Source organism: Crocodylus siamensis, chromosome 1, assembly GCF_052110815.1.
Source record: "Crocodylus siamensis isolate JL-2025a chromosome 1, ASM5211081v1, whole genome shotgun sequence".
NCBI classification, from domain to species: Eukaryota; Metazoa; Chordata; order Crocodylia; family Crocodylidae; genus Crocodylus; species Crocodylus siamensis.
The window spans coordinates 62,998,177-63,070,265 of NC_143395.1; the positions used below are offsets into that span (position 1 = coordinate 62,998,177).

Consider the following 72,089-nt stretch of genomic DNA (forward strand, 5'->3'; position numbering starts at 1 on the left):
GCCACTGCTGCTGCTGTTGATGCCAGCAGGGGCTACACACCATGGGGGCATATGGGGGGGCCTCGCACTCCCCCACAATCTCCTACACTCCCTTACTCCCACACCCCGCCTACCTGAGCTCTGTATTGCCGCTACCGCCCTGCGCACAGGCTCTGCGCTGCCACCAGTGCCAACCCCATGCTGCCTGCCCCCACCCAGCTGCAGCTCTCCCCCACACCCCAACCCTTGCCACTTCCCTAACTGGTGCCCAGAATGAGCTGGATGCAGGGGAAGCCAAGTAGCAGTGGCAGCAGCAGCCCAACCCAGAAGCTGCTGCTGGCTGGGTTAAGCCCTTCCACCCACGAGGGTGGGAGCGAGGTGCATTGGGGTATATCGACAGGGTGTGTATACGTGGGTGCCTCACTCCCACCCTCAGGGGTGGAAGGGCTGGGTGGGGTACAATTCCTTGGTGGGTGTCGCAGCCAGATGAAAGTGTTGCATTTTGCCCACCTCTGAGTTAGCTAGCATGCTGTTTTCACAGTTCACACTTTACATTGCTGAGAAATAACCCTGGAATGGCAGCAGTGTACAGAAATTCCATTCAAGAGAAACCTGGATTTTACAAGTCTGGGTGACACTCGCAGCTTTAAACAGTTTTATGAAACTTGTCAAAGCTAGGGTTCCTTGATGGCCTCCGTGTTATTCCATATCCATGTCACTACCACTGGGGCTGGGCAAATGCAGTCCCCCCCATCAATATTCATTTACTTTTTAAATTAATTAACATTGATTTTATTTGTATATCTTTTATGTTGGATTCCCCTGAATATTCCAGAAAACAAAATTTGTTAGAAAAACTATACACAAAAAAAGACGAAGTATACTTGAACTAGGAATAACAGCTTTGTCACCCGCTTCTGCTGTTCAAAATTCTTGCTGTTATTACTGGTCTGGTTAGTTATACAAGTCTTTCAATCACAGAACAGAAATATGTCCTGCAACTTTAACTAAGCAAAACAGCACAAATATGGCATTTTGAATATTTGCTACAAACAGTCTGCAGCCCAACTATGGCTTGCTGAAAAATATTCCCACATAACTCTGAAAAATGAATCCACCGGAGAAATTCACAAGGGGTCCCTTTACATACTTAAGTGATACTTCTGGCACTTACACAAGGTTTGTGATTCTATTATCCATGCAGTGTGGACATGGAAGCACTGACATGGCTATAAAACTTCCATGTTAAGGTGTGATAGAAGGGTAATTGGATTAGAACAATGCATTCACAGGCCCTTTGTAAAAAGGAGGGGGCAAACATGGAATATACTGTTAGAAACTAATTAATTACCAAATTCTATTTAGCAATAGCAATGGGCAGCTTGATTTGGATTTACAAACCATTGTGAATGGCACAAGACTCACTCCTCAGACACTGGAATGATTGACCCCTCACTAACTCTTCTCACCCACTGAATATCTAACAAAGATGACAAAAATGCTCACAGCCATTCCTTAATCCCTTTATAATTGAGAAACTTTTAGTTTGGCTTCCTAGCCTCTTATTTCTGGGAAACCTGCCTATCAGATTACTACTGCTGTTCAATGCCATCTCCACTATACTAGTAGCAGTACCACAGGACAGGAGCTGTCATCTGTCTTTCACTTCTAAACAATATTACAGATGTTGTGTGATTAGAAGATATCAAGTGGGTGAAATCCTTTTTCATCTCCCTGGAGGCTACATATCATCTTTATATAAGCTGTCATTCCTTAAAACTGCTTCTGCTGTGGGATTGGCTTCCCAGATTTTTTTAACCAATGACTGTCTAATGTGAAATACATACATAGTTCTGGGAACAGGGTCCAGAACCCAGCCCCCACCCCATCCCAAGTGAGGGCCACAGAATCATGCTTACTTTACTATGCTCTCCCTTGGGCCCCTTGACATTTGCACTCTTTTCTGCCAAGTGGCCCAGCTTCAACAGAAGAAATGGAGAGTGGCCATAGGATCCCAGCAAGATAAGCATCCAATTTGCTCTTGAAGGTGTTCAATGTAGGTGCTTGAACCACCTCTGATGGCACGCTGTTCCAGACCTTGGGGGCTCAGACAGTAAAGAAATTCTTCCTTATGTCCAGCCTGAAACGGACTTGCAGGAGTTTGTGACCGTTTGACCTCGTCATCCCTTGGGGTGATCTGGTGAACAAACTTTCCCCGAGATCCTGATTGTCACCCCTGATAAACTTATAGGTGGCCATAAGATCACCCCGAGCCTGCGCTTTTCCAGGCTGAAGATCCCCATGGCTCTCAGCCTGTCGTTGTAAGGTCTGTTTTCCTGACCTCTGATCATGCATGTGGCTTTTCTCTGGACTCTCCCAAGCTTCTCCACATCCTTTTTGAATTGTGGAGCCAAAACTGGATGCGGTACTCCAGTTACAGCCTCACCTAGGCTGAGTACAAGGGGAGAATGACATCCTGGGATTTGCTTGAGAAGCATCTACAGATGCAAGCCAGCGTTTAGGTTGGTTTACTAGCTGCAGCATCAGATTGTAGGCTCATGTTCATCTTGTGGTCAATGGTGACCCCCAAGTCTCTTTCTTCCATAGTGCTAGCCAGTGTAGCACTGCCGAACCTATGAGGATGCTACAGGTTTTTCCTCCCAAGATGGAGAACCTTGCATTTTTCAGTGTTAAACACCATCAGGTCCTCTTCCACCCATTTGCTGAGCCTGTCCAGGTCAGCCTAGTCACCCTCCTGTCTTCTGGTGTAGATGCTTTCCCCCAAAGTTTGGTGTCATCGGTGAACTTGGCCAATCTGCTTCTGACTCCAATGTCCACATAATTAATGAAGATGTTGAATAATATGGGTCCAAGGACAGAGCCTTGGGGGACCCCACTGGTCACAGGGCACCATGACGATTGACTTCCGTCAATTACTACCCTCTGGGTCTGACCACAGAGCCAATTTCCCAGCCAGTGGATCGTGGTGGACCCAAGGCCACAATTGGCCAGTTTTGCCAAGAGGTGATCGTGGGATACCAAATTGAAGGCTTTTTTGAGGTCAAGATATATGACATCAATCTCTTCTCCCTTGTCCAGGTGATAGGTCACCTGTTCGTAGAAGGAAATGAGATTGGTCAAGCAAGACCTACCCGCAACAAACCCGTGCTGGCTATCACTCAGGATGTTGGCATTGGCCAGTCCATTAAGGATGGCCTCTTTAATAAACTTTTCTAAGACTTTCCCCAGGATAGAAGTCAGGCTGATGGGCTATAGTTAGCCGGATCCACTTTCCTCCCTTTCTTGAAGATCGGCACCATATTAGCCTTCTTCCAGTCTTTGGGCACTACACCAGAGTGCCAGAAGTTTTCAAAGATCCATGCCAGAGGCTGAGCTATGATGCTCGCCAGCTCCTTGAGTACCCTGGGGTGTAGATTGTCAGGGCCGGCTGACTTGAAGGTATCCAGCTTCTCAAGGTGTTCTTTCATGAGGTCAGCATTAATGGAGGCCAGGGGATCTCCCTCACCTGGACTTCCCTGTCCCATGGTAGGCATGGGCGTCCCATGGGACTGATGAAAGACCAATGCAAAGTACCCATTTAATAGGTTGTTTTTTTCCTGGGCATCAGTTGTCAGTTGTCCCATCTGGTTCAGCAGGGATCCAATGTTGCCCTTGCTTTTCCTCCAGCTCCCCACATATCTGAAAAAGGACTTTTTATTGTCCTTGATGCTTGAAGCTAGTTGGAGTTCAGTTGCAGCCTTGGCTTTCCTGATTTGCTACCTGCAGGACCAGCCCAGTGCAGAACATTTCTTCTTGGAGGTGAATCCAATCCTCCATCCTTTGTAGGCCTTTCTTTTTAACCTCAGGAGATCTGCTAGATCCCTGGAGAGCCAGGGGGGCTGCTGTACCCTCTTGCTGCCTTTCCTCTGAGATAGAATAGAATTAGCTTGTGCATTGAGGATTGCTCCATTGAGGAGCAACCACTCTTCCTGGCCTCCCCTCCGCCTGGGGTCGTGGTCCCTTAGGGCCTCACTGACAAACCTCCTCAGCTTTATTATACTGTTTGCAAAACCTTAGCAATACTGAGGGGATTTGTTGAGACTCTGGGATGCAGCACATTTCAGCAAACTTTGCATTTCCCAAGGAAACAAGGGCAGGCATAAGCCAAGGGGAAACCAAACCAAAAGAGTACATCCTATTTAAAATGGCTTCAAGGGAAGAAAAAGTCTCAAAACACATCATAAAGCTCTTCCCTGAGGGCCTCAACTCAGCCACAAAAGTCTTTGCTATCCATTTCAGCTTGTCACCTGGACCCCAAGAGTAACTGTTGCCAAGCTCCTGACCCACTCTTGCTTTTCTTCTTCCTGTCCATTGTAACTCGGGGCAGTGGGTGTACTATTTTCCCCATGGGCTCAAGGGCTAAGTAGAGATGTTGAAAAAGCCCCTGGCAGAATTGCTCTAACTAATGTGCTTTACTTAAAGTACTATTAGAGCGTGAGGGAACTGAACAGACATTTGGAGTTTGATGGGGAGGAACATGGAGCCTACCCACACTAGTCACTAGGGGAGCTACCACATGTCTCCCAGGAGGCTGCCCCAGTAGCCCCTCTCCCCTATCCCACTCTCCACTGCCACACACCAGATGGTAACTGTCATCCCCCCCCCCCCGGGCTGCAACACAGAGTGGCCCAGGAGGGGCAGCTGCAGGAAAAGAGACCCCAGACCCCTCTTCTCGCAGCCCCATTCCCCAAGCTGCACTGTGCCTTGGCCTGGCAGAGACAGCTTTGGAGAGAGAGACCCCAGAGCCCCTCTCCCACATACTCTCCCCCCACCACGCACACACACACACACTCACACACACCCCTCAAGCAGCAGCTTGCCATTGCCTGGTCCAGGCTGCTGTGGGGAGAGATACCCTGAATCCCTCTCCCTGAAGCCCCCTGCCTTGGCTGCATCATGACATGGCTCAGCAGGGGCATCTGCAGAAAGAAAGACCCTCAGCCCTTCTTCTGCAGTGCCCCCCTCCACTAAGCAGTGGAGTGCCACTGCCTAGCCTGGGTTACTCAGGGGAGGAGAGACTCTGAAGCCTTTCCCCTACAGCCCTCACTTCCCCCAGCAGGGCTGTTGCATGCTTTGGAGCTGGGGTGGCTGCAAAGATAGAAATCCCCCTTCACCTATGGAGCTAAGTTGTGTGCCAGGCTGGAATCAGAAGCTGTCACTGAATAAGGTCAGTGACAGCCAAAGTGGTGGGGCCAGCCCAGGCTTAGACAGAGTAAATGAGCTCTACCCAAAGCTAGAGTGCAGCCCTGCACAACGCCTGAGATGAAAGTGATGATCACTTCCCAAATCAATCCCTTATGGAACAGAAAGCATTTTAGATTAGTACACCTCCATCAAGGGTTAATTGAGGCCACAATCTGCCATTTTAAAGTGGTCTAAGGGCCATGAACATCTGTTCAGTTACAGCTTCAGAGTGCTTTCTGACTTCTTAATGCACACTATGTATAATGTCTGTACTAGCCAAGAGTGCTCCTTAAGAGGGTAGTAATCCCTCAAAGTAAGATTTGCCCACCTTTCATTCTAATCTATACAGGAGCAAGTGTAAAACCAGTGATGTAAGTTTTCATAATGATTCTGAAAGAACATCAGTTATTAACTATTCTAAATATGTGGTAAATATAGACACGGGCTACAAAAAAAACCTATTTAAACACTATTTAAAAGCTTTTAAACTCACAGCTTCAGTATATATTCTCTGTGACAGTTGGGAACTGTGGCAGCTGTAAAGAATGTCTGTGTGATAAAGATGCTTGCTGAAGGCTCTATGAAGATTAGACCAAGTGTTTTTCTGTATTTGTTTAGATATTAAGCTGTAAGTTGTTGCTAAAAGCCTAATTATAGTTTAACATGTAGTGAGACCTTGTATAAAGTAAGGCCTAGTAAATTTAGCAAAGCCTAGAAGTAGTAAGGCTCTGTGGCACAATTAAAATGGCCTTATCAAAGGAATGCAAGGCTTGTACTGCTATTGGTCAGTCTAAGGTTAGTTGAAGAAAAAGGAATCTAAGTGGTCGTATGTTATCAGTGTCATTCAGAAGCTATAAATTAGCTGGAATATTTGAAAATCATTCAGCAGGAAGATGCAGCTCTCTGAAAAGGATTAGTTAGCTGTTGCCTGGATCAGTGGGCCAGTGGACCTCGAAGAGCCCAAGAACTGCATTCCAGGGTCCTTCCCAGTACCCCTCAGACAGAACTGTTTGGGGACACCTGACCTCCCAGAACTTTGTGAAAAGAGAAGCTTTCTGTGTATCAGGCATCAGAGGGACTGCCGATAAGTTGCCAATGTGAATTGCTTTTGTCTGTCATCGTTTGTCTTGTTACTATGCATAGTTGTGTTTTTCTTAAGTTAATAAATCTTTCTTACCTTTCTACCCCCGACCACACTCTCAATCCTAAACCCTCGGCAGGCAGCTGGGACATAAATTGACATCACGAACAGGATTGAGAGGCTCTGGTCTGGAGAAAAAAATCGGAGTGGAGGGAGTTGCATGGGCTCTGTTAGTGGCTTTGCTTAAGGAGGTGGTGGGGATCGAGAATCCCAGGTGGAATAAGGATAGATTGAGACCTGCCTGGAGTGACCTGGGAACTGTACCCGATCATTAGGCTACGTTTGCTGCTGCTGCCCGGGGTAAACCCAGGAAGGGGTGATTGTCATGGCTGCTAGCCACATGCCTGCGGTTAGGGGCTGAAGAAGTCACCCAGCTCTGGGAACAGGTCACCCAGCTGAGTAAGAGGTGAGAAGACATGAGAGATTCCAACAGTGTGGCATGCGAGGCAGCACGAGCCACTCAGAGCCGTTTGTAGACTTTGGAAAGGAGGGAGGGAAAAATTATGATCACATGTGTGGCCTATTCCCTCCAGAAGAGGGCGCAGTTAGCACAGGCTGTGTGGCTATCCTTCCACAATACCAGACAGTGTCTTTATGGGCAGAGACCAGAAGTTGAGCTCTGGGAAGATGAAGAGGAGATTGATGTCAAGCCTGGTGTTGAACCACCCCCGTATGTCCCTGCCCAGAGGGAGGAACCTAGCCAACTCTTTCTCGTGTTAGTAACCCATTCAGGGCTTCAAGGAGGGAATCCCTGAACAGACCTATGTTCATTTACCCAAGAGGAAATAAGAGATATACAAGAACAGCATAAGTCTAAGCCAGGAGAACCAGTGATAGACTGGCTAGTTCAAATGTCTAGTGAAGGAGCTTCTGCAATTTCAGTGAGTAGAGCCGAAGCAGCCTAAATCATTCTGCACCCCGAGCTCCAGTTAAATCAGTTTGAAGGAGGTGATGAAAATGTTAATTTGTTTTCTGCTGCACTCCAAGCCACTGCCGCCAGTAATGGTAATATGGATGAAAAGCTTAGTCCTGCTCTTCGAGCATGGGTCATTTTGGAGGAGGCTGTTCGTTACTTGCATCAATTGGCACTAACTGAGATCATTCATGCAGCGGTTTGGACTCACACACCAGATGCAGAAGTTGTGACAGCATTGTTGTGGAGGAGGTTTTGCCAACGAACACCAACAGAGTGTACCTCAGCCTTGTTGGCCTTGGAGCCAGAGGCAGTAGATCACCTGGTAAGAGATGCAATTCAGCGATTAGTGCAGCTTCTACCCATTTTGCAGAAGCTAGGGCTGGCTAAGCCGACAAAAACTTCCAAGGCCATGGTGGTGGCCTCAGTGAAAGACAAACCCCCTGATCCCCCCGAATTGTTGGAAAAAGCTGGAGAAGGCTGGCCCAAGACCCCACGAGCAAAATTGTGGAAGGACTTGTTAGCTGCCAGTTTTAATAAAGCGCAAATTGATGGAGTGCCCACCAATGTTTTGCAAGGGCAGTGGGCTAAACACTGCAGCAAAAAAGCAAGCCCAAAAGCAGAGCCATCAGTGCCACCAGCAGGGTCACCGAAGGGATTTTCTGTCCTGAGGGCAGAACTGTCAGCATTGTCCCAGGCACCTGCAGGGCCGCCAGCCTCTACCCCGCCTGATCACGTGACTTAGGGAGTCCGGCCGGCCAAACCCCAAAGAGAGGGGCCACAATGAGGGCAGTAGCCAGCAGGAGACTGGTATCTGAAGTTAATATTGGCCCCTTAATTCGGATACCTGTACAGATTCAATTAGATAATAGTAAAAAGTCGATCTTCGCATTACCTAATGGCTCTAAGGTAACAGCTGCAGCAGTAATACTTAAAGGGGGACCAAGCTTACTGGGACTTAATGTACTAAGAGGACAGTGGTTTGCCCTTGAACAAGAGAATTGGCAGTTTGGGTGTGCAGTGCCTCACCAAGGAACAGAAGAAACTGCTATAACAGCTGTAACTCAATGTAGCATGATCCCACTAACCCTGCCTCCCATGAAAGGAGTACACAGACCCCAGTATCGAACTCCCCCCAAGGTGACTCAACCTATCCAGTGTATTGTAAGTCAGCAGTTGGAAGACAGGACTATTATCCAAACCCACTCTCCATATAACAATCCAGTGCGCAAGCCAAATTGAGGTTGGCAACTGACTACTGACTTTCAAGCTTTGAATGCTAATACTGACCCCTTAACAGCTGCTGTCCCATCACTACCAGCCTTGACAGAAAGCATCCGGTGTTATGGACCTATGTGAATGGGATCCATTGATATCAAAGCCATGTTTTTTGCTATTCCCATCCAGGAGAGCCACTGGCCAGTATTTGCTTTCACGTGGATGAGGCAGCAGTATACCTACACTGTGTTGCCCCAGGGGTGGATACACAGTCCCACCCTGGCTATGGGGTTTTAGCTACAATAGTTCATGAAATTCAAGAAAAGTACCCCGACATACGCATGTGACAATATATAGATGACATCATGGTAGGCAGTCAAGACAGAGAGGCTGCCACCAAGGCCTTTGAATCATTACAAGACAAAGTGCTTGCTTTTGGATTCACACTGTCTGAACAAAAAGTTCAAAAGGTAGGGCCCCAGTGTGAATTTCTAGGAACAGAATGGCAAAATGGGGGGCCCACAATACCAACTGAGGAGCTGCGAAATATAGTGGAGCCCCCAACTCCCACTACTGTGAAAGAACTGCAAGCACAATTGGGAGCATTCAGTTTTTGGCATATGCATGTTCCTGAGTTTAGTGTACTAGCTTGTCCCCTGTATAATCTATGTAAGAAGAGAACTAAATGGGAATGAGGTCCTGAGCATAAATATGATTTAGAAGCCCTTAAAGAAGCAGTAACTCCCTAGCAGCACAACGTCCAGAAGGAGAGCTTTGGCTCCATATAGGCATCTCAGAAGAAGGACCATACTGGAGCCTGTGGCAGAAGAAGTCCTCAGAAGCAGAAGGAAAACCCCTTGGATTCTGCAGCCGAGGCAGGAGAGGGGCGGAAGCGAGGTACTCTCTTAGAACAAGTGTTGTGTGCAGCAGCAGCAGCCCTGGAAGCCAGAGAAGCACTGAGAGGAGAATTATCCACAGTTATCATTACCTATTCTCAGAATGGCTCTGTCAGACCACCACCTACCATCTGGGGGGAGACCCCAATACACCATGGTCCAAAGGTGGATTTATTACATTCTGAGCCAAGTCCAACAAGTAACCCCAAAAGGACGCCCTGCATTAGTCAAAAGAGTCACAGAAAGTACAATTAATGTTTATCCTGATCAAACTAGCTACAGTGAACCTTCACCCATCAAAGAAGCACCTCCTTTCTCACCTGAAATGGAGACCTCAGCTGATATTGAAGTCTGGTTCACAGATGGGTCTGCTCGAGGTCATGCCTGGAGAGCAGCCGCCTTGAGGATTTGAGATGGCAAGCAAGTAGTATCACAAGGCCTCAGAAAAAGCATGCAGTATGCTGAGCTCCAAGCAGTGCTTGGCGTAGCTGTGTGGGAATTAACAGAAGGTCCACGACCTAAAAGGCCCATCTATATTTATAGCGACTCCTGGATGATAGTAAAAGGATGTACTAAATGGCTACCCCTGTGGCATAAAGAGAACTTTAAAAGGTGAGGACAAGACATTTGGAGCCACAAACAGTGGAAAGACTTATGGGAGTTAGCGCAAGATAAGGTTCTTCTGCACATCTGACATGTAAGTGCAGCACATGGAAATAAAGCAGGAGAAGGCCTGGAGGCAAAGTGGAATAGGTGAGTTGATCAGCTAACAAGAGAGGAGAGCGTGGAAACCTTGTATGTTGAAGAAAAAAATAAAGCGGCTGGTCCATTATTACCCAATTCTTCCTCCCACTGTACACCTGAGGAACGAGCCGCAGAATGGCTACATCAACAACACGGACACCCCGGGCATGATGGAACTGCCTGCCTGGCTGCACCTTAGGGCATTCATGTAACTAAGAAAGAAGCACAAGAAATAGTCGATGCATGCATCACTTGCCATGAGGTAAAAATGCGACTAAAACCCTGCCCGACTGTCCCATTGTCATTATGTGAATGAAAAGTAGCGTGGCAGGGATGGCAATGTGATTTCAGAGGCCCCCTCCCTCAGACTTCCCAAAAGTGACAGTACATGTTTGTAGCTGTAGAAGTTGTCACAGGAATGACGTTTGCCTGCACCTCAGGGAGAGCTACAGCCCAGGACACTTGTGTAGCACTGGAAATTTTGCTAGCTGTGTATCCACCTCCTATAGAAATCCAGAGTGATAATGGCCCTCACTTCCACAACCATCTTGTGTATGACTGGCCTGCCAAACATAGCATGTTATGGACCTATCATATCCCATAACATCCACAGTCTAAAGGATTGGTAGAGCGAGCCAATGGCATCCTCAAATGCAATTTGCGGTTGGCCGCTGGCCTGGCTCTTAAAGACTGGGACTTGCTCCTGGATCGAGATATCAAATGGGCCAATAACCAACCCCATCCAGGAGGTAGCCCCATGCAGGTCGCCACAAGCCAGCAGTAAAGCGACCTAGGGGTGGTGACCCAGGTAAGCTCCAGGCAGAAGATCGGGTAGTAGTGAAGCATCCTCAGGGAGATAAATGGGAGGGGACATTATTAGTCAGAGGTATACATAATACATGGTGTGTATTTAAGTCAGATTCACCTTACAGGAGCCAAGCTCCTTCTTGTCTTGTTCCTACAGATTGGATCTGTCCACTAGTGCAGCCATAGCCATTCCTAATTGAGCCTGCCACTGAAGACAAGTCCTGCTCTATCAGCAGTTTGAATTGCCTGGCACCAGGAAGTGGTGGACTGTTATGAATGTACTCTTTTTATTAATGCCTTATTGTGTTTCCTGGGTAGGGCATGTCTACTATCTTTCTTATTACCCAGATATTAATGAACTTGCTCCTGAAGACCTCAAGGAGTGGCCTGACTCTGAAGAGCATCCCCTGGAAATGCGCTCAGATGGCCTTCACATGGTCCAGCTGCAGTATCCATACTGGAAGAAACCCACCACCCCAGAGCAAGTGAAATCCTGATCTCTGAGTAGAAGAAACAGGATAGTTGACTGGCAAGGTCATAATTGTCAGTGCATCTGTGGCACTAGTTATTATCTTGGGTTCATTCCCTACCTGAAGGCTGGAATGGCTAACGGTGGGAGGGGAGGGGATTGTTGTAGCTCTGCTCGTTTGGGAATTTGTTGTTACATACTTCCTGAGGGGAACCCCATTGAGCTTAACGCCCCTGAGTTTGTGTCCCCAATAGCGCATTCTGCATCTGTTCAGCCTGTTGAGCCACTGCGCTTACGGGAGAATCTTCCCCTTCCCATTCCTATGGCTGATCGTACTCTCCAGCGTGGTGTGAGAGAGCATTACAGGTTGGAACAAGGTTATGACATGGTTTGTGAATCATACCTACACAGAGGCATGGTGGAATGGTACCCACTTTAATACAACCAGAAGGAGGCTGTATCCACAAGTCTCCACCAGTTATCCTCATCCTTTCATACTAGTGGGATTCCTAAAGCAAATCAGTGCTATGATTCTGCCAGGACAATGCCATTTCATTAACCTAATACAGCATCGTCCCCATGAGTGACAGTGGGAGCTCTTTTGCTCTCTGGGAGGTGAAGCATGGCTACAGGCTCCCCGAGAAGGAAGGATAAGTGTGACTTGTGAAAAAACAGGGTGTTCACTACTATCTCTGGCCATTCCCCCACAAGAGGCCCTACCACCGCCGGTGTATAACTCCACACCCTGGTGGAAGTCACAAGTTAAAATCCCAACCCTCCTAAATGCTTCGTTGTTTACTGCCCAAGTATTGTTCAGACCAGAACAATGGTATGTCTGAGCTACTTTTCCGAACTGTTCAACAGAAGCCCGGGTAGCTGAAGAGTTGCTTAGGTGTGAATGGCCAGTCATTTTCTGTTCCATACATGCACTTAAGTCCCACAGACAAAGAGATACTCCAGGTTATCTTTGGGATGGACTTAACTCAGCTATGAATGTATGGAACTTGGATAAATCCCAGAAAAGCACTGAAGGAGTAGCCAATCTTGGCTAGACATACACCTTGCTGGAGTCGTTTGACCCAGTACTCTTTCCTGCCATGGCAGGGGGTCGGACTCAATGATCTGCTCAGGTCCCTTCTGACCCTAGAAACTATGAAACTATGATAGGCAGTAGGGCTACTCACTAGAGGAGGCATGCTCGAAGGAAAAACATTAGAGCACACTGATGAATTGCTAACTGATGTAGGATTAGAGACAGCCCATCTTGCCCAGGTCATGATGGACACTGCTTTTAAAGTAGACAAAAATCAAACTTGGAGTACTGCTTGTGCGCAAGTCCAGTTATCATTGAATATGCATTTTTCCAAGGTAATAAACAATGTTAAAAATAGAGAATGCCCCCCTGGCTTAGAGCATCATGGGATGACATGCAACATTTAAAGAAACATACCCCTATCAAAGTACCTGGGTTACCACTTGGGAAGGCTGTGATAAAGGAAAATGTTCATTCCTGATGCAGGGGGTAAAAGAGGGAAACTGGACCACTGCTTATTTGCTAAACATGGGGCTAGGAGGAGGATGCCTTTGGGACTGGAATCTGCATGGCCTGATGTAGGAAATAGTTACCCCTGATGGCCCTCGGTATGTGGCACAGTCCCCCTTAGTTCAAATTAGTAGCACCTTGATTGGATTAGGGACCCTATGGAGAGGCTGGCCTCTCAGCCCACCTAACATGACCTGCGTATATGAGTTACCTAATGTGTCATATGTAACAATAGGGCAACGTGTTTGTTGGGAGGGACCAGGTTGTTTGCTGCATGAAAATGGTACCACCTGGACTTTGTGCAATTCGTGTTGCTTAGGAGCTAAAAGTGAAGCCGTTGCTCTACTGCAATTAAGTAACTGTACTATTGCCCTAAAATGACCAGAAATTTCCTCTGAAACTATATCTCTCAACTTTATGATACCCACTTCATGGGTATCAGATGTAGACATGCCATGGTTAGAAAACTGGAATAAAATGAAAAATAAACTGCAAAGCCTTGAGGCAAAGGCTCGGCAAGGCACTCAGTTGACTCTTCTTGCTCGAGAGGGTGGGCAATCATCAGTCTGGCTGTCAACGTGCCCAAGCCATGTAAATGGTATGATGTAATCTGTACTATTCATGTGTCACCAAGTGCCACCTCAACTATGCGGCTAACCATCTTAAGCATCACAGTATTCTGCATTGCCCTAGTGGCAACTGCTAAATGGTGTTTCAACCATTGTTGTCGTAAATCTGTTTGTGCTATGTTAAATTTATAGATCCCTCCCCATTTCCTGATGTAGCACATGTGACTTTAGCATCTCAGTTGTAGCTATCATAGTGCTTCAGCAAGCAAGGGGTAGAGTGTGACAGCTGAAAAGTATGTCTGTGTGATAAAGGTGCTTGCTGAAGGCTCTATGAAGATTAGACCAAGTGTTTTTCTGTATTTGTTTAGATATTAAGCTATAAGTTGTTGCTAAAAGCCTAATTATAGTTTAACATGTAGTAAGACCTTGTATAAAGTAAGGCCTAGTAAATTTAGCAAAGCCTAGAAGTAGTAAGGCCCTGTGATGCAGTTAAAATTACCTTATCAAAGAAATGCAAGGCTTGTGCTGCTATTGGTCAGTCTAAGAACAGTTGAAGAAAAAGAAATCTAAGTGGTCGTATGTTATCAGTGTCATTCAGAAGCTATAAATTAGCTGGAATATTTGAAAATCATTCAGAAGAAAGAGTCAGCTCTCTGAAAAGGATTAGTTAGCTGTTGCCTGGATCAGTGGGCCCGTGGACCTCGAAGAGCCCAAGAACTGCATTCCAGGGTCCTTCCCAGTACCCCTCAGACAGCTTTGTTTGGGGACACCTGACCTTGCTAAACTTTGTGGAAAGAGAAGCTTGCTGTATATCAGGCATCAGAGGGGGCTGCCGATAAGTTGCTAACATGAATTGCTTTTGTCTGTCATCATTTGTCTTGTTACTATGCTTAGTTGTGTTTTTCTTAAGTCAATAAATCTTTCTTATCTTTCTACCCCGGACCACACTGTCAATCCTAAACCCTCCGCAGGCGGCTAGGACAGAGAACATTTAAAATTTCTGAGGTACAGATGCTCTTCTAAAAGTTTTGGTAGATATGGTGCATCACAGAGAATGTTAAGTCTCATTAAATAGATTTGCTGAAGGCCAAGCTGTCTTTATGCTCTTAGAAACAGCTCTACTCTAGTTATGCCCTCCTAGAACAGGTATGTGGGGAAAATCAAGCCTCAGCTAATCAGACCAGCAAATCAGAGATGTACATTAAATCCTATATATAAGCTCACTGAAAATAACCACTAGCAATTTCCATTCTGGGACATCATCTCAATAATACTGTATGTCCACTTAGGATAGTTATTCTCCCTCCCTATTTATTGCAATAGGACAGGATAATATAGGATCATCCTTGAAAGAAGGTAAAATGTCAGTAATTTCACATGCTGGTAGGCACAGCTTTACAATCACTACATCTTTTGTTGGATTTGGAAGTGACTGCAGAACCAGGAACTAAGTTCTGCAATGCAAATCTTCACTTTGTTGTTTTGAAACTGATTTGGCAGCGTGACAGTAATTATTTAAAATACTTATTTGTTAAGGCAGGGAGCATTTTTTTTTCCAGTTACAAAGTTAACATTAGTGCTGACACTGAATTTAAGTTCATAAATATACTGCTTAGTATACTATGTTTTCATAATCCAAATATACCGGCAGTTGTTTCTGACATTCAGTAGCTGAAGGCCAGTTATAAATAAGTCAAACTATCACCTTGGGCCAAGACTATGAGCTATAACCATCATCCATCATCCAACGCTACCTGAGAGCAGAAAGTCTAAAACTTGCCCCCCTCACCTGCAGGCTGGCTGGAACACTGGCACAGACACACACAAATGCATGTGATATGCTGTCCAAGTAATCAGAAAGACAGACTAGTAAACCACAGTAACACACTTGCTGGAATTCAATCAAGCTGAAATGCTTTAATGAAAAACCTTGCATGCATGCCTTCTCTCCTTTTCAAATGTTGGATATTACCTTTAGTTTGCATCTGCCCCAAGGCCTTGCTCCCTACTCACAGGTAGAAACTACACAGACATAGCCTTCGTCTAAATTATACAATTGCCAGTTCAGGACTATCAGATAATCCTGGTGAAGTTAAAGATACAGGATAACATTCTCAGGAACTATGCACTGTCAAAACATAATGAGCATATTTGAAAAGCAAGGTTGAAAATGAGCAGCTACTAACAAGCCTGCCAAGAGATTCAATGGCTTAGTTTAAATTAATCACATTTGGCGGCACAGCAGTGAGAATGGCACAAGGATTGATTAAGCCTGTTGCTATGGGCTTGAAAGTTGGCTTGGCTGTAGCAGGGAAGTGAAAGTTGGAAGTTGATGGAGTCTGGTCCTGTCAACAATTACATGGTGTTTCACAAGAAGGGAAAAAGTAATGAGTGGCTTTTGTGCCACAGCCCACATATCTAGGAGTGAGGAGACGACTGCCATGCAGACCCTGGTGGAATACTTGATAACTAGTACCGTGATTCTTCCCCAGGCTCAGGAGACCGTGTGCTGATGCAGCACCTTCGCAACACAGAAAAGAGTGCTTCCCTTGTCAGATTCAGCTTCATGAGCCAGTGTACAAAGGAGTATGGTCATAAATAGCCCCATCTGGTCACAATGGCAGAGTAAAAGTCATTGCTCTCACAGAACATAAGGACTGGGGTTGTGACTTGCCTTCTCTTTGCCCTGAGTACTCACAACCACAATATTACTCATAGTAATGCAGTCTGTTGCTCAGAAGATGCAGAAATCAAGCTAGACTATTTTAGAGACATATCCAAAGTATAAATATTTCAAATAAAAGAAGTCAGCAAAATACCATGTGAGGAGAAGGTGTCAAGGTGGTTGCAAAGGGGAAAATGGATTGTTGAGCACTATGACCCTAACAAGCAGAAGAATAACATCTGACAGGTGTGGAAAACAGAGAATTATGAAAAACAGAATGGACAGTGGATGTCATGTGGAATATGAAATAGAAGAACATGATGATGGCTTAAAAGAAAATATAAGATTAAGTTAGATAGTTAATTGTGTAAAATTTCCTAATTATGTTAGGTCCCAAACTTAAAATGTTAATAATCATATTTTTATTTCACTATTTATGCTCTTTCTTGCTTTTCTGAAATTCCACTTGGACAGAGAATTTCTCGGTTTTGCTACTGGTTTCTCTTTATTTCTACTTACACCCTCTTTTTGTTTTAAATTATTAACATAGTGGCACAATATTCCAAATGCTCATGTCATTTTTATTGTATTTTTTTAGGGAAATATATTTATCGTTTTGTAAAAGCTGGGTTTTGCAACAGCTACATTTTAGATCAAATTTAATCTGACATTATTCATTTAAGGTAGCTAAGGGTGGAAACTTTTAATAAGACTCTAAATTACTTCCTTCCTATTTACTTGCAGGCACTCTTTCTGAAACATGGGATATGCACTGATTTGGAATCATGGAAATGGAATCATGGAAAATAAGGGTTGGAAGAGACCTCAGAAGGTCATCTAGTCCACCCCCTGCTCAAAACGGGACCATCCCTAACTACCTCATCCTAGTCAATGCTTTGTCTACCTGGGTCTTAAAAACCTCCAAGCTCTACAACCTCCCTATGTAACCTGTCTCATTGCTTTCCTACCCTCCTCATGAGAAACTTTTTCCCATTGGCAACGCACATGCACCCCCTAAGATTAGCGATGTACACCCCGAGATTGGCCACTGCCAATGGTGCTGGTGACATCTGCGGGCGGTTGCTGCTCACCACCCCTCCCGCCAACACTGCTGGTGGTGTCTGTGGGCAGTCACCAATCACCACTCAGTGCTTACTACCCACAACCCATCACCACCAACACCACCATGGCCACCTAAGAACAGTCCCTGCTAGGCCTGCCCTCACCGCTGACATCACCACAGCTGCCTGCAGGCAGTCGCTGCTCACCACTGCCATACCCCCACTGCCGCCACCACAGCTGCCGCCTGCAGGCAGTCACCGTGCCCCCCCACAGCCTCAGGAGGCACAAGGCATTCATGCTTTTTCCTAATATCTAGCCAAAACTCCTTGTTCTGTTATCTACCATCACTGAGAACAGTCTAGCTCCATCCTCTTTGGAACAACCCTTCAGGTAGTTAAAGGCTATTTGTGAAGGAGTGAGAGAGAGTGAACAAAAGCCCGTAGGTGCCTTACATGCTGGGCATGGAAGGTCAGGAGAAGAAAAGCAGCGGCAGCAACAGACAGGGAAAGTGAAAGCAAGCACCACTTACAGCATGGATGGCTGGCAGGGCTGCAGCTGGAGACCTGAAAGGAAGAGAAGCTAACATCATACTTCCAAAGCAGCATTTCACTCCAGATTGGAGGAGGGAGGCTGCTCAGAGGTATTTCTAGTCCCAGAGATGGGCAGAATGAGGCCAATTCCCTTGAGCTGAAGAGAGAGGAGCAGCTGAGTGTCCTGGCAGACAAGTGTTGTGAAACCTGCCAGAGAAACTCTGAGTGTATGACCCAGAGAAGGAGGCAAGCGGAGGCAGTGTTTGCTGCTGCTACCCGCCCGGACGTCATATGCTGGGCACCACAGAGGTGGCAGTGGCAGCCTCACTGCAGCCTACCATGGCTCAAGCTCTGGGCAGGCAGCAGCAGCAAACACTGCCCGGGGCAGCAAGTGGCAGGGGCTGCAGCTGTTGCCATCGCAGCGCAGCCTCAACAGGCAAGCCCAGAGCTGTGCAGGGCCCAGGCTAGCAGCAGGGGTGGGTTACAAGCTGGTGCTGAGTGTGGGGAAAAACAGCTCCTCCCCCACACTATGGCCACCGCCCCGCACTGCAGCCATGTGGGGCTGCCTATGCCTGGTCAAGACAGCCCCACATGCGCTGCGAGTGGCTGCAGCAAGAACTGCTGGCCATGGGGTGGGGGAAGAACCACTTTTCCACTCACACTCAGCACCAACACATCCCCTGCCCTTTCTCCCCCTTACCTGAACATCCTATGCTGGGGCAGCCATGTGTTCCCAGAACAGAAGTTCCTGCTGGGGCTTCCAGCTGCGGGGGCCAGGGCCAGGCAGGCCCTGCTCTTTCAGGAGCCTGCTGGGGCTTCCTCTGGGTCCTACTGCCCCTGGTTCCTGTCATCTCTGACAGGAACGAAGGACAGATAAATTTTAATTTTCTAAATTTGTTTAGGGGCCCCATTGGCTGGATAAAATGGCCTTGTGGGCCAGATCCAGCCCATGGGCTGTATTTTGCCCACCCCTGTAATAATCTCTGGAGTGGAGTGACAGCTAAGGAGCTGGGGGAGAGGCCAGAAAAATTGCTGGTTTCAGGTTAGAGCCTTGCTGCAGGTGGAAGAGATCCCATTGGGACTGTGAATGCTATGAGTAAGCTGGGGCAGGCCTGTGCAGAGCAGTGACTGGATTAACTGATTTTTTGTTGTTGTTATTGGACATGCGAGCCTGATCCCAGGTGAAGGGGGCATGGACTGAGTATGACAAAGAGACTGAGAGCAGTTGAGTTATGCTTTTTTTTTTTGGCCAAGGCCAGTCCTGGAAGGGTGTACACCTAACTAAAGCCGACAGTCACCCTGGTGGCTGAGGGTGGAACAACAGACCAACAGGCAGCATTAAGATCTGACTGCAGAGAACTAGGAGTGCCACCTGGAGAGGCTAGGGTGGGGTAAAGGGGAAGTTTGGAGCCAGGTAGGATCACCTTGTGCATTGCTTCCTAACAATATAATATCATAAAAGTCATGGCAGGCGAGAAACATAAGACCAACTTTCTGGCAGACCAGATGATCTGAAACCAAGGTCCACCTTGTCACCGCCTGTAGGAAAGCAAGCTCAGGGGAGTGGCAGCAAGCCCTACAACATCTACAGTCATCACATTGCTATTAAATCCACCCTTGGTCTTCTCTTCTCCAGACTAAATTAGCCCAGTTCCCTCAGCTTTTTCTTAGAAGTCATGTCCCCCAGACCCCTCACCATTTTTGTTGCCCTTCACTGGACTCTCTCCAATTTGTCTACATCCTTTCTGTAGTGAGGGCCCCAAACCTGGACACAGTACTCCAGATGTGGTCTCCCCAATGCCAAACAGAGAAAAAGAATCACTTCCCTCCATCTGCTGGCAACGCTCCTACTAATGCAGTCTGAAGACTGATATTCATGGTGGGAAGGACAGAGATACAATAAGGAATGTTACTCTTTCAATTCAATTGCATGGAAGTCCTGGCTAAATATTGCTTGTTTTGAATTGTTATTGTTGTGGTTTGATTCAAGAGTCATATAAAGTTATTAATTATATAAAAATGAGGGTAAGTTAATTCCTTCCAAATTATTTCATGCTATTCTTATTTGGAAATAAACATTAAAAGGGTCAAATTCTTCTCATCCTTTATTATAATATTACCTAATTGGGGAAAAGAATCACATCCCATGTTACCTTTAAGTCCTTTGAGTTGGTGTTTATTTAGAGTCCTCTGAAATGTGAATCACTTAAATTTTGTGACTTAGTTCCGAATGAGTACAAATATTTGTACTTCTTTCATTTACAAGCTTCTTAAAGATCAAAGAGTCAAATTCCAACCTGGAGGCTTGTCACTTTTAAAACCACATTAAACATTTGAGAGCTGATTAATTTTTTTCAAACATTATATGAAACTTTGGTCACAGAATGAATAATCTTAATGTATTTATCCTCATATCACCTCTTAGAGGTGGTAGAGTGATACTGGTCTTATTTTGCAGGTAGGAATTTGAGTCCCATTATAAAAAGAGGTGGTGTAGCACTGCAGTAAGAACAGAACTTCAGTACTGAGTGGAAGCTATCTGCTGGTCTTTGGGTCTTTATATGTTCTGGGATAGTTCCTATCTCTAATGCTGCAAGAACCAAACACTTTTATAAATTCCCAGTGGCTTTGGTTAAATTTTGCTTCAGCATCAAACCTGTATCCTCTAAGGCATAACAAGGAGCCATGCAGTTATCCACCCACTATGGACTGGAACCATACACAGCACAAGTAGAACAACTTCTGGACTCCACCTGAAGTCATCAGCCCCATTCTGGACCTGTGTATAAACTACTTCTGCCTCTGTGCTCATTCTAAGATTGCCAAAACATTCCATCACTGACCTCAGAATAGCTGTTCTTAGACAACAAAACTTTAAAAATGAACTTAAACACAAAATTGTAGGACAAAAAAATCATCCACAAACTGGATTATGTTAAGTATGCTAACAGGAAATCTTATAGAGGTTTATCCTCTTATCCAGATTAGTTTTTGTGACGCCTTTGTCCCTGTGCTTGCCTCTTTTAACACTGCTCCCCCTCTCTCCCTTCCCTGTCTTTTGTTTTTGTATGACTCTCTGCATTTAATTGACTGCTCTGTGCATGTCCTTTCATAGCATATGATGAAGTGAGCTCAGGCTCACCAACACTTATGTTAATACATTTCTGATTTAGTTCATCTGTAAGATGCAAATCTGTCCTTCCTTCTACCTCACTTCAAACTAAAATGGTTAACTACCTCTCATTCACAAAAAGTCATGAAACTTAGAAAATACCTTTGCAGTAGGCTTATTTTCTTAATTTACTTCACCATAACATAATACTTTATTTCTCAAATCTGGAGATGTTTTATTCAATCAAAATTAATCATGGCCATGTTTTCTCCTAAACTCCAACAAAGGTAAATTACAACACAAGAAACTGGAGAATTACAGCCCAGATTTTCTGCCTATGTCACAAGCAGGCATGAAATCCCAGACAACTCTGTGTTTTCATCATTGGAGAAGTTTATGTGAAATCCAGCATTTCCTGATCTTTCATGCCTTACAGGCCCACTGCCTATATTAGCCTGACTCTTCTAACTGAATATCTGAGGGCCACCCAACCCAAATTTTAAGTGTCATAACCCAAATGGGATCTGTCGCAGAGCTCTCAGGTGCCTTGCAACTGAGAGCAGAAACGGCTCAGGAGAGACCCCTAGTGGAGAGAAGGGGGAAGCTCAGCTGCCAGTAGCCAGGACTGGTCAGGTGCTGGTTGCTAGGGCAACCAGTGAAACCTAGAGACAGGAAGGGGCAGAGCTTAGCCCTTCTTAAGCCCAGACAGGAGGTCAGGAGGGCAGTTTCCCTCCGGCAGCCAAGGGAGGAGGAACTTGGCCAGTGCAGACAAAGGGGAGAATGCTGATGATGAGAACATCCCCTGGTTGCTGCTGGCGTTGGTGCACTGTTTCTCTGGTAGGGATGGATTCTTATTTGACCAGGACAGTCTAGCTTTTATGTTGTAGCCCAGGGGCTTTGTGTTCTTGTGTTTATTGTTTTGACTGGAGGACCGGGTGAGGCTATTAGGGGCTGGAGGAGGCCTCATAGGGACTCCACAGTAGCGTAGGGGGTCCTGGTGCCAGAAAGGGTGCAGCATTGTTTGGGGTGCATTGGCCCTAGCCCCAGAGCCAGGGGGCAGAGAGAAGCCCCAGAACCAGGGGGCAGTGAGGAGCCCCGGAGCCAAGGGGGCAGCAGTGAGGAGCCCCAAGTAAAAGGGGACAGTGAGGAGCCCCAGAGTGGGCACTGGCGAGAAGTCCCAGAACAGGCAGTGCAGGACAAGCTAGAGGGTGCCAGTAGGGGCATGGGCTGTGAGATGAGCTACAGGGCGCCGGCGAGGACGCAGACTGAGGAACAAGCCAGAAAGCATCCGCGTGGCGCAGAGAGTAGACCTGAACAACATCAGATACATCTGCGAGGCTTGGGCTGTGGTGTAAGGGGAGGAAAGGAGCCGCAGATAGTGCCTCCGAGACAAAAAAATAGGCAGCCTCCTGCTTGATTAAGATTTTCCAATCAAACAAATAACAACAAGGCTTGGCAAGTGAGAAGGCGGGTGGTCGGCCCTTTATTGGTGTTGCGGGACCACTAATAGATGGCCCTGAAGAGGCATAACTGTCACAGGATCCCAACTCCTTGTTTGGGAACTGCTGATCTAAGTTGCTTATTTGTATTAGAGAAATACTATGGTAGTATTAGTAGTTCTGCAGCAATTTATTATTTAGACATTTCCCAGTAATTACTAGCATATTTGCTCAAATATAAGATAACCCTAATATAAGACAACCCCCCCAAGAAGTAGATTCTATACATGGAAAACATATATATTTGTTATAACTTTCCAGGTACAGAATCTAATTATGGGAGGCATGCCTTGAATTTGTCTCCTTCCCACTGAAACAACATGGAAATGTGGCAGGCCAGATCGCCCCTTTGCTCTCTGACCCCCAGCTTCTTCCCTCTGCAGCCCCCCCACCCTTACTGTCATGTCTTGATTTCATATGGAAGCGAGGGGCATATTTCAAAACATTGACTTTGAAATCAAGATTCCAGTAGTAATTTTCGCATACACTTGGTTCATCCAAATAGTTACATTATAGTCTTTTTTAAAAATGCTGCAAGTTTTAGCACGGATTTATTTTTCAGAAACTCTACAAACACACTTTGAAACAGCATTTTTGTACCTATTTACATGTAGTACAAACTATTTGTTTAATCTTTTTCAAGACCATATCAGTTTCAAATTCAACTGAGGAAAGCCCAATAGTCAATTTTCAAAACTTGACTGAGCAGAGCTCAGTCATCAAATCTGTGTGACTTTACTACCAGGCAAGCATCTTCCCTCCCAGACTTATGGCCTGGGTCTTTGGACACTCCCCAAATCCAGGCAGACATCCTGAATTGTGCAATCCCCGGACCTAGAGGGCGTGGTGTTCAGATCCCCCTGTTTCCCTTAATCTTAGCCAAAAGGCTGTGAAGTGATGATACTAGTCCAAACCAAAAGCTTCATAATTTACTATATATTCCATTAGGCTGGGTCCCACCAGACTCAACAGAATTTCAAGCCATAGTGATCTCACAGCTTGGCACAGCTCAGTTTGTGTGTGTACTCCAGTAATGCCCCACAAAGGATCCATGTACTAATTAGCCTCACAGTCACGATTGCAACCAGGTGTTCTTTTCACAAGTCCAGGGATCCTCCAAAAAATATATGTAGATAAAGCACTGTGCAACATAGTCCAGCTTTGGGCAACATAGTCCAGCTTCACCTCCTGAAGGGCAGGGTCACACTAATCACATGTGACAAGCTGAGAGAGGGCAGAGCAGAGGGAGTCTGAATGAACAGTGTTGGGTCCCATTTGGTGATGTTTGCCAGATATTTAAGGCTGATGAAGTAAAAATAAATAATTGCAAATTGGACAAAGGTGCAGCTCAGTTGTGGGAGTGAAGTTGAACTGTATTCAGTGTAGTGGCTCACCATGACTTTTAAAAGAGTCAGCACTGAGCGGGACTGAGCACACTAGGCACTACCATTTATCTTATTCAGATGAGTTACACTAACTTATCCTTGTGGTAGGCTTCTATTAGCATCTCAGCCTTCAGGCTTAGGGGGAAACACCATGACCATGAAGGCAGTTTTCCTAGTTGTACCCAGGGATGACCACTGTCCTGACACAGGGGTAGTACCCACAAAGGTAACGCATAGTTAACATCCCACTTAGCTGCTGGAGTGGAGAGATCTTGGCTTTATGCCCACCTTAAGGATTTGGAATTGGTTTGGCTGATTTGGCTTGGACCACAGAAAATTTAAATTTAAAAAAAAAAAATCTCAGCCTTCACGCTAAGATCAGACATTTTTGGCACCAAGGAGAAAATGTCAGGTTTGGCTCTGGCCCTCCTGGTGCTGCCCTGGTATTGCAGTGCCTCTAGGCCCACTGCCAGTTCTCTGTGAAGGGAATACCTGCTCATTTTTTTAAGGGCCCCACATAGAAAGAAAAAATTGCATCAGTAAGTTTGTCCAATACAGACCATGTGTTTTAGAGTCATGCTCAGTATTGGCTGCATTTAACCAGCTTCAGTTTCCAATACTGTGCACATGCTGCTCTTGGCAGTAGTTTAATGATAGACAATATATTTAATGAGGTTTCCTTGTATGCAAATATAAAACAAGGAGCTTGTTTCCCTCATGATGACTGTGGGGAAAATCCTGTTTTATATTTGAGTAAATATGGTATTTTCTTTCCTAAACAGTGGAGAAAAGGGAGAAAGACTTTTGCTCCAAGTGTTTGAAAATATTTCTAAAGATAAATTTTGTGTATCATGACCTCTAATACCGAACACTAAAATACAAATATGTATATTTTAAAAACTGTTTGCAGGTTTGCTTAGTAAAAGACATTAGAAGTGGTAATTAATATACACAGGCAATATGTTATAGATGCCTTTGAGAGAATGCTGGAGGTGAAGGGTCCCTGTAGCAAGCTGCATGTCTCAGGCTATCTGGCACCCTCTGGCACCTTGCCCCAGTCTGCTTGCCACTCTGGCCCTTGTCTTCTATGCCTTGATGTTTCAGGCAACTGTCCTTGATAAACCAGGTTGCTGGTCTGGAATCCCTATCCCACCCAAAAAGTCTCTCTATTCCTTTCTCTCCATCCTCTCTGGGCAGGGTAACAGGTCTCAAAGAGGCTGTGGGCTGCAAAGAGGCTATGGGCCTGATCACCATCTTTCTTACAGTCTTCTGGGCTCTCAGCCCCTTTGCACAATCCTCAACCTGGATACAACCCCACAGAGTTCAGACTACTCTCCAACACAGTTTGCAATCCTCAGCAGTCAAATAGACAAAGCTACAGCGCTTTTCCCAGGTGCCCTCAGTGACCTCCCTCCACCTCTTCAGCCATGCCCATCCATTACAGCTTTAAAATAGTAAGATGGACAAAACATTCAACATAAAGCATTTATCCTCAATATCAAACTTTCTGCAGGGTTTCTTCCACGCCAAGCTCCAGAGAGCTCCTCCTCTGAGCTTGGCCATCAGTAGGTGTGGGCTTACAAGGCCCTTGGCCCCTCATCTTCTGGCCACCTGACCTAATAAACGTTAACATCAGTAGCTTGCTGATAGATTGTCAGTAGAGTGTCCCAGAACTTCTCATGTTTCTTATTAGCATAGACTTTAGGCCACCTGTGATCATTTTAAAATTATAGGTCTTTTGATTACTACCTGCTGTTTCTTGGGTCTGTGTGTCTTGGCTACACTCCTTGTACCTGGGGTACAGCAGCAGCTGGGGACCCTAGGGTCTCTGGGGTCCCCAGCAACTACTATAGCATCCCTGAGCCTGTATGTAGATTTACTGAGCCCTGGAGCCTAGCAGTGGCTCCTACAGAGCTCTGAAGCCTGCCCCTGACTCTGTGGACTAGAGTGGGGGTCTTTGGCTCTTCATCTCTCTTCGGCCCTCTGCTCCTCAGTAATGGGGTAAAGACCTTGTACAGTCCCTCAAATTGAAACTTTCAAATTGCAGGCAAAAAGAAAACATGCAGAAAGCTGAAACATGAAATCATAGGGTGTTTATAGATGTGATCCAGGAGGCAGGGGTGGATGCCTTAATTACCAAACCACACTAATTAACAGCGCCTGAGCATCCCATGTATCAGCATCCCCATGCAGAAAAATGGTGGCAGGGTGCTTTGAACTAAAGCTCATTCAATCAGTTTTAATTTAAAGTGCCCTGCCACAGACTTGATTAATCAAGTCTCTTCTGACACACTGGATTTACAGCCTCACTGCATGTCTATAGGAGCCCATAGAAAAGTAGGACTGAAAGAGACCTTCAGAAATTAGTTTCATAGTTTCTAGGGTCAGAAGGGACCTGAGTAGATCATCTAGTCTGACCCCCTCCCATGACAGGAAAGAGTACTGGGGTCAAATGACCCCAGCCAGGTTTTCATCTAACCTCCTCTTAAAGACTCCCAGGGTAGGGGCCAGCACCACTTCTCTGGAAGTTGGTTCCAGATCCTAGCCGCCCTGACCATGAAGTAGTGCCTCCTGATATCTAACCTAAACCTACCCTCTGCCAGCTTGTGACCATTATTCCTGGTCACTCCTGGTAGTGCTTGGGGGAACAGGGACTTCCCCAGTGCCTGCTGATCCCCCCTGACTAGTTTTTAACAAGCCACTAGATCCCCGCTCAGCCTTCTCTTTTGGAGGCTGAACAGGTTCAGGTCCCGTAGCCTCTTCTCGTAGGGCCTGCCCTGCTGCCCCCTGACCATGCGAGTGGCCCTCCTCTGGACCCTCTCCATGTTGTCCACATCCCTCTTGAAGTGCGGCGCCCAGAACTGGATGCAGTACTCCAGCTGCAGCCTGACCAGTGCCACATAGAGGGGGAATGTCACTTCCTTGGACCTGCTCGAGATGCATCTGTGGATGCATGAGAAGGTACGGTTGGCCTTCCTGACTGCCTCCCCACACTGCCGGCCCATGTTCATCTTGGAGTCAATTATGACTCCAAGATCCTTTTCCGCCTCCGTGCTGACAAGAGGGGAGTTCCCCAACCTGTAGGTATGGTGCTGGTTGTTCCTCCCCAGGTGCATCACCTTGCACTTGTCTGTGTTGAATCCCATCCTATTCACATCCGCCCACCCCTGTAGCCTGTCTAGGTCCGATTGCAGCCTATTCCTCCCTTCCAGCATGCCCACATTCCCCCACATCTTAGTGTCATCAGCAAATTTGAACAGGGTGCTTTTTACCCCCTCATCCAAGTCACTGATGAAGATGTTGAACAGTGCGGGCCCCAGGACCGAGCCCTGTGGAACCCTGCTGCCCACGTCCTTCCAGGATGAAAATGACCCATCCACCACCACTCTCTGGGTATGGCCCTCCAGCCAGTTGGCGACCCAGTTGACTGTGTGGGTGTCGACACCACAGTCCCGCAGTTTCTTAATGAGAATGGGGTGAGAGACAATGTTGAAGGCCTTCCTAAAGTCCAGGAAGACTATGTCCACTGCTACCCCTGCGTCTAATGATCTGGTGATCTCATCGTAAAAGGCCACCAGGTTGGTCTGACAGGACCTGCCTCTAATGAACCTGCGTCGGTTGCCCCTAAGCATGACCTCCCCTGCTGGCCCCTTGTGGATATGTGCCAGAATAATTTTCTCAAACAGATTGCCAAGATCAAGGTAAGACTAACTGGCCTATAGTTTCCTGGGTCCTCCTTCTTCCCCCTTTTGAAGATAGGAACCACGTTGGCCCTCTTCCAGTCCTCTGGCACCACACCAGAGCACCATGAGTGCTCATAAAGCCATGCCGGGGTCCTCCAATGACCTCAGCCAATTCCTTGAGTACTCTAGGGTGGAGATCGTCTGGAACAGCTGACTTGAATACATCCAGTCCCTCCAGAAGTTCCCTAAACAGTTCCTCACTAACCCTTGGCCTACGTGCACCTCCCCTGGAGCCTGAGGGGGGCCCAGTGGGGGGGTGACTGTTCCGGTCCCTGCTTAGGAAAATGGAGGCAAAGAAATCATTAAACATGTTTGCTTTGTCGTCTGGTGTGACGACCAAATTTCCTAACGTGTCTTGCAGGGATCCCACATTACCCGGAACCTTCTTTTTACGCCCTATGTATTTAAAGAAGGACTTCTTATTGTCCTTAATCTGGGAAGCTAGTCCCAGTTCCATCTCTGCCTTGGTGTTCCTGACTGCCCCCCTACATCCCGAGCAGGTCCAGGGAGGTGATCCTCCCCCTCTATGCGGCACTGGTCAGGCCGCAGCTGGAGTACTGCGTCCAGTTCTGGGCGCCACACTTCAAGAGGGACGTGGACAATATGGAAAGAGTTCAGAGGAGGGCCACTCGTATGATCAGGGGTCAGCAGGGCAGGCCTTATGAGGATAGGCTACGGGACCTGAACCTGTTTAGCCTCCACAAGAGAAGGCTAAGGGGGGACCTTGTGGCCTGCTACAAACTGGTCAGGGGGGATCAGCAGGTATTGGGGGAGTCCCTGTTCCCCCGTGTGCTGCCAGGAGTGACCAGGAATAACGGTCACAAACTGGCGGAGGGTAAGTTTAGATTAGATATTAGGAGGCGCTACTTCACAGTCAGGGTGGCTAGGGCCTGGAACCAGCTTCCAGGGGAAGTGGTGCAGGCTCCTAGCCTGGGGATTTTTAAAAGGAAGTTAGATGAGCACCTTGCCGGGGTCATCTGACCCCGGTGCTCTTTCCTGCTAAGGCAGGGGGTCGGACTAGATGATCTACCTAGGTCCCTTCCGACTCTAGCTACTATGAAACTATGAAACTATCCCTGAGCAACTGCAGTATAGTCATCCCTGGTGATGGCCCTTCCTTTCCATTGGGTGTACGCCTCCCTTTTAGCTAGAAGACATTCCCGGATAGTTTTGGTGAGCCATGGGGGCTTGTGTGCCCTCCTGCTCCCTTTGATCTGCATTGGGATTACCTCCCTTTGGGCTTGGAGGATCGTCTCCTTAAGGAGTTACCACTCTCCTAGGACACCTGGCTCCCCTCCCGTCCGGGACCTCAGTGCTTCCCTGACTATTCTCCTTAGCTCATTGAAGTTTGCCCTCCTGAAATCTAGGGCTGCTGCCTTGCTGCAGGCCTTTGCCACCTTGCGCTGGATGGTGAATCCCAGCAGGCGATGATCACTGTTGCCCAGGTGGTGGAGCACCCGTAGCCCCCTTACCAGGTCATCCCCCATGGCCAGCACCAGGTCCAACAAGGCGTCTCCCCGGGTGGGGCTGAGCACCTCCTGGGTTAGATGGAGGTCCTGCATTCTGGCTAAGATCCTATGTGAGCGGTCAGTTCTGGCTGACTGCTCTTCCCAGCAGATGTCCGGGAAGTTCAGGTCCCCCATGACTACCACATTCTTAGACTTCACTACCTGCATGAGCTGACCTAAGAATTCCTGGTCAAGCTCTTCCCCTTGGTTGGGAGGTCTGTAGTAGACCCCCCCTGTTAAGTCTCTTTCCCCTCGACTGCTTTGTATTCTAACCCAAAACACTTCAGACTGCCCTTCCTCTGATTCTTTGTTAATTGATGAGGATGGGTATTCCCTCTTAATACAGAGTGCCACACCCCCACTTTTCCTTCCTAGTCCTTCCCGTACAGCCTATAGCCCTTGATATTCACTGCCCAGTCATGCGTTGAGTCCCACCATGTTTCAGTGATCCCCACAATGTCCTGGTTGGTGTCAGCTAGCAGGAAGGTGAGTTCCTCCTGCTTGTTTCCCATACTACGAGCGTTTGTGTAGAGGAATTTGAGGCCTCCTGTGGATGTTTGTACTGACCCCCTAATCACAGCATTGCCCTGGCCCCCGTTGCTTACCTATGTATACGTTTCGCTCGCTGGTCTAGGTTGAGCTGCACTTGTGGGTGTTGCTTGGTCAGGCAGTCCAATGATTCCTCCACCCTCGTCTTCCCCTTCCCCTGATGAGCCTAGTTTAAAGCCTGCCAGAGGAAGTCCACCAACCTAGAAGAAAACACACGCTTACCTTTAGGGGAAAGGTGGAGCCCATCCCATCCAAGCATGTCTCTTGTCGTGAAGTGCCGGTCATGGTTGAAGAAGCCAAAACCCACCTCGAGACACCATTCCTGAAGCCGCCAGTTGGTCTTCGTGATGCACATTTCATGCCATCTTCCATGTCCACTCACTGGTAGGATAGAAGAGAAAACCACCTGTGCACCTATCTCCTTTAGCACGCACCCCAGAGCATGGTAGTCCTCCATCAGGTGATCAGGGCTTCTCCTGGCCACATCATTAGTACCCACATGGACTAGGACCATAGGGGAGTAATCGGTGGGCTGGATCACAATTTGGAGCATCCCTTTCACGTCCTGAATCTTCACTCCAGGTAGGCAGTAGGCCTTGCATGCTGAGGGGTCCTGGAGACAGATGGGGCCCTCTGTACCTCTTAGGATGGAGTCGCGTATGACGATCACGCAATGCTTTCTCCTCCTGGCCTGCTTATCTCCGTCAGCCTGCACGGGACGTGGAGAGCGTGGAGTTGCCTCCTTCCCGGTGTCCTCCTCTCCTTCCTTCTCCTCCAGGGATGCGAGGGCCTCATACCTGTTCTCCAGCCGGATGGGAGGAACTGGTACTACTGTGTTACAAGCAGCCCTGGTTCAGGAGGTGACCGTCTGCCACTTAGCAGTGGAGGGCACTTCTTGAGGTGCATCTTCCTTGGGTGTACGATCCTGCAGGGAAAGAAAATAGCTGTCAATTTCTTCCTCTGCCTCCCTGATTCCCCTCAGCCTGCTAACCTCCTCCTGGAGCTCCCTCACCTGCACCTCCAGGGCTCTAAGGCTGGCTCTTGCAGGACAGGTGTGAGGGTCCCCAGTCCCTGCCCCCCCAGGCCTTGTTGGGCAACTCCTGCAGGCTGGGGGTTGCGGGATGACAGCCCCCTCGTGGGCTCTGTCTGGGTGGAAGCCTTAGACAAGCCCCGGGAAGGCTGCGACCCCCAGGCAGGAGCCCTGGCAGCATTCTGTGTCGACAACATCGTAGGAGTTGCTGCCTGTTTCTGGCTGAGTGCGGTGAATTATCTAGTTCACCACAGGATCTTCCTTATGCAAACCATCCCATACAAATCCATTGTCTAACTTATTAGCAAAACTACATAGTCAACCCTGATACAAACACTCACAGTAGCTCTCTATTCCAGCATCCAAATAATTAATAAATACGTTGAACAGCACTGAGCCCCTGTGGGACTCCACTTGAAATTTCCTGTCATTCTGACATGGATCCATTTAAAATTGCTTGCGGCCATTGAGCCAGTTGTCTATCTGTCTTATAGTAGTCTTGTCTAGCCCACATTTCTCCAATTTGTTTATAAGGCTGTCATGTGGGACTTTCTGAAAAGCCTTGCTGAAATCCAGATATGCTATATTCACTACATCTACTCAAGTAGATACAAATAAAATACAATTACACAAGTTTTCTACACTCTACTGAACTTTTTAAAGTGAAATAGGCAAAAGTCAATAGCCTGTAGCAACAGGAGAAAAAGCAAAAATATGTAGTAGTGTGTAAAAGTAAAAAATATATATAAAAAGGGGGAAGAGGTTATCAACATGGAACAGAAAGGTAACATCAAAGCACAATGCCCATGGAAAGGTGAGAATGTGTATATGTCCAGTGGAAGTAAAAAGCATCAAATATTAATATAATTTTACTGAGATAAACACTTTGAACCTTAATTCTTAGCCACTTAATGATTCTCATATTCCATATGTGAAAACAGGAAAATGGGCAAGTTTGCCAGTGAGTGTTTGTATTGCCTATAGCAGAAAAAAAAAATTGGCCTAAACAGCCCAGGATTTATTTTCCAAACTTGCATTTCTTTATTGTTAAAGACTGTCAGAGACCAGAAAACTGACTTTATTGTCCTGACTTTATTACTTTTCAAAGCACTCCTGTAAGTTACATAGCATTCTTACCCATAACTTACTCTCTTCTTATTTCTGGTTTTCATTTTGGTTTTGCTTTCATTATTCTATTTGTTGTTTTGGTCATTGCTTACAGCAAACCTGGCTTTAGAGTTAGACTGTAGCTTTAGTAGCTGAACTGGGAATACCAAGGCAGACAGACACTGAGCACAGAATCAAACAGGTTGGAAAGGACCTCAAATGCATGATTCACTGTTTTTAACCATCCCAGACAGATACCAATACAACCCCTTCTTTTGGAAACTATCAACAAAGGAGAGGCTAAAACTTTCCTAAGCCATTTTTTCCATTGTCCTATTGCTCTTACATTCAGGAAGCTTATATTGAAATTTACTATAAACTGTTTGCATAAAACGTTTCTGTTGATGCAACTGAAAATTGCTGCTGCTTTTTTTTGCGACAGCATCACATGCTGAGTTTGTGATCCACCATAACTTCCAGATCCTTGTCAGCCACAGTACTGCTGAAATAATCATTTTCTCACCTTGAAATTTGAATCCTATTTTGCAAAGTGTTTGCAAGCCTTCCTTGTTTTGTAACATTTGCCCTTGGATCCACTATATTAACCAAAAACAGTCAAACATTGGACCCCAAACAGACACCCGCCCATGGAGGCTTATTTGAGACTGCCTGCCAGTGCATTAATGCACTGTAGATACTGTGCATTACGTTTAGTACCTGTAATAACAGGTACTAACTGAATGTGCAGTAACCAGCGATACTGCGCAGTAGCACTGGCATGCCTTTTTAGTGATACTAATGTACAGTACACTAATTCTACTGCACATTAGTGTAATAGCATGACTTTTGCCATGATGCACTAATGTGTGGTAGGATTAGTCTACTGCGCATTCAGCATCTCATGTAGATGTGCCCAAGGTGTCATCAATCCACCAATAGTGACTCTTTTGTTTTCACACATTCTCTAAGTTATTTACAATAATGACACATAGGACCGTGACAAAAGCCTTATTAAAACCTGGGTATAATTAATCTAATATATTCCCTATATCCATCAAGCACCTACCAAACCAACTTGATTTCCTTCTTTGACAGGGTATGATTTATTCTCAACTATACTATAATAACTGCTAGTGATTGACCATTCATACTCTGCCTATTTACAAACTGACTGTTTTATAATTTGCTCTAGTAATTTTACAGGTATTGAAGTCAGGTATGGAGCCTACCTGGCAGCCAGAGCACGGCTGTGGCCGGGCAGGCTCTGATTTCAGGTGGCACATGTTGCAGCCACATGCACCACACTGCTTTTTTCTGGTGTGGGTTATTTTGACACCAAGATCTCCCAGTGTCAAAAAAACCCTGCTGTGCTGCAAATTAGCAGTGCAGAGAATGCCTGCATGTGCAGTGCATGTGGTTTGCAGCACCACAGACAGGTCTGTGAGTCCACAAAACTGAACATGCCTGCTCATCTGGACATGCCCGATGAGATTTCTTTTGATCTAATCCTCCAGTTTGTCAATGTTTCTCTGAATCCTAGCCCTATCCTCCAGCACATGCACTACCCCCCACAAGCTTGGTGTCATCTGCAAACTTGCTGAGGGTGTACTGTATGCCATCTTCTAGGTCACTGATGAAGATATGGAACAAAACCAGCCCTAGGACCAACCCCTGGTACACTCCACTTGATACCAGCTGCCACCTAGACATTGGACCATTGACAACTACCCTCTGAACCCAATGATCCAGCCACTTTTCTATTCATCTTACAGTCCGTTCATCAAACCCATACTTCCTTAACTTGCTTGTGAGAATGTTGTGGGAGACCATATCACAAGCCTTGCTAAAGTCAGGGTATATCACATCCACTAGTCTCCTGACATCCGCAAAACCAGTCATGTCATTACAGAAGGCAATCAGGTTGGTCAGGCATGACTTGCCATTGGTGAATCCATACAGACTGGTCCCAAACAGGGATCCTGGTTTTCTCTGTTTAAAAATCACAAATTCTCATATAAAAATAGTGAATTCTTTGATTTAAACCCCCAAAATCTGCATTTTTCCATGCTTAAAATGAAACACCACTAATATATATATATAAATTGAACACAATTCTTTTTCATATATTTACCATTTTAAAGCAATTTGGAAGCCTACCACTGCCCTAACCACTGTAATAAAAAAATCTAAATACCTATACATTTTGGCATTTGATTTGGGGGGGTTTATCATGGAAAAACAGAGTCCTCCCTCCCCCCGACCACTTTGCTCACCAGGACACAGGTCCAGCTGCGGCTGTCCCCCCTACCCCCTCTGCTTTGTGGCACTGAGCATCCCTGATATGTTGGTGCCCTATCCATGCCTCACTCACAAGCCAAAGCCCCTCAGCTTTGCTGGTCCCCCTCACTCTCCACCCAAAACCCCCGGCCACCCCCAGCTGTGCTGGAGAGGCTCCCAGATGCCAAAGCTAGGGGGCCATGGACCTGGCTTTGCATTCCTCAGCCCCCCGCAGCAGTGCCTGAGCCCTGGCTGCCACCCATGGGATGTGGCAACTGCTGTGGCAGAGAGGAGTGCAGAATCTGGCTCCCCCCCGCCCCATGGGCAGCACAGCCAAAGTGGAGCCTGTGGGGAGGGGGGTGGATGTGACTACCCACTGTGAGTTCAGGCTCCCCACCCTACTGCCCTCCCCCCAGCGCCTCTGCAGCCCAGCAGGTGAGACTCAGCCCAGCATGACAGAGCAGGCATAGTTCCAAGACTAAGCAAGGACTTCCAGTTTTCCCTGCTTGTTTCCCATGCTCAAGGCATTCATGTACAGAAACGTGGAGGTAACTAACTGATTGCTCTACTTTCTCAGGAAGAATAAAAATACCTCACCTGTTGCCCCTTCCTTTTTGCGCTTCCTCACTTATCTCACCCACTTCCTCACTTACCTCAGGGCTTTGATCTCCATTCCTCATTAAACCTAGTTGAAAGCTCTCCTCACTAAGTAAGCAAGCCTGTCTACAAAGATGCACTTCCCGCTCTTTATCAGGGGATCACAGCTCTTCCTAGCAATCCTTCTTGGAACAGCATCCCATGGTCAAAGAATCTAAAGTCCTGCTGTTGACACCATCTGTGCAGCCATGCATTGATCTGCAGGATGTGTCCACTCCTGCCCTGTCCATGACTGGAAAGATTGAGGAGAACACTACCTGAACCTACCTCCCATTCACCCTTGCACCTACAGCCCAGTAGTCACTTTTGATCTGCTCAGGGTCTCCCCTGGCAGTATCATTGGTGCCCATATGGATGAGCAACATAGGGTAGTAGTCAGGGGGGCAGATGAGTCTCAGTAATCCTTCCATGACATCTAGGATCCAGGCTCTGGACAAGTAGCAGACCTCTTGAAACAACAGGTTAAGGTATGGACACATTTAAACATATACTGTTATTTGGCTTCTTGCTTAATGCTTTCTATCCATTTCTACACAGATAAAGCTCACCAAAAACATGCATCTCTCATAATTTAGGATTATACTAGCTCTGCAATTTGCACCTGCCATTGTTGTTTTTCAGTTACTGCATGAATATATGCTACAGCCCACATACTGCACTGTAGGCAGTGCATAAATCTATCAGCATGAGTAGTATACTGTTCTGTTCTTAGATTCTGCTGGAAATCAGCTTCAATATACTTAATGATGAGAACTTGTCAGAGCAATTTTTGTCTAAAAATGAGTTGTCCCTTGCTTGGTAGGATAACTCCAAAGACAGGATGAAATGGGCCAGTAAAATTCTCTGCGTTATCTTGCAAGTTTTGGTGAAGAGTGGTATTGTGTAATAGTTGGCTGCACTTTTGTTTGTTTCCCATGTCTGAGGAGGGCAATGACTATTGTCTTATACAAATGTTTAGAACTTCCTCATTAAATGTACACCAGTGAACAACTCTGCCAACCATGCGCGTGGGATACCTTGAGTATCCTCTTCTAAATATATACTATGCCCTTTTAAATATAATTTTCAAAAAGTATTTAACCTTAATCAGGAAGCTGATGATATAGATCGGGGTGGGAAAAAAATACAGCCTGTGGGCTGGATCCAGCCTGCCAGGCCACTCTATGCAGCCCACAGGGCCCCTAAAAAATTTAGAAAATATATATCTGCTCCTGGTTGCCTATCAAAGATGACAAGAGCCAGCGGCAGTAGGACCCAGGGCAAGCTGTCAGCAGGATGCAGCAGCCCAGCCCTGCCCTACTCCTAGCCATTTTCCTGCCTTTCTGCCTCTACACTGCTGCAGCACCACGTGGCTCCCAGCTGCATTGCCAGCCTGGGAAACACGGGGCCATGCAGGCCTGTGAGGAGGGGGTGTGGGGAGGGAGTATGTGTATAGGGTGTGTCCCATACACACACCCCACCATAGACATGTACCCACACACCCCCTCGCACTGCCAAACATGCAGATCCCCACACCCACATCCCCCCACACACCCCAGACATGCTCTCCCCCCAGACAGTCCTTCACAAAACCCATACCCACCCACACCCCACATCCATGCACATACCTCCCCCCACAAACCTATTTCCACCCCAAAAAATATCTGAGTAAGACTTCATATATCACCTCTATGTACACTACACAAACACATGTAAACCAGGACAAACATTTTTTTTTAAATCAAATTAATGAGTGTTTTAGCTATTCACTTTTTAGAATATAATTTGATATTTGGTGGTTCTGAGATGACAGAACCCCTTGCTAAAAGGAGTACTTCCAGGGGTAAGGGGAGGAACTTCTTATGGCAAAGGTTAGGGGATGGGACTTAAAATCACAAGATGGCAACTGGGGGGCAGGGCTCCTGTCAAGGGGCGGGGCTACTCATGTGGCCTTCAACAGCTTGCCAAAACTCAGTAAGCAGCCCTCTGCCCAAAATAATTGCCTGCCCCTGATATAGATAGTTTTCCTTTTTCACTGTTACTGATGTCCTTGGTTCAGAGCTTTTACTGGGACCTAGTTAACACTAAGAGTGTATCTACACAACTCTGCATAGCACTTCATTGCGATAACCAAACAAGCTCAGGTACAGGAAGCAGCATAGCCACATTAGTGCAGCACTCTGCCCTGACAAAGACATCCTGATTTTCACCACAGTGTATTAAACCAAAAAGATCGCTTCACTAACATGGCTATACTGCTCCCTTTGTGCCATTTAGATATAGCCTGAATCTCAAAACAATGGCCATATTCTTCTCCCCTGGGAGGTGCAGAATGATCTGTGCATCTGAAGTGAATGGGATTTTGTAATCTATGAAGACAGTGAGAGTTAATAACAAACTTCATGGAAACTAAGGGCCTTGAAAGAAGCTCTATGTATCTGGTATCTTTGAGCCATAGGCTTCTGATGGCTTGTCCGGCCTTCACCCATACAGTACAGTTGCAAGAACTGTGCTAGCATTTGATTCCCACAACCATGACAGTCAGAAGGGAATTAAATTATGCTCGGTACCAGGATTTTGGGGGAGAATATTGTCCTGTAGAGTGATTGTTCCTGTCTCTTCCCTCCTAGAAATCTTTCAGTGTCCCTATACCATGGAGATGGTATAAAGGTGGCTTGTCTAAATGTTAAATAAAGAGGGGGCTTTCATCCCATGTCTTTGCTGTACTCAGCATTAGAAAGCGTAGGCCCCATTTAGGCATTCTTCAGGTATACTCTCTTCCAATTCTTTCCCTATAGGGTATAATAAGCTGTTCACCTGTGACTATGCATTGATAGGGCATATCTACATGATACACTTAACTGCTCAGTAGCAAAGTTTCCTGAGCAGTAAGTGTGCACGTCTACACGTGAGCATGTTTACTGCTCAGTAAAAATGCTTACGTGTGAGCAGATTTGCTACCTGCAAATGCAGCACATTTACTTGCAATTAGTTACTTTGCATGTATAGACATGACCTGGGAGCAAGTTTGTTCCTGGGTCAGCCCTGCTACTATGGGACAGCCTTTCCTGCCCCAGGGCTGGGCTGCTTCTGTGGCAACCCCTGCCTCAGGCCTTTAAAAGCCTGCAGGCACTTAGAGCCCTGGGGCACACCAACAGGAAGCCTGAGGCCACTCCAGCCCCTGTGTCCCCTTGGGCAGGCGGCAGGCCACCTGCCCTAGCCTGCCTGCACCCCAGTGCCACTGCCTGCCACCACACTGCTGGTTGGCTGCCAGGCCCATGCCATCCAGGCCTGCAGACTGCTTCAAGCTGCTGCAGGCTCCAGCCAGGCCTGCCAGCCCCCAGACCCAGCTGCAGGCAGCATCTGGCTGCCAAGACCAGCTCCACCTGCCTGAAGCCCACCCCAGCAGCATGCCCTGAGGTCATAGATGCTGCGGGGCATTGCTTCTGCCGTGCAGCTCCCAGTTCCAAACTGGGACCCTGGGCTGAGTACTACAGGGATCTATCCAAGCCTGGCAGCACAGGGACAGCCACACAGGGCCCAGAACATGCATGTGGGACCCACGATGGTATCCTTGTCCATGGCTGTATGCCTGTGCCTGCCACCCAGGGCCTCAACAAGTCCATGGAGGAGACTGGTGACTTCATGGCACTGTGAGGCAAGGTGGAGGTGCAGTGTGAGTTCAAGCGGGGCAGGTGCTCCAATGCCCATATCTATGAGGATCTGTCCACCTGGATGTGGGGGTGAAGGTACAACCAGTCAATGCGGCAGTACCACATGAAGGTCAAGACCTCGGAGGCAAAGTGGGTTTCATCACCGACCACAATCATCAGTCAAGGAGTGCCCATAGGGCCATGCCCTTTATGCAGCCACTGATGGACATTCTTGCACCCTGGGACCCAGGCCACAGCCATGATATCTATAGCAGTATAAGCAGACTGCCAGAGCCCCTGCCCAAGCCTGGCACCCTCAGTAACACATCATTGGGAGAGGGAGTCTCAGGCTTTCAGCTGCCCATCCCACCAAGCTCCCCAGCAGCACCCTCCACCAGCAGTAGGGGGAGCCTAGGCCAGTGCCTGCCCCAACAAATCTGACACCCCAGCCCCCACCATGAGATGAGGCTGGCCCCGACACTACTGGCTGCCAGCAGTGCCAGTTTTTCTTGAAGGGGGCCCCCAGCTGGACAAGGTGCCGTGTTTATTGATTACATGAGTTAGACATAGAGGTTCAGGCACACCATTCATACAAACACACACAAATCATCACACACATCTTTACACACAGGCATACACATACACAAAACAATCATTTCATCTACACACACACCAGATACAGTTACCAGCAATAGTTGCTCAATATCAGCCCAGGGTGGCCAGCCCAGGCTTATTGAGTAGATGATGATGATAGCAGATCTAAAGATAACAGCTGGAGCAGGGTGAACAGATGCATCTTTGCTCCAATGAAACAGCAGTAGCGAAAGAGAGTCACCCAAGTTGGCATTTTCAAAGTGTTCTTTTATAGGGCTTGGCATCCTTTGTTTCAGTGCTTTGGGGTTTTTCCATACCCAGCTTCTGTTTTTGCAGTTGTCCTTCTTTTGTCTTCAGTTTATCTTAGCCTTGGAGTGTTTTTGTTGCCTGTCTGGCAGAATTTCTTCTTCTGTTATCTCCTTTGTGCCTTCGAGCTTCAAAGGGATTCTTCAGCCATTTGTTACTTAGTGTTTGGTAACTTACATCTGGTGCCTTGTTGCTTACATAAACAGTTGAATTGTCTTCTCCCATCTCTATGCAATTCTCTCACTATTCACCCTTTTACACACACTCATACATAAAGGCTATGCAAAGTTCATTCACTTATGTCAAGCAGAAGGATACAAAATGGAGTTTGCAAGTTGCTTACAGGACAAGACTAACATGGTTACATTTCACTATTACTACACTCTCTGATAACATCAGCTACATTAGTTCAGTTCATGCTACACCTGGAGCCACAACACTGTAGGTGACAGCTATGACCACGTACAGCCACCAGCCATGCCAGCCCCAGCCACATGGTAAGCCCTGCTCTAGGAGGAGGGCCCTCCCTGCCCCTGCCCCCACACCACAGCCAGCCTGCACTCCCCTGGTCCTGGGTTCCCCCCCCTCACATCACAGCACAAAGGGAGCCAGGAGACACCCGTGCCGCCATAGCTATGTGGGCACAGGCCTCTCATATGCCAAGGAACATGTCAATGCTGGTGGTGATGTCCTCCTGCAGCCACAGGTAGCAGCAAAGTTCAGGGCAACCTGGGCTTACCCCCTGCACCATTGTAGGTCAGGATCCCATGCCAGGTGCGCAGATGTGCCTAGGGCACCATGGCCATCAGCAACAAAGCGTAGTGGGTCAGACACCCCTCAGTCTGTGCAACCAGATTCTCATGCACTGCCTGGGGCATGTGCAGAAGGTGCATGCTCAGGGTGCAGCAACAGCACAAGGCAGAGCTGGCCTCAGGGTGCCTCCTGAAAACCCTTCCAGCCACTGTTCATTATCCCAGGTGTACTGGACAACATGCCGCCACCAGTCCTGGCTGGCCTGGTGGACACAGAGATGACAGGGAAGAAGGCCCAGGAGGGTGACAGCAGCCCCAGTGGCAGCATCCTGGAGCCTATTGTTGGTGTTCCTGCTGGAGTCCAGCCAGGTAGATGGAGTCCAGGCAGCAGGTGCATGGTGACAGCCCTGGGATGCCACACGGCAAGGAGGTAGGTGGTTGCTGCATGTTGGGGAGCCAAGAGGGGTGAAACAGCCATGGGTCAGCAAGGCAAGTACAGCAGCCAGCAGGAGTATGGGGTGCCAGGGGCAGGGGCAGGGATTGGAGTAGCCATGGCATGGGGAGGCACAGGCAGCAAGCAAAGTGCTGCCATGTGTTGTCCCTGTGCTGGGCACACTGCTCCTAGCTAGGGAAGTGGCTGGCCAGAAAGCAGCCGGCAGGACCGTGTTTTGGAGAGGACTGCTGGCTGCTGGCAACTGCAGCCAGAGCCTGGAGCTCCCCCAGTAGCTGCAGGTGCCCATTGCAGGGCCCTGGGAAGCAGAAGCAGATTGGCAACAAATCTGCTCCCACTTCTCTCCGCATGTAGATGCGTGCCCAGCGCCATTTACTCACAAGTAATTTATTTACGAGTAAACTGGTGTCACATCAAATGCACTTCTAGATGTACACATAAAGTATTTTCAAGAGTTCCAGCTGATTTCTGTTCCCCTCTGGTAAAATATGAAAATAAGGCCTTGAATCAAACCTAAATTTAAATTTAAATAGAATATCTATTGAATTGCCTTTTATTGCTGATGCTGTAACTAAATGATGGTAAAAATACACCCGTTTACAGCCAACCAATTTACAAAAGCCCTATATTATAACATGGCTTGTTATTTCAAATTGAACACAGCAAAATTAGCTAGATTAGGTTGTGACCTGATATATATTATTACAAACAAACTAAATTTGATTTACCACTTCCTAGGAAGGCAGCTGGTTGAACAATAGACTTAGGTATAACTCTGTTATAAGCAAAAACATGAGAGGTAAAATATATACGTGAAATTGTTAGTAAAAGGGCTACTACATATGACAAACAAAAGTGCTGTATCTTTAACTTGCAAATACAGGTCACGGGCCGAAATAATATGCTATCCGTTTCCTACCCTTTCCTCGTCAGTTATTTCAGCACCTTTTAATTCAACTCTTCCTCCCAACCAGCTTCTATAGAAAGAATATGGGTGCTGTTACAGGTTATCTTCAAAAGTCTTTTATATCTGTGGAATATTATGCCATCATAAAGCTTGAACAGTTTCAGAACAGTCACAGCTTAAAGTTTAATGCTCTCAGACATTACAACTGTGACTTGCCAGGCCCTGTAATGGCAAGGGAGCAGCCAGGACTATTCCTCCCCTGTGGTGGAAAGAGGAGGTGGCATGCAGTTTGGAGGTGGAGAAACTGGCATGGGGTCTCTGTCTTCCCTCCCTCCACAGACAACAGGAGCCCAGCCAGTGCAGAGAGTGGGAGGGCAGAAATCTTGAAAAACTATTTGAAATGAGGTGTGGAGGTTAGGGAGGAGGAGTAAAGAGAAAGGAATGAAAAAAAAGTATTAAAAAAATTAATGAACTAAAATTCTGCGTGTATCTCACTGAATTGGTTCTTGGAGGTCGTGGTGGGGAAGAGTTGGGTTGGCTGGGATGGGGGAGTTGTGCTGGCCCTGGGGTCTGGGGGAGTGGAGGAATAGCCAGAGCAAAAGGCTGAGAACCAACATGCTCGCTGTCCGTCACAGAACATACACCAGGGAAGAGCCGAGAACTAGCATGCTCACTGCATGTAACAGCACATACCAGGACAGAGCTGAGAACGAGGGGGTGTCTGGTCCAGGGGAACTGAAGCTCCAACAAGCTCCCTGGCACTGCCCTCTCTTGGGAAGGCTTGCGGGGCCAAGATCAGGTCAGAGGTAAGGGAGCTGTGCATGCTGGGAGAGGACTGCTGACCTCTTCCTTTAACTTGGTATAGATTTACAGATTTAAAACCCAGTGTATAATTTTTCTTTTTGCTGTACAGCTATTTGGATATGAAGGTATCCTGCTATTTATTCAGAAATAGAATTCTTACAGTCTTCAGCCAGAATTTAAAAAATAATTATTATTTATTTCCCATCATTAAATGCAACTTTACCATTAGACAGAAAGGAATTAGCAATTCCCTGTAATTTCATGCCATTTTTATTGTCAGTGGATGTCTGTGCATGTAATATTATACATCTCAATGCACATATTTGTAGAAGCATATTTGTAGAATGTTTGCCACCAGCTACATTTTTGTAATTCAGTTAAACTTGATGGTGAATGTAACAGCAGCAAGGTAAATATGTTTTTAATGAAAATAATTACTAGAAATGTGTTCCTTGTTATTCCAGTATTGTCCATCTGCTTCACTGATATTTAAAAATGCATTCATTTCTTTTGTATTTGCAACTCATATAAATTTTAAAGCAGTTTCAAGTTTAAAACAACCAGTACAATTTTAATGAAAAAACAGAATCCTCTTCCCTTGGTATTTTTTAAACAGATGATTAACTAATGTTGAAATACAAAGTAAGTCTAATGGGAAATACAGGATTTTAACCAACTTTTCCATTAGACTGGTATGGTAGCTCTCACTGCAATGATGTGTTTAGAATTCTGTAGTACCGAATTCAAGACATTTCTCTGGAACGTGATATTCTGTATCTATGTATCAATTCAGCCTGGTGCTGCAGGTAGGTAAACTTACTCAATTGAAAGTAACTTCACAACCTATGGAGACAGATCCTACTGTACTTATTTGTCACCTACATAGATTTAGGCACGCATGTACAATCCTGTTCTACCCTGCTTTAGTTCCTGATTAATCTACTTTTGTAAAATGCTGTCATCTTAACTTTGAATCTAAATTACAAAAAAGCAGCAAGGAGGGAAAGTGTCTACCCTGATTTTAAAGTGTTACAGTTTTTCAGGGATTTTAGCAGGGATAAGTGGAGTAGGATTTAGACAGCCACTGTCTTCAGTGGGTGTAGATTTGGGCACTGTTTGAAGCTGTCTGACATCTATAAATGGATGTCTTGTATCTAGGTGTTACAAACACTGCTCATGTATTACAAAAAGCCTCAGCAGAAGTCATGAGTCATGGAAAATACATAAGAGAATTTGAAGACAGTGGAGTAAGAAGGATGTTGTTTCCTTTTGTTTGTTTAAAAATATATTAGGAACAAAAGAAATATTCATAAAGATACAAACTCATAACTAAATGGAGATGAGATTTTGTTCTTAATGATGCAAACAGGCAAAACATTCGAAGACATTCTTCTTCTGTATTTGGAAAGAAGTGGAGTGACCACAGGACAAAGACGTAGTATTTTCAGTCCATTAATAAACCCCACATAATGTTAAACAGCTTCATTAAGGATACACATTCTTTAAGTCAACTGGCCTGAATAACTCTCACCCATGAGCATCAAGAGTTGGCCAAGACTTTCTTTGGCCTGCTGTTATCAATTCATAATACAACTTGGAACACTGGGGAAATGTCTACAACAGAGAAGTGTTAATGTTTTGCTCATATTCCAAAATGAGTAACAGGGAGTCCTGGTTAAATACAGGCCATTTAACCTGACACCAATGGGAAATAAAAGCTGATACAGAACTCAATTAACAAATAACTTAAGGTTGGAGAAATAAGTGCCAGTAATACCAGGAACAATAGACTTAAAGTCCTTTTTTTTTTTAAATCAGACCCAAGTTCACTTTTTGATTAGTTTATACATTTGGTAGAGGCAAGTGCATTTGTATGACTTGGTAACTTAGTACTGCATGGCATTAATTAAAAAGTTAAAAAAATATATAAATGTTAAATGTCAGTTAGCTGGTTCTTAGCCCATATCCAGAAAGCAGTTATCAGTGGAGAATAAACATCAAATGAACTTGTTTCAGCTTGGGGCCCATGGGAGTTAGTTATAAATTTGGGGGTTTGTTAATGAAACAACACGAATTCACTGATAAGTGTTATGAATGACACAAAGATTAGCAGAACAGTAAGCAGTAAAGACAGGGCAGTCATACCGGGAAACCTGGATTGCTTGGTAAATTGGGGTCATTCAAACATAATATGCTTAGTACAGCCAAATGCAAGGACATTCTTCTAAAAATAAAGAATGCAGACCATTTCTATAAAAATGAAAGACTGTATCCAAGAAAGGGGTAATTTGGGGAGTTTGTCTACTAAAACCCCTATGTGATGCTGTTGCAAAAAGAGCTAATCTGGTCTAATTTATAAATGGGGAAGTTGTATGTAAAAAATGGGAGGTTATTTTACATGTTCCAGACTATACCTTTTTAAAGGATTGATAAGAAAACTATAAAAGGATGAAAGAGAACATTCTCTTTAGTTCATCCAAAAAAAAACGAGCTAGAGAACACCAGATGCTAAAAGGAGTCTTTTATTTAGCAGAGAGAACCATTGGCTGAAAGTGGAAGCCAAATAAATTCAAATTATAAATTAAGCATAAAATTTTAACCAACCAGGGGTGTTTAATCATGAGACAAACTACCATGAAAGTGATCAATTCTTTATCTTTCCATGTCCTCAAATCAAAACTGGAAGCTTTTCAGAAAAAAACACCCCAGTCAAGCACCCTAAATCAAGAGATAGCTGGAAGAAACGAAATGGGCAATGATTACCAGGAGATCATACTAGATAATCCAATAGCCCTTTCTTGGTTTAATAGCTATAAATCTATGAACACATACAAATATTGCACTTGATTAATCTACTTTTTGGATATTTAACCATCTCTAATTGGACCCAGCTATTCAAGGCCTCTTAGCATATATTTTCTTTTAAGGATAATGCTAAGAAAACCAATACTGCTCAGCAACCAGCCACTGCTATTGCCACATAGTGTGATTTACACATCACAGATGTCATCAACTGGATCTTGCTACTCTACAGCATTATTTTTCCATTTTTGTTACTGGAATTCTTTTAGAGAATCCACATATTACTCTGCAGCATTATGTACCAACAGGATGGCCACTCTTTTTCATGAACAGAAAACAGTATTTTTATAATATTTCAAAGAAACTAGAAGCAGCTAGTGAGATTGTCAGGGAAGAGCAGGACCAGATGAGCCAAACCTAGTTCCACTCCTTCACTAAGTCCAAGCAAATTTTTTACTTTCACATGATAGGAGGGATAAACAAGAATTAAAAATGAAGGTTGTATTTTAAAGGGAATTTGGGCAAATGTGTGGCACAGATCTCCAAATAATCAGTAGTGACAGCAACAAACACTAAAAGTATGAGCCAGGCATCCATGAAGTTGTCTTAAAAAGTGTTAGCCTGTTGATGCCTGTCTTTTGATTTTTGAACCTTTGGGGTTACATGTCACACTTTTGCCCCTTTCTTCCCAACAAGGACGAGAAAATTACTTTTCTTTAAAATGAAACCAGGTTTTCATGTAAGCTCCTGTTTCCAAGTGCTTGAAGTAAAACATCAATTATCACAAAACTTGCAAAAAAATCATATGACAACTATGAAATGCAACAGAATGAACACTCAAGCATTTCAAAACAAGACTGTCCTTAGATGTTCAAGGTCTCAAAGTTGTCAGATGACAAGTGTGGTATGAAATAAAACAAAAACAGCTTCGTATTCTTTATTGAGTGCAGGAAGGACAGGAATGATCTGATATCAAATCTCCAAGAACAGCTGTTGTGTGCCAATGATGTCATGAATGTAGGACTTTTTAAATAGTAACTTTTTAGCCATGAATACTGCAATTTTTGGTTATTAGTTGTATGTTAGACATTGATAGGTTGGGAATGGAGGTACAGCTTTAGACAAAAAGGATGGGCACCAATTCTTTGTAGCTTTTATGTCTGCTAAAAGCCTTAAACAGTGGGTCCCAAACTCAGGAGACTGAAAGCACTTCTCAGTAGACTCGAGACATCTCAGAAAATGTCAGCTCGCTGCAGAGCAATTTTTATGTTGCAAAGAAAACTTAGAAAGACCACAACAGGTCAGAATGTCTGGGTTTATCTCAGGAATCATATGTAGGTGTTTGCACACCCGTCACTGCTAATATTGCACATGATACTCTGTCACAAGCCCTACTATGGTCTGGGGGGCAGGGTTTGTGGGTTGTCATGCATGTTTTCTTGATATGGCATGCATAGTGTCTGCATATAGGTCCTCTGCGAGTCCTCACTGTCAAGGATTATAATTCTCATGGGTCAAGTAAAGAGTTGTAAATGAGCCCACTGATGGCTAAGGAGGCCAATCCTAGAGCTGCAGATTCTCTGGCAAATTCCATAGGTGGTGGTTAAAGGGAAGGTTGGACCATGAATTTCTCAGGTCTTGTTTCCTTTCCTTCCATTCCTGTCATTTTTCTGCCTCCAGGATGAGAAAGTTTTCCTCAATATAAGATACACCTTCACTCACAAGGCATTGCCATGTAGCCCTGTCCCAGGCTAGTTTTTCCCAGTTTGTGCTGTCTGTGCCACATCTTAATATTCACTTTGTGAGTGTCCTTGAAGCATTTCCTTTGGCCCCTGCATGTCCTTTCTCCTTGGCTGAGTTGGGAGTATATCAGTTGTTTTTGCAAATGTGCATTAAGTATGCACACAATACCCTGTCCACTGCAGCTGATGCTGAATAATCAATGCTCCCGTACTGGTGGTATTAGCATCAGCGAGGACCCTCCCACTTTATGCCAAAGATCTTCCAGAGGTAGTGCTGGTGATGGCATTCCAGGCTTTTCAGGCAGTGCCTGTAGGTCACCCAAACTTCACAGCCTTTGGAGGCCTAGATACATGCAACAAGGCTACTCCAATACACAATAATTACAGCACATTGGAGCAGACTCGATTAATCAAGTCTGCTGGAGTGTGGTAATTACCGTGCTCCAGAAGACTCCAGTGTCACATGTATCAGTGTCCATGCACTAAAAAAATGGTGGCAGGCACACTTTAACTAAAGCTCATTCAGCAAGCTTTAGTTAGAGCGCCCCCAGCACCATTTTTCAGCATGGGGATGCTGATACACATGATGCTCCAGGTGCTTTAATTAGAGCATCTCTCACTCTAATTAAGGTGCACCCCCACCCCACTCCCCTGTGGGCGTTTATACACGTGCTTCAGAAGACTTGGGATTACTATATAAAAATCCTATATAGTAGGAGCTTTGTTCAAGTCCTTGATGTTGTGATTTCATAGACATTACATAGATTTATTGACATTAGGGCTGGAAGGGACCTCAGAAGATCTTGTAGTCCAGCCCCCTGCCCCAGGGGCAGGAAGTCAGCAGGGATCATAGGATCCCAACAGGATAAACATCCACATTTCTCTTGAAAGCATTCAAAGTAGGTGCTTGAACCACCTCCAGCAGCAGTCTATTCCAGACCTTGGGGGCTCGGACAGTAAAGATGTTCTTCCTTATGTCCAGCCTGAAACAGTCATGGAGGAGCTTGTGATCATTGAACACACAATGATTCAGACTTCCAGCGGCAGAGCTGGCACATCAGGTTCCATAATGGATATCCTTGTTGATGTTGGTCTTCTCTGAGACATGGTCACCAAGGTATACAGAGTGTTCAATGTACTGTAGCTCCTGTCCATTAATGAAGATCTTTGCTGGGGGAGTTGATTGGCCCAGAGCAGGCTGGTGAAACACCTTTGTTTTTCTGATGTTAAGGGTCAGTCCCAAGCACTGACACACTAGAGAGAAGCAGTTGAGTGCCATTTGTAGTTCCTCCTCTGTATATGCAATGACAGCGCAGTCGTCAGCATACTGAAGTTCTACAATCAAGGCCAAAGTAACTTTGGTTTTGGCATGGAAGTGGGAGAGATTGGAGAGGTTCCAAACCATCCTGTACTCAAATGCCAATGCCATGTGGCAGCTGATCATAGATAAGCATCTTGTTGATCACAAGAAAGATGGAAAACAAAAAGTGGTCCACTCACACAGCCCTGATTGATGCCAGTTTTCACCATATTGTCACCATTTTTTAAAAGGAAGATAAGTCTGACAGGAAACTATAGATGTATTGCCCTCCTCTCCATCGCTGGGAAGATTCTTGATAGAACTCTGATGAACTGACTGTTCCTTCTTGCTGAGGAAATCCTTCCCAAGTCTCAGTGTGGCTTCAGTTCATTAAGAGGCATCACAGACATGATTTTTACAGCCTGGTAGATCCAGGAAAAATGTGAGAACATCAGGAACTGTACATGGCCTTTACTGATTTGACCAAAGCCTTCTACTCTGTCAATCATGAGGCTTTGTGAAAGTTGTTATCAAAGTTCAGCTGCCCAGGAAAAATATATCACCATCCTAAAACTCCTTCATGACTAGATGACTGCCTCCATCCTATGCAGAGGCTCCACTACATATAATATAATATATACCTACACATAATATAGGTATATATAGGCTCCTAATATATAGGCAACATCAAGCTGTACTTAGCCTTATTGTCCTTATGTTTGTATGCATATTAAAAAGGGCCAGGATTGCACAATATGATAGTGATTTTCAAGCAATAACCAATGATTTTTTTTGCCATCTAGGATAAACCTAAAGCTTAAATGGCTGAAGAATAGTAATTGCTAAGAATTACAATGTCACATGAGTTGTTTACTCCTCCACTTTGTGGACCTGCTTTGAGGCAAATGAACCAGGCCCCTTCCAGACCATGATGAATTTACATTTTTAAAAGGAAGGGGCTGTAAGAATAACACCTGGCTATTGTGGAGGAAGGATTTCCTCAGCAAGAGGGAGCAGTCAGTTTAGCAGAATTCCAGCAAAGATCTTCCCAGCCAGACTGGCTGACCTGCTCAACCGGGCTTAAAACTAAGCCCACCAGGGAATGTGGGGACTACCACCACAGCAAGGCTGCTGGGCAACTTTTGCGAATCCAGCAGGCTAAGGCACTCAAGGGAATAAAGCCCTACCACAGTCCTGGAGCGATGTGTAGTGAAGACTAGGGCCTCCAATGGAACACTTACGTGCCTGTATACCAATGCCAGGAGCTTGGGGAACAAACAGGAGAAACTGGTCCTCTGCTAAATAAGAATGACTATGATCTCATAGGGATAACGGAGACCTGGTGGGACTCCACCTATGACTGGGCCACAGGTATAGATGGCTATAACTTGTACACAAGAGATCATGTAGACAAAAGAGGCAAGGGTGTAACTCTCTATGTCAAGGAAAGCTACACGTCCCTGCAAGGTGACACTGGCATCCAGGGTGGATGACTGGAGATATACATGGCACAGGGGACACAATGGTAAGAGTCTACTACAGACCTCCTAATCAGGATCAAGAGCTTGACCAGGAATTCACCAAGGAACTGGCTGAGGCTGCATGCTCCCAGTGCACGGTTATCATGGGAGACTTCAACCCAGACATCTTGTGGGAAGAGCACTCAGCCAAATCCAAATGGTCACAAAACTCCTCATGTGCGTGGCCGAGCTGTATCTGACTCAAGAAGTCTATGGACCGACAAGAGGCAAAGCACTGCTTGACCTGGTACTGGCAGTAGGGGATCATCTAATCAGCAACCTAATGATCAAAGGGAATCTGGGAAACAGTGACCATAAGCTGATCACCTTCACTATTCACCAAAAAGCTGGCAAGTCAGTCAGCAATGCAGAAGTCCTCGACTTCAGGAAAGCTGACCTTGACAACCTCAGGAGACTTATTGGGGAGGCCCTAAGGGACCATTACCCAAAGGGGAGGGGGCTCAGGATGAGTGGCTGCTCCTCAAGGGAGCAATCTTGAAAGAACAAGCAATGTCTATCCCATCTCGGAGGAAAGGCAGCAAAAGCGCACAGCAGTCCCCTTGGCTCTGCAGGGAACTTGTGGACCTCCTGTGCCTAAAAAGAAAGACCTATAAAGGATGGAAGACCAGAACCACCTCAAAGGAGGAGTACTCGGCACTGGTCCAGACCTGTAGGGAGCAAACCAAGGAAAGCCAAGGCTGAGACTGAACTCCAACTGGCTACACATACAAAGACAATAAAAAGTCCTTTTTTAGATATGTGGGGTGCTGGAGGAAAAGCAAGGGTAACACTGGACCCCTGCTAAACCATATAGGACAACTGGCAACCAACACGCAGGAAAATGCCAACCTGATTAATGGGTATTTTGTGTCAGTTTTTTTCACCAGTCCCAAGGGATGGCTCTGCTCAATATGGTACAGGACACCCAGGGTGAGAGAGAATTGTTACATTTCATCAATGTAGCCCATGTGAAGGAACACCTTGAGAGGCTGGACACTTTCAAGTCAGCTGGCCCAGACAGGTTACACCCCAGGGTACTTAAGGAGCTGGCAGGCATCATAGCTCAGCCACTGGCACAGATCTTTGAGAACTCATGGCACTCAGGTGAAGTGCCCGATGATTGGAAGAAGACCAATGTGATGACTATCTTCAAGAAAAGGAGGAAAGTAGATCCAGGGAACTACAGGCTTATCAGCCTGACCTCTATCCTGGGGAAGATCTTGGAAAAAATTATCAAAGAGACCATTCTTGACAAACTGGCTGATGGCAACATACTGGGGGATAACCAGCCTCGATTGTTGCAGGTAGGTCTTGCCTGACCAATTTCATCTCCTTCTACAACCAGATGACCTATCATGTGGACAAGGGAAAAGAGATTGACATCATATATCTTGATTTTTAAAAAGCCTTTGATCTGGTGTCCCAGGATCATCTCACGGAAAAAATGGCCAACTGTAGCCTCGTCTACATCACATTCTGATGGCTGGGGAATTAGCTCTGAGGTTGGACCCAGAGGAGTGGTAATAGACAGAAGTAAATCATCATTTTGCACAATGACCAGTGGGGTCCCCCAAGGCTCCATCCTTGGCCCTATACTCTTTAACACCTTTATTAATGATGTAGACATTGATATCAGAAGCAGACTGGACAAGTTTGCCTATGACACCAAACTTTGGGGTTAAGCGTCCACACCTGAGCATTGGATGATGATCCAGGATGACCTTGACAGGCTCACAAATGGCAGACAAAAACCTGATGGCACTCAACACTAAAAAAAAATACAAGGTGCTCCATCTGGGGGAAAAAACCCACAGTGCACTTATAGGCTCGGCAGTGCTATGCTTGCTAGCAACACAGCTGAAAGGGTCTTGGGGGTCATGATTGATCACAAGATGAATAATGAGCCACCAGTGCAATGTCATAGCTGGTGAAGTGAGAAAAACTCTGTCTTGCATGCAGAGATGCTTCTCCAGCAAATCCTAGGATGTCATCCTCCTGTTATACTCAGCCTTGGTGAGGCCACAGCTGAAGTACTACTTCCAATTCTGGACTCCACAATTTTAAAAAGATGTGGAGAAGCTTGAGAGAGTCCAGAGGAGAACCACACACATGATCAGAGGGCAGGAGAACAGGCCTTATGATGAGAGCTATGGGACTCTTTAGCCTGGAAAAGCACAGGCTCAGAGGGGACCTGGTGGCTGCCTATAAGTATATAAGGGGTGTACATCAGGATCTGAGGGAATGCCTGTTCACCAGAGTGTCCCATGGGATGACAAGATCAAATGGTCACAAATTCCTCCAAGACCATTTCAGACTGGACATAAGGAAGAATTTCTTTACTGTCCAAGCCCCCAAGGCCTGGAACAGACTGACTCCAGAGGTAGTAGAGATACCTACCCTGGACTCCTTTAAGAGACATTTGGACATTTATCCTGCTCGGATCCTTTGACCCCAGCTGACGTCCTGCCCCTGGGGCAGGGGGCTGGACTTGATGATCTTCCAAGGTCCTTTCCAGCCCTAATGTCTATGAAAATCTATGAAAGGATATTTCTCAGAGTGGAAAACTACAGTATTATTAGGATATTGGATTAGCAATTTTCATGTCTGAAAGGATGCAAATATTCTTCTCATCTTAATTAAATCAGGAAAGACTTCTGCTCAGGTAAACACATTCACCCTTTGGGGGTGCATAGTGGGGGCTCCCTGAAAAATCCAGTGGGTGATAAGAAACTATATTTAAAGCTTTCCCTCCAGAGGAAGGTTTTTGTGCCTATGCTTACTGTGGTGGGCCAGTAGGGGGCGCTCCTGCATTGAGCCACCCACCTCACTACACCCAACAACCTTCCAGGCTCCAAGTGCCTCCCTGGGGGTGCCTAACATCTGGCTGACCCCCTTCCTGGAACATACCCACTAGCCTGGGGGTTCCACTGCCACCATCCAGGGCTGGGCTTGATTCTGGCTCTGCGCACCATGGGAAACACAGGCCTAGTAGCCTTCAAGGGTACTTGATTCACTTCAAGAACTTGGGATGCTTCCCTCAGTCAGAAGCACAAGTAGTGATCTCCCTTAGTCAGCCAAACCAAGGGGACCCTAAGGCATAATCTAGATCCACTCCAAATAAGTCTCCCACACTAGGTACAAAGAAGAACTTTATTGGTTACAAGGGGTAGGGTTGGACTAGGGTACAGGGTAGAGCAATAATCAGAGAAATCCCATAGAGCAAACTCCCATGGCTAGGTAGCCTTTGATTATACATCTTTTTGATTACTGCAGGCTATATATCTAGTTAGATCTCAGGTAGCTTACTCACAAGTATCATCCTGAGGCAGTTGGAGATTCCCTCTGGAGGCAGGGAGTTCCTTGATTATGAGTTTTGAGAGAGAGAGCAAGTTTCAGATGGTCCAGCTCTTCTCTCTCTCTCTCTCTGAGTCTTCCTCATGGATGCTGCCCCCTTCCTCTGGGTAGTCCTTAACTTATATGGCCCTTGTGACCTCATTTACCTGGTCCAATGGAGGCCAGCACCTGTTGGCTGTCAGCCAACCAATTTGAAATGCATCGCTAGTTGCTGGGCAGACTGGCAGTTCCTAGCTCCCCAGGGAGCAAGCCCCTCACCCAGGTATGTGATGCCAGTCACGTAGGCAGAGGGAGCAGGTTTCCCCCCCTCCCTCAGGAATGTAGCCAGCTCAGATTACCTAAAGAGATAGGGTAAGGTGTGTATCCTCTGCTGGTCCCATCCTAACCAAATTGTCACAGAGCAGAGTTTTTGGGGAAAAACAGAGGTGGCCTTCTGCCACACTTACCTGGCAAGGGAAACACTGTGACCACTGAGGTGGTCTTCCTAGTCACACTCAGGGAAGACCACTCTCCTGGCACAAAGATAATACCTGCCAAGGTAATGTACTTCCCACTTAGCTGCTGAAGTGGAAAGGTCTTGGCTTTTTGCACACTTTATGGAAAGGGGAGACTCCTCCCTAGGTTGCTCCTGCAGCCATATGGCTGAGAGCAAGCAAAACTTGGGGGCATCCAAACCCCAAGCCTCCAGGCTTGGGCCTGCAAGTAGGATGCCTGCCAAAGGATTTGGAAACATCTGAAGCCCCAGATGGGGGTGGAGGATGTTTGCCAGTAGTAGGGCCACTTATGGTTCTGGACTGCCTTGCAGATTTGGAATTTGATTTGGCTAATTTGGCTTGCAATACAGAAAATTTAAATAAAGAAAGACAGAAAGAACGAATCTCTAGTCTTCCTGGGTACAGAGAAGACTATGGGCCTCAGCCAGCATACTAAATAAAGCAGGCTGGCAGGCAAAATTGCAGGAGGTCCTGACAGAAAGGTCAGATGCAAAGGCTGCCCTCTAATCTATTGAGCCAAATAGAAGCTACATTCTTGAATTTAAGATGTAGAATAGGAACAGTTTATTGTTCTGATAATTTCTTTTGTTTGTTTATTCTTATATCTCTTGTATCTCAACATATGGCTACTGCTTTCTTATGCTTGCTCTTGTTTTCATAAGAAATCTTTGTCATCTTTTATAACTGACTTATTTTCAGCAAAAACTGCAATTCCAGAGCACTTGACCTGACCATAAAGGCAGGCCTCTTTTCTGAGAGCATGAGCAGACAAGGCTGTGATTCTTCCAGCTGGTAGAATCCCCTCTGCTAAGACCTGGCAAGGCCTGGGTGAGACAGGTATAGTTTAGGTGTCATAGACCAGGGAGATAACCTTTGCAATATCTCAGTCTGTGCTCAGTGGTCAAACAGCAGAAGGCAGAGGGGTTTGGAGCTAAAAGATGCCCCCAAAAGTGTGAGAGTGCCCCAGGAGTTTCTCTCAGAAGTACACCAAACCATATGTCATATACCCTTAAAAGGATCTAATGGCACTCTAGGTGCTGTAGCATTGGCTGAGAATCACTGGCCTAAAGTTTTGATAAGTGTGACACATTTAACAGCTGCTAAGACATGAAAGCACCTTTTAAAGTTGGATCACTTAAGTGCCCGTATATGGGCATAAGGGCTTAGCTTTAGGCACCCATTTTTTCTAAACTGCTTATTCCTTTACAGTTTCCAACCAGTTCCACAGAATCTTTTCATGTTTATCAGTAGTAGAAACTAAGGATCCATGGAAGCTGCTGGATGTCTTTTTGTATAATCCCTTCACAGCACCCAAGTAATATCGAATTTCAGATACCTTCCCCCTGCTGAGGGGGGAGAGGGGAGTCATTGAGGTATATAGTGTGCTTGTGCAAGGCAAAATTTAATTCAGTTTGACTGCCACCTAAAAAGGCAAACTGTGGTACATGTTAATTATAGGTGCCCATGATGCAATGCTTTTCAACAACAGTTTATTAACTCAAGTAGAATCTGGCATAGGGTAAGTGCTTTCATTCCCAAATATGTACTAAAACAACCTAAACATCCCATTGAAATGCAACTGTGCTCTTTTCATGATCAATATGAAAAGGTGAATAGTTTTGAAATGGTATTAGTAGTGCTTTATAAGGACCCTCAGAAGCAAACTGGCTTTACTACTGATAAATATGGTGTATCAGACCACAACTGTACATGTAGCAGTGTGCAGCAATACAGTAGCTGGTTAGCAGTGTAACTAGGACAGGAATTCTCAACCAAGGTTCCACAGCACCCTAGGGTGCTTGAAGAGTCTTTTAAGGGTGCCACACAATGTTAGCACTGTTAGATGTGCAAGCACCTGCACTTGGTTCACCAGATAAACCCAGTGGCCACATCCGGACAAGTGTGGCCATGTGGTATGTGGCGCTGCAAACAAGTCTGTGGCACCACATACCACACATTTAGATATTCTCCACGCTGCCCATGCATACACTGTGCTGCTTATTTTTTCCACGGGTTATTTTGACCCCTGGGGACCTAGGGGTGAAAAAAACCCACAGAAAAAAAACTGGAGTAGCACATGCACAGGCAGTACACACCACTCAAAAGCAGAGCTGGGTGGCCCGGAGCCTTGCTCCGGCTGCCAGGCAGGCTCCACATGGCAGAATTGCTACTGCTGCAGCCCCAGGAGGCCCCCAGGACCCCAGGTAAGGCTGATGGAGCCAGCCCAGTGCTGCCGTACCCCACCTGGAGTAACTTGCTGTGCACCAAAGTACACATGGCACAGGCATTACCCAAGGACAAGCAGCAGCGCCGCTACCTGTCCCCAGGGAACCAAATATGCATGCTCATTTGAACACAGCCAGTGATTCCAAACAGGAATCCATAGTGTTAAAAACACCTGTTGTCGTCTTTCTGAGCTCTTTGCAACAAAAGTTTCTGTTATTCTTCTGTAGCCAAAACATGAGTGATAGCTCAAAGCTGGTGTTTCCTGAGCGCTGTCTTAGGTCTAACCAGGAAAGTCTTGATTCTACCGAGGTTGAAAATCTATAAGCTAGAGTCAGTACAGAACATTTTTAAAGTTGTCAACTTTTTTTTTTTGTTGTCAAGATGGAAAGCCCCATACTTCTCTGAATCTGGGCTTTTTTTCCGGTGAAACTGTCAAAGATCAAAGTCTTTGATTTCAGATGCCAATGGCAAAAGGTCAGACGGCAAAAGGTCAGAGGCTAACACAACAAACTCTGCAATTGTAATTTATCCCCCTGTCTGTGCCTCATTTCAAATTACTTGAGCTCCCATACAAAAGAAAGAAACTGACCTTAACAACTCAGCACGAGAGATATCTGTACCCATGGTGACCAGATAAAAATGAAACTAATTTAATGAAGTTGTAAAATTAAATAATATACTATGCACGCCATCCTGTGACCAAACAGGACCAGTACCACCCAAGTAAAAATAACCCCCCTTTTTCTGAAATTTGAGCAAACAAAGACAGCACAAGTGCCAACTCGTTAATTATTCATGCCTGGCATATAGTAATTGGTCACCTTTGCCAAGTATAACTTTGAAAGAACTTCTGCCCAAAGCAGAGAACTGCGTATACACTCAAGAAGAACAGATTGTGAACAACAAATATTATCTCTCCGCCTACGTATCTTTCTAGCGTATCCCCGGCTTGCCAGCCCGTCTTATCTTTGTCGTCCGTCTTTCTTATCAAGAGCTCTCGGTAATCTGCAGACTGCAACGGTTTATGTGAATCACTCGGAATCAAGTCTATTACCCACCCTGTAAATGCTAGGTAACATGATATCTGCATGCTGTAACTGAATAAATCAACTCCTCTGCCTACACTGCATCACATCAGTAACATAAATAAAATAAACTTTCTGTGTAACCAATACGCTGTGTTTAAATCATCTGACTCCTGCTCACCGTTATCACCCACCTGTCCAGTTATAAATCTCCCTCCTCGCGCCAAGCCGGTCGTGCCGACGCAGGATCACAAGTCAAGGGTGCACCGGCATTAGGGGCGCGACAGAAACGAGTGAACTACCCAATTTGAGAACTTCCCATATCCCAGGAACAACGATCATTTGGAGTGTAAAGGTCTGCAACAAAGAAGACGCTTCTTATCTGAGGACCCTAAACACAGTTGTACATGAAAGAAAAATCTCAGTCATGAGGAGGTCATTAAGTGCATATGACCCCGTGACTATTTTTCCTTTGTGAAGTATGAATGGTCCAATCGCACTTAAAACCTGTGGGAAAAGGGCAATTTTACAACACTGCTTGAAAGGTCAATAGGAAGAAGGCAGCCTTGTAATTTTGAGAGTCTAAACTGTAAACTTTAAAAAAAGCCCAAAACACTGGGAAATTAAGATACCAAAAAATTCTCTAATATTTTAGTTGCTGTATCTTGTTATAAAAAATGGTAACATTGAAAAAAGAAGTCACGTGAAGGTGGGGTTAAAATACTGTATTGTACAAAGCAGGTGTTGGCAACTTTTTACTAACCATGGGCCACCACTTGCAACCTGGGTGGCACCATGGGTCACCAATCCTCTGTGCCCCAGTTGTTCATGCTACATGAAGAGGGCATAATCTCTCACACTTCCCCTCCCCTGCCCACTCCCGCCCCCACCCCGCCCACACACAGCCCCCTCTGAAGGGCATGGTGAGAGACAAGTTAAAGTAGCTAACTTGGTGAGCATAGGCTGCTGTGAGGAGGGAGTGGGGGGAAACAGCCCTCTGCTGAAACCAGCAGCAAGGGGATTAGATGGCCACTGCTAAAATGCAGAATACAGTATTCTGGCCAGATACAAAGGCTAGAATGCAATGAGATCAGCACATTAATAAACTATAGACTGTGTCACAGCTCAGCTCCAATCTTCTCATGGGCCATAGAATGCTGACCTCTGGTATAAGACGTAGTGTCAAAATTGTAAAGGCACCCATAGGCTAGGTACAGATATTCAAAAAGCCCTAGGCAGAATCAATCTAAGTTACACAGTTTTCTGTAAGTGGCGTAGTTTAGATCAGCCTTGACTAATATCAGTCAAGCCAAGATCCCATGCAGCTACTGTAAGGTCAAAGTACCTACTGCTCTGGAAAGCCTATGAGATGGGTTTAAGTTTTAAATATAAAACATTTAAATTCAGAACTCTTAACCATCTCGTAAACTTCCCTTGCTATGTGCTGATTCACAGACTATCCTATGCAGCTACATGCCAATTGACACAGGCTTTCAAGTTCCACACAATCGGTTTTCATGGAAACAATGTCATGCCTGCTACTGGAATTAATATTAAGAAACTTTAAAAAAAAAAAATCAGTACCAAAGACATTTTTTTCGTAGTTCTGAGGTGTGAATGCTTGTCTGTCAGTACATAGGCTGGCATCTAACTCATTTCTTACAGAAATAGGATTTTGAAAAAAATACCTATAAATATATTAAACCTATTTATACAGTTACAGGAACTTACCTGTACTTCATATTCCTCCCCCAAAAGACTGCAACTTTGCAAAGAGTTCTATGTATGATCAATGTATTTTGCCAGTGTTGCCATGTGTAATATACATGGGGTTTCCTTAAGACCCAACGGTGAACTCAGATTACCTTACTTACTCACACATACTGTGGTTAACAGACGGTGCAATTACACAAGATGCTTTACTGCGCAGTAGAATAGTTTACTGTGCAGTAAGAGCATGCATCTACATTTGCACATGCTTACTGCACAGTAAATGACACTACTCACAAGTAAATCCACTACCTGCAAATGCAAGTAGCAAAGTTACTCGCAAGTAGTTACTGCACAGTAATGCATGTGTAAACACCAACCAGGAGCAAATTTGCTCCCAGTCAACCCTGCCACTAGGGGACCAGCCTAAGGCCAGCCTCAGGGCTGTGGGTTGGGAGCCTCTCCTGCCCCCAGGCTGGGCCAGCTCTATGCCTGCTCCAACTTCAGGCCCATAAATTCCTGCAGGTATTTTGAACCCTGGAGCTCTGTGACAGGCCCTCCCTGGCGCCATCTTTCTGGTTATCTATGCCTTACACAGGGTGCCCTTGGGGCCTGCTCTGCAATTCTTCAGTACCACCTAATCTCTCCTGCCATGTCTTGATGGAATTTTTTTTTTTTTTTGAGCGGGAGACTACCTATTATTTTTGGGTATGTTGCAGTCTTGCCTATTATGGCTTGACCCTGTTTTCTCTGGCTAGACCTCCCCATCTGACCCCATTAAACAGCATTTGACTCCAAGGCTGTAGCTTTTCCTGCTCCCTTATAAAGCCCAGCACTCCCCAGCCCAGAGGCACAGGAACCAGACCCATAACTAGTGGGCCACCAGCTCAAAACCAGGGTGCAACACACCCCACCCCTGTCAGTCCAAACAAAAGACAAAACTCAACTGTACTCTGGTGCTCCAGTCCTCACCTGGCCTTTTTAAAATATACCTTCAAATGCAAATACCTTCATGTCCCCCAAAAGCTGCACCTTCACTGGCACTGGGGTCTGTGCCCCAGAAACTGCACCCTCACTGGCACTGGGGTACCCATTCCATAGAGGGTCCCAAAAATGAGGCCTCCTCCATCCCCTAATAGCCTCTCCCAAACCTCCAGTCTTATTCAAAAATCACAAAAATAATAATAATAATAATAATTGTACATGCTCAATCAACGCAGCGGGTCAGCTTACATGAACTCTCCTCGAGTCTCGGCTCCACACTGCTGGCTACAGTCCTGGTTGTGGATGGAGTCGTCATCTCGCAGGGGCTTCCATAGCTTCCCCCTTCCTGCCATGGACCACTGCCCACGCTTTTTCCTGGAGCTCTCGGGGGGGACTGCTTCCCCTTCAACTGCTGACCCCCCCGCCACTACTATTCAACCCAGGGTTTTTATAGTCCTGCCTCTTCCAGTCAGCTGACTAGCCATCCCAGTTCATCAATTAACCCCTTCCTTACCAGCCTTCCATGCCCAGAAGGTTCTGGCCTTATAAGGGCACACCTTCTTCCTCATGACAGGGTTAGGGTTCCCTGTCACAGGCACATACAGGCAGCCCAAGGCCACTCTAGGCCCCTGTGTCCCCCTGAGCAGCCCACAAGCTAGCTGCACTAGTCTGCCCGCACCCCAGCACTGCTGCCTGGCACTGCAGTGCTGCATGGCTGCCAGACCTGTGCCATCCAGGCCTTCAAGCTGCTCCAGGTTCCTACCAGTGCTTCTAACACCCAGGCCCAGCTGCAGGCAGCTCCTGGCCATTGGGTCCAGGTCCAGCTGCCCACAGCTCACCCCCAGCAGCCTGCCCAGAGCCTTCAGGGGCTGTGAGGCATTGCCTTGCTGCGTAGCTGCCAGTCCTGCACCATGTCCCTGTGCTAGGTGCTGCAGGCAGCTGCCCAGGCCTGGAAGCACAGGAACAGCTGTGCGGAGATGAGGCCTGGATAGCCAGTGCAGAAGCCCCAATGGCCTCATCATCCCCCACAGCAGTACTCACCACCCAGTGCCCTAACTGGCCCATGAAGGAGACTGGTGACCTCATGGCACTTTGGGGAAAGGTGGAGGTGCAGCAGCAGCTCACATGGGTGGGCATTCCAACACCCTGTGTATAAGGGCTGTAAGGCCAGATGTGGGAGCGTGAGCATAACAGTTATCACACAAAAGTCAAGGCCTTGTGGACACAGTTTTTCCACCTCTGACCACAATTGTCAGTCAGAGAGTGCCTGAAATACTATGCCCTTTTCACAGCAGCTGACAGAGATCCTCGTATCCTGGGATCCAGGCCATAGCCATGGGTCTGTAGGCATAGATACCTGTCCAAGATCATTTACTCATAAGTAGTTTACTCACAAGTAAACTGATCTCAAATCAAATGCATGTGTAGTCACACCGAGAAAGTCATACAACAAAGAAGGTTGATATGAAATAGGAATAAGTCCATCCCCAAACGAATAAAAAGAGTACGCTTATTTAATTCAAACTGTAAATGAATGTAATGGGACACAAATCTGCACAGGCTTTTAATCCTCAGGTTAAAAGTTCTAGCCTCACCTGTTTCCTCATAGTCCTAGCCTCAGGTAAAAAGTTCTAAAGGCTTAGGAGTGATATGGATCTTCTTCAGAAATGCTATGCTAGCATTCATTATTCATTAGTTCATTCCTCTGAATCTCACCTTCTAAAGACACACCTCCATATAACCAGAGACACTGCTTACAAGTTGGAGGGGCTAACTTTTTCCAGGATATGTCTCCAAGTTTGTGCAGTGGTGTGATGATGCCTGGCCAAGCATCTCCTGTTGGGTTCTCTCCAGAATGCTAACAATAGACACATACCCTGGATCCATCAGTGTATTAAAGCTCTGGGATCTGAGCCTAGATTCTTCCTATCAATTGCAAAGCCAGACTCCTGGGGTCCAAAATCTCTACCTAACAACCCCAATCCTGAGAGCTAAAGTTCACAGTCCATCAGCCTGCTCTCAGGATATAGCCGTGACTCCTCAGGATATTACCAGAACTTAATCTTTTTCCAAACCTCACAAGTCCGAGTCTTCTAGTATAATAATTTAGACCTTTGCAGATGCATAATACGTATGAGCAAAACAGATACACAGAGGGGAAACATCCATCATAAGGCACTTCTACAGATAAGTGAATTCCCAGAATAGGAAAGCCACATTAGCACAGCACTCTGCATATGCTGACACACCCTACTTCTAACTAGGGCTCATTATCTGCTTCTTATCAATACTCAAGGTACGTCTTCAAATCTCTTTCAGAAACCTCTACACTACATTGTGCCATGTAGATGATACACGGTCCTACAAGGAGAAGCTTTTCAGAGTATATGATCACACCATTGCTTTTACCTAAACAATATAATCTGGGAGGTTACAAATGGTTTTAAACACAAGAAACTTCCTTAATACACTGTTCTTCAAATCAGTTCATCCATTCTTGGAAATAGTCATAGAATCATAGAGAAGCAGGGTTGGAAGGGACCTTCAGAGGTCTATCCCAACCGCCTGCCTGAGGCAGGGTCATCTCTATACAAACCATCCCATACAACCATAATCTAAACTCTACAGAAGACTACCATGAACCCTGACACAACACAGACCTAGCACTAACCTGCTACAGATAAAGCAGGGGAAATATTACAGCTAATATCCTGCTTCTATAAAATGCTATCAATATAAGCTCAAAAGGTTGACGGCCATGCCCCCTGTTAAAGAGAAAGGTAAAAACCCCCACAGTCCATATCAGTCTGACCATGGGATAAAATTCCTTCCTGACCCCAAATATGGCAATTGCTCTGACCCTGAGTGGAGGGGCACTCTAGTCAGAAATATCCAGCTTTGGTCCCAGAAGGAGCACTGGCACATCCCAGTCAAAATCCCCAGCCTTGGCTGTAGCCAACACCCCATGCCTCTGGGAAGGCTAAAAAACAACCTGATATATATAGCAGAAAAGGAGAGGGTGGGGCATGGAAGCAATCAGCAAAGCCCAGAAGCATGGGAAATACCCATTGTAGAAAACAGGCATAGCTATGCCTAGATCATCCACGGCCAGAAGCTGTCCAACCTCTTCTTGAACACCTCCAGTGATGGAAAGGCCACAACTTCCCTAGGCAGTCTATTCCACTGCTTCACTGTTCTAATGGTGAAGAAGTTTTTTTGGATATTCAATTTAAACTCACTTTGCTGCAACTTCAAGCCATTAGTTCCATATCATCCTCTCTGCAGCAAGACAGAAAAAGTTATTTCCTTCTTCTTCATGGCATTCCTTCAAGCATTTGAAGACAGCTATCATGCCCCTCTTGACTGCCTTTTCCACAGGTTGAACATGCCTAGCTCCTTCAGCCTCTCCTCAGATTACTTTCCTTCCAAGCTCTTGATCATCTTTGTTGCCCACCTCTGGACCCTAGAGTCTGATCCCTAGATTATGAACCTAGAATCCATCCCTAGTCAAGAAGGCAGGTTTTCCCTTTGCTTCTTTGAGCTCCTGATGCAACAAGTTCCCTCTCAGATTGCACAATTCAACATGGCCTAGGAGCAAAATGCCCTAGGCTAGGGGTGGGCAAAATACAGCCCAGGGGCCAGATGCAACCTGCCAGGCCATTCTAACCAGCCCATGGGGCCCCTAACAAAATTAGAAAATTAATATTTACCTGCTCTGGGCTACCTGTTATGCGGTCCTTGATGGCTTGCCAAAACTCAATAAGCGGCCTTCTGCCCAAAATAATTGCCCACCCCCCGTAGGCATTTATCCACCTTTTTGTAGCCCTTCAGACCCTTTGTCATGTGACTCTCTGATCAGCCTGCATTAAATGTTCAAACATCCCTATTAGGTGGCTTCATGGCCATGGTGACTTCACCACCTGGCAAATCAACGCTCCTTGATAGAAGATAGCTTATTTAGAGTGACAACATTTCAATGGTTCAGCTCTTGAGTGTCACTCTCTATTAATACCCTTGTGTCCTTTCAGGTCCAAAGTGGCGAAAACTAACCTCAGAATCAAAATATAGTTTGTAGCCTGACTCAGACACATACAGAGTCATCATCATCTCAAAAAACCCATAAAGTGTACATAGACAGATCCTTAAATGGTCACAAATTCAACTATTTTTTTTATATTTACAAATGTCCTATCACTGATCTGATAATTTTGTGTAAATCATTGTAAATTGCTTGTATCCCTTTTTAAATAATTTTATGTTTAGTTCCTTTTTCTTTCCCCAGTCTCACAGGGTAGATTTCTGCTTCTATGCTCAGTTGAAGACAACAGCAGCATTCAGAAGTTTCTTTCCCAATTTCCAATCTGCCATGTTTTGAGGGTGCTAAATAACTGGCTCCCTAAACAAGTCCTGTTTTGGTCACCCCAAGGCAAAAGAAACAGAAATTGTCTCAAAGGGCATCATCACAGCATGATACAACTGAAACAAAAACTTCACAAATCAACAGGTCAAACAGATTAACTGGGCCAGTGAGGACAGCAGATGGTATGAGAATTTGACTGAAGTGGATAGATCTCTTGTTTCAAACAGGAACCCTAGTACATTGATTTGTGTTTTTTTAAAGAGCCACCAGTATGCAAAAAAATAAACAAAAACACCTTTTTTTAAACTTCCGCTATAAATCTTCAAACAATTTTCCAAAAAGGATTTGGCTGACTGACTAATGTGGGGTGACCTTAGCAGTATTCTGGCTGCACTCATTCATTTTAAATGACATTTTGTTGTATTTAAGAAAATGTACACTGGAAATAATTTGGCAAACCAAAACAAGAATTAGTTATCAAGAAGAAAATATTGAATTAATTGTGCATTTAGTAGCTGTAACCTAAACCCTGTGATGATTACTTGCTTGCAGAGGCTGTTTCTTTTTAGAAGGACTTTTATTAGATTTTCAAAATATATAATACTTGTAAACAACAGACAATTGTCTTTTGAAGCATAACACACCAGTAGAGGGGCATGGAGTGTGATGGAAGCAAATCAGCACTGTAGGATTCTCTCTCAAGAGAAAATGAAAATGTTATGGAATAGGTGAGGTATATGACAACAGTAAATTTAACCTAAATGTGTATCATTGCTCAGAGTGTTATTTAATGATTTTCTGTTTCCAAATATTACCTCATTACTGGGAATGGAGGAATGTAATTGCTATCTGGGTGCTGCTGATAGCTCCCAAGGGCACTATAAATCCAACAGAGACATTTCATTCATGCACTGTTTGCTTTTGATACAGCTAAATTTACACAACCAATACTATGATTGGATTACTCCAAAATAAATAAGTCAGCACATTGCACTAAAAGCTAGATTCAATACAGGGCTATGGTAACTAAAGCAGGATTCTAAGAGAATAGGGGCAACTGTGTCTGGATTTTGGCAGACTAGGGCCACCTGGGTCCAAAACTGCAATCTAAAATAAGCCAATGCTAAGCATTGGAATTCTTTGCATTCACCAGGCACTGCCCTGTTCAACAGCAAAGATCTCTGGGTCAGCAATTGGCAAAGTCTTCTGGCTGCAGGCTGGAATGGCCCACCGCAGGTCCAGGTCAGGCTGGCAGTAGAACCCAGCTGCCACTTCTTCTACACCCTGCCCAGCTTGGGTGAAAGTCCCCGCTGCCACCAGAGTACCAGCTCCAGGGACTGTATTCAATGGCCCTAGGTTACCAACCCCTGTTTCAGGTGCCTACAGTTCTGCTCCTGCAGCACTTAGCATCCAATTCACGTCAGCCCAATTAGCACCAAGGAACTCAGCATTCTCCTCCCCAAGCTCCCTGGGAGACCTTGTTCCCCAGGTGTCCTCACAGCACACTTAACACAAATCCACAACATTGGGTTTCACATAAAATATGAGTGCACTTGCCTGGGAGAAGGCAGGACAAGGTTAGTTACTAGAAACTAACTGGTTCAGAAAGGCATAGGCTATCGTAAATAATAGCCTGCTTCATCAGATGTTATGATGTGACAAACCCAAATTCTGATCCCTGTTTCAAGGATTGTGATTTTTATTAGTCGTTAACTAAAATACAGAATACAAAGATGCCTAACATGTTCTGTATCCTGATCTGGTTGCACAAGCCAGCCTGGAGGATCAGGGCCTTAAATATCAGTTGCATGATATAGAAATGTTAATACATTCAGGGCAACATAGAACTGTACATATGATTAAAATAGAAAGCAATTACGATGCCCCAAATACTAGATTACAACATCACTTCTTAATACAATAAGTCCCTATTTTGGTTTTTCTGTCTGGACTGAATCACCAACAAGCCTAGAGCGTGTAAAGTTGAACGGAGCTCTCGCTAGTATCTTTTTCTTTTCCTTAGTAAAATGCATAGCTGGCATTTGACCCTAGAAAGCATGAACCACTGTTTGCCAACTGTTCAATTAGCTTGCATTTCAGACAGACACATACTCTAATTTTCCTGGAAATGACCGAGTTAGAAAGAGCCACAAAAAAGAAATCGTCGTCTCATAAAGAAAAAGACAAAAGAAACAGTCAATAGATCCCTGTTGGCTAATATACTCCTCACCAAAAGAAACAAAGATAACTAATAGCAATTGAAAAAAAAGTTAGCACTTAGGTTCACAGTGTCTCTTTTCACTCAGCATGTTTCCCCTTATTGTACACTAGACCCACACATAATAGTTCCTGATTTTTATTTTCTGTCTTTAATCACTGCCAATTGTCTTGTTTTACTATTGATATTTTAACCCTTACCTTTTCTCCAAAGAATTTTTCAAATTTTATTCCTTACTCATTTTTTAAAATCTGGATCTAAGCCTATTTTAACTTTCATCTGTTTTCTAAAAATGTAATTGTTAACTTGTGTAGGTATATATATAAAAGTATATATAGCCCTACACCTACCTCCTTGAAACTTGGCAGGCTTCATGCCCTCAGAAGGGACTACCAGCTCTACTGTTTTCCAAATCTGCCTAAAAATGACAAAGTTATAGGCAGTTTCATGATGCTCCATTATAGCCTATGGGCAAAGTGTCGAAACAGCAAAACAGTTTCAATGAAATGGAACAGTGCTTTGAAACAAAACGAAACTCGAAATGAAACACTGCCCCATCAAAACGGTGAAATGTAAGTTGAAAAAAACAGTGCTGTTTTGCACCCTACTGTACAGCACAGCTAATCTCTTTCTGAACTAGTAGTCCCTTTGGGCTACAGCATCTGATGAAGTAGGCTGTTCCTTACAAAAGCTCATATGTTTCTGAACCAGTTAGCTTCTAAAGAGCCATCCTGCCCTGTCTTCTGCCTTTGATCTACCTAAGCTTTGGGCACTTCACCCATTCAAGATCTTCTCTGTCTGTCTTGTTCTTTGGCCGTCACTGTATCTTCCAATGTATACACACATTCAGCACCAGTTGAACCTCTCAAAATATGCTGAGCTAAATGCATCTTGATTTTTATTGGTGATTTCTGTAGTTGTTAAATTTGTTCCTCTGACCATGTAGCACCATGTTTTCTCACATACCACACACTGCCCAATAAGACACACACCTTGTTTTTTGAAGGCAGAATGGAGAAAAAAAGATTTTTCCAAGGTCACAGTCTCAAGCTGGGTTTGTCATGGAAAGCTTGTGTTACAGACTGGAAGCCAGCTTCTCTAAGCCAACAAGCTGTGAGCAGATGTGCAAGAGTTATAACCAGGGAGCTGGGTTTTCTGTTTGCTGAGGAAAGATGCAGATTCTCTCTTTAAAGAGAAGAAGTGGCCAGCAATAGTCAGGCAGCAGCGGAGAGCTGCTCCCCCAGCTGCCTGCAGGTAAGTCTATGTGAGGGGAAAGGCAAATTGAGGCAAACAAAGTGAGGGAGGGATTAGGCAGCAGAGGCAGGGCTGGGGGCACTGCACAGCTGGGGCAGTACCCAGAGCCCAGACAGAAAAGTGCAGCCATAGGGCCAGCTGGGGGAGTGGGACAAAACCGTGGGTGACTTATCTGAGGTGGGCTCATCTGGGGGCATGTACCGCCCCCAGATTTGTGTGCCCACAGCAGGCACAGGGCTGAACCCCAGTCACCTCTGTGGCCCACCAGCTGGGACCTGGTACAGGAAGGTAGAGCAAGTCAGAGAGACTTGGTGCCCCCAACATCACCACTGGGAGCCCCATGCCAGCTGTGCTGCCATGGCGAGGCATCCCCTGCCCACCCAGCAGCAGTGGGGGCTGTGGCAGTGCTGCAGAGTTGGGTCTTCCTGCTGCTGCCAGGCAGGCAGGAATGCCTCACCATGGCAGTGTGGCTGGCATGGAGGACCCAGCAGTGGTGGTGGTGGCAGCAGCTGCAACACTGAGCCTCTCCATCCCACTTCATCCTGCCATGCCAGGTCTTACCTGCTGGGCTGTGGAGCCCCACAGAGGGAGGGCAGAAGGGTGGAGAGCCCTGAACCCCACAGCACACAGCCTGCATCCTCCCCTGCCCCTGCACCCCATGGGATCTACTGAGCTTATCTGGCCACACCACCCATAGGGAGTTGGCAGGGGGAAGCAGGATCCACACTCCATTCTAGCCACCACAGCAGCCACTGCTGCCTCCCACACATAGCAGCCAGGGCTCAGGTGCTGCTGGCTCGCTACAGATGGTGCCAACAGAGCAGGGAACAGGCAGGATGCAGCCACTGAGTCCCATAGTCCTGGCAGCTGGGGTACCCTTCTGGCAGAGCTGAGGGGGAACAGGGGGCTGCATGTTGGGATTGGGAGCACTGGCATGGATAGGGAAGCTGTGGGTCAGGAGTGAGGGGCACCAGTAGGGCTCAGGGGGAGAGGGGCTGTAGGTCAGAAGTAAGAGGCACAGGCAAAACCAGGGGGCTGCAGGTCAGGAGGAGTGGCAATAGCATGGGCAAGGGAAAGGCACCAGCATATCAGGGCTACTCAGCACCACAAAGCAGCAGAGGGGACAGCTGCACTGAGTCCTGGTGAGAGAAGGGAGCAGGGGAGCTCTGATTTTCTATGATAAAAAAACCCAAAATCAAATGCCAAAACAAATAGGTATTTAGAATGTATTTTATTATAATGATTGAGGCACTGGTAAACTGCCAAACTGCTTTAAAATTGTAAATACAGTAAAATCTCTGTGATCTGGTATTTAACCAACCAAACCAACCAGAGTTTCCAGCCATCCGGCTAGATGCAGCAGGGTGGAAGCTGGCACACAGTGGGTGCCACCGCCACCCGCCACCCTGTGCTGCCACTGCTCCGCATGCAGCTGCCGCCACACCTGCCCCCCCCCGCCAGCTCCGCCAGCTGGACGCACAGGCAGGGAGGGCGGGGGAAAGCCTGCACACAACCACTGCCACTGCCACCACCCTGTGCTGCCACCACCACCTCGCCCTCCCCCCGGCTCCACGTTATCTGAAAACCCTGCCAGGTTATTTCAGATAAGCAGAGTTTCTATGTAACCGGCAACCTCTTTACCCCAGGGATGCCAGATAACAGAGATATTACTGTATATCAGTAAAACCGCTGATACCTATATATATAGTGGCATTTCATTTTAACTGAAGAAAAATGTAGATTTGGCGGGGGGTTATTCAGAGAATTTTGTATGTTTCTCAGAGAATTTGGGGTTTTTAAACAGAGAAAACTAGGTTCCCTGGTTATAAGGGGTTCTCTGCCCCTTCTTGCTTGTTTGCTGCAAGACAAGCTGGCAGCCATTTCACAAGTGCCTTCCTTCTTTTTTTCCAGCAAAGAACATCAGCTTCCCTGGTAAAGACATGGACCCCAATTGGAGGGCAGATTTTTGGTAAAAGGATAAATATGACACATGAGTAAATATGATATGCTTAACAGTACAATGTCAGGGCCAACAGTACACAAAGGCCTTCAGACGCAACCACTTTTTTAGCCTGGGCCCTGACCTCACAAGGCAGCAACAATTAGGCAACAAGTTTATGAATGGTGCCTGTATTCACCATATCACATCCCACTTTTGTCACACTACTGACATTTTTACCATGCACTCTGGGCAGCAAAGTCAACTGCTGCTTTACCATGTCATAGCACTGCTGCAAGTGCTTATTCAGGAGTTTTCCCTGAAAAACTACTGGGAGCAGATCCGGGGGGTGTGGGGGGTTGCAATGGTTGCACCCACCTCCCCCTTTCCTCCCAAACTCCTGCTGTACCCAGACTTTAAAATCAACTGCCTGTGAAGGGCAGCAGCATTTTTCTTCAGGCAGCATTAAAGGAGCCAATTAACTTCATTGCTCACTATCATCTCTGATTCCTGCTAATCTCTCTCCACACCAGAGGTCTTAAGGACCCTCTATCCTTTTAATGGTCTTGATGTTTCACTATTCAATCAATCCTTTCTTCTTCAATTTTGCAGTTTGTTAGCCATTTCTTCTCTCTCCCTCCTGTTTCACAGCCCTGCACACTGTTTTAGCCTTAAAACTTTAAATCCAGTGTAGTAATGTTAACTCAGGTGTAGAAATGACAGACAGTGAAGTATTGGAGGCCAAGACACTCAAGAAGGCTAGATTTTGTTTTATGGATCTGAATAAGAGATGTCCATTTAATTATAATGCCTACAGGAATCATAGAATCATAGAATCAATGAATCAGAAGGGACCTAGACAGATCATCGAGTCCGACCCCCTGCCATGGGCAGGAAGGAGCACTGGGGGTGTCAGGGGTCATAAGACCCCAGCCAGGTGCCTTTCCAGTCTCCTCTTGAAGATTTCCAGGGAAGGGGAGAGCACCACCTCTCTGGGAAGCCTATTCCAGGCTCTGGCCACCCTTACAGTGAAGTAGTTCGTCCTAATATCTAACCTAAACCTATCCTCCCTCAGCTTGTGGCCGTTGTTCCTGGTGACTCCAAGGGGGGCCCTGGTGAACAGACTTTCCCCGAATCCCTGCTGGTGGCCCCTGATAAGGTTGTAGGCAGCCACAAGATCGCCCCTCAGTCTCCTCTGGCGGAGACTGAAGAGATTCAGGTCCCTCAGCCTCTTCTCATAGGGCTGGCCACAGAGGCCCCCAACCATACGAGTGGCCCTCCTCTGGACCCTCTCCAAGTTCTCCACGTCCTTCTTGAAGTGAGGTGCCCAGAACTGGACACAGTACTCCAGCTGCGGCCTGACCGGTGTCGCATAGAGGGGGAGCAAGACCTGTCTGGATCTGTTAGTGATGACCCTGTTGATGTATGACAGGGTGCAATTGGCTCTGCCTATTGCTTCGTCGCATTGGTGACTCATATTCATCCTGGAGTCAATCCTCACTCCAAGATCCCTCTCTGCCTCTGTGCTGCTGAGAGGGTCAGCCCCTAACCTATAACCATAATGCTGGTTCCCTCTCCCCAGGTGCAGCACTCTGCACTTGTCCTTGTTGAACCACATCCTGTTCAGATCCACCCACTTCTCTAACCTATCCAGGTCTGCCTGGATGCAGTCCCTGCCTGCTGGTGTATGCACTTTACCCCACAGCTTGGTGTCATCAGCGAACTTGAACAGGGTACACTCCACACCCTCATCCAGGTTGCTAATGAAGATATTGAACAGCACCGGCCCAAGGACCGAGCCCTGGGGGACTCCACTGCCCACACCCTCCCAGGTCGACATCAACCCATCCACCACCACCCTCTGGGTGTGCCCCTGGAGCCAGTTTGCCACCCATGTGGCAATGCCGCAGTCCCTCAGCTTGCCCACCAGAATTGGGTGGGACACTATGTTGGAGGCCTTCATGGCCTCCTCCTTCCCATCTAAGCTCTTTGTTACCTGGTCATAGAAAGAGACCAGGTTAGTCAGGCAGGATCGGCCTGGCATGAACCCATGTTGGTTACCCCTCAACATCGCTTCCCCTGCAGGGCTCTCACAAATGTGGCCCTTGATAATTTTTTCAAAGACCTTCCCCAGGATAGAAGTGAGGCTGACTGGCCTGTAGTTGCCAGGCTCTTCCTTCCTCCCCTTCTTGAAAATAGGGACCACATTGGCCCTTTTCCAGTGCCCAGGGACTTGGCTCAAGCACCAAGACTAATAAAACAATTTAATTTGACTCTGTTTTGCCTGGTTTGCTGTATTTTTTTAATCTTTATATAAACTCTACCAGATTCATGCACATTCCAATAATTATATTTGTATTTTGATTTGATCTTAAACTGAATAATATAGTGCTAGCCCCCTAGCATATTAGTAAAGCTTCTAGTTTCTCTTTAGAAAAATGTGTGTTGTGTTATATGTGATGTTGTGCCACAGCATCTGCACCCCCTTTTCCAAAATCCTAGATCTGCCCATGGAAACTCCTCATCTGAAAGGCACTCCAGCATCCACAGCCTTTGTATACACTCAGTGCTGTCCCTGGGAAGGTTACCCAGAATCAAGAGTTTTGGTATAGCAGCTCCAAACCATCTCTCCTTTTTTGCTTTTGACATAGGGGGTCAAGGAAGAGAAAGGAAGCAAAACCCTCGTGGTACTCCCAATCCCATGTTTTGTTGTTTTCATCCCCAGTGAGCTCATCATCTACTTAACCACTTTTTGACTTACGCATACCACAGACTTGGCTTTAACTCTAAATCCATCTTGCTTCTTTAAGGTTGTTTGTTATCCTTGTCCCATTTCCAAATGTGCTTGGTGATATATTTGCAAAGCATTGTGGAAAGGGGGTGTATTATTTGCTTCTCTTATTTAAATTTGACATGAAACTTGACAAATTGTACCCATTCACAGAAACCACCTAAGAACATAAAATATAAATAAACTAACCCCAGCAGTTTTCATTAAATTAGATGGAGGTAATAATTTATCTCACCCAGCATACAATAAAAACAAAAAAACTCTGGGAAAATCAGCT

The 72,089-nt window shown here is 45.9% G+C and overlaps 1 pseudogene; it reads right to left on the minus strand.

The window, feature by feature from the left end:
* Nucleotides 1–29,742: 29,742 nt before the first annotated feature.
* Nucleotides 29,743–30,803, minus strand: LOC149872846 (uncharacterized; annotated as a pseudogene).
* Nucleotides 30,804–72,089: the final 41,286 nt, after the last annotated feature.